This window comes from Copidosoma floridanum, unplaced genomic scaffold (genome assembly GCF_036245765.1).
Source record: "Copidosoma floridanum isolate Cflo_tuat_1 unplaced genomic scaffold, Cflo_Japanese_pri ptg000029l, whole genome shotgun sequence".
NCBI lineage: Eukaryota > Metazoa > Arthropoda > Insecta > Hymenoptera > Encyrtidae > Copidosoma > Copidosoma floridanum.
Genome location: NW_028321906.1, coordinates 1,079,425 through 1,151,513, shown reverse-complemented (window position 1 = coordinate 1,151,513; position 72,089 = coordinate 1,079,425). Strand labels below are relative to the sequence as shown.

Here is a 72,089-nt window from a genome sequence, read left to right as displayed (position 1 = left end):
GATCTATAAATAGCAACTTCTCCAAAAAAATCTTCAAAACATTCTTGTTACACAGAGACCCTTAAAAGAACGGACCTAAATTTATATCAATCTCCAAAAGGATTAAGAAGAATTTGAAGATAATCTTCAAAAGAGCGATATTATACGTTTGACTTTTGAGGATCATCCTCAAAATACCGAAAAATCTCTAAAATGCGGGTTGAGTACAGAGAAAAATCTTCAAAATACTGTTGGAGTATATATATATATATATATATATTTAAATTTTTTTATTAAAAGATTAAATATAATTCTAATAAATTAAATTAGAGTAGCTTACATTTTATTATTAGGACTTTAAATTTTAGGGTATATTTAAATTTAAAAAAGGTCCAAATAAAGTTGGTAAAATAGGGTTATTTCAACCTTTAAGTGATGCAATTAAATTATTCAATAAAGAAATCTTTTTAATTTTAAATTCTAATTATTTATTTTATTCAATTAGTCCTTTATTAAGTATATTTTTTATATTACTTTTATGAAATTTAATTCCTTCCTTAAATATAATAATTTCAAGTAAAATAAATTTAATATTAATTTTATGTTTCATATGTTTAAAAGTCTATCCTTTAATAATTTAAGGATGATCATCTAATAGAATTTATTCATTGTTAGGAGGGTTACGAAAAATTGCTCAAACTATTTATTATGAAGTAAGAATAATTTGAATTATTTTATCAATTTCATTATAAAGAGAAAGAATTAAATCATTCTATTTAATAAGTTTACGAAAATACTCTTGATTTTTTTTTTTTTTTAAATTTTTTATTAATATTAATTTTTTTGTTAGTCTATTAGCAAAAATTAATTTAACACCTTTTGATTTTACTGGAGGAGAATCAGAATTAGTATTAGGATTTAACATTGAGTATATGAGAGGAAGATTTGCATTCATTTTTATTGCAGAATACGGGATAATTATATTTATAATAATATTATTTATATTTATATTTATAGAAGAAAATTTAATTAAAACAAAATTTTATTTAATTTATTCGATAATATAATTTTTAGTAATTTAAATTCAAGGAACATTGCCTCGATTTCAATATGATAATTAAATATATTTAACTTAAATAAGTTATTAACCTGTAGGATTAAATTATTTAATATTTATTTCATGAATTAAAATTTTAAATTATTAGAAAAATTAATTTTTTACATATGTTTTCAAAACATATAGTTTGAAAAACTTCATGATTATTTATTTGAATATAAATCTGATTTTTTAGAAATATGAAAATATATAAAAAAATATAAAAAATAAAAAATTAATGAAATTTTTTTAATAAAAATATATGGATTTTCAACTGGACAAGCTCCAATTCAAGGTAAAATGATAAATAATTCAACAAAATTCCAAAATAATATTTGATTCAAAAAAATAAAATTTTGATGATTTTATTTTATATTTAAAATTAAATGGTATAATGAATGAAATTAAAATTGATAATAATAAAGCAATAACTCCTACTAATTTATAAGGAATAGAACGAAGAATTGCATAAGCAAATAAAAAATATCATTTAGGTCGAATATGAATGGAAGTAATTATAGGGTTAGCTTTATTGTAATTTTCAGGATCTGATAATCCAAAAGGTATTGATAAATAAATAAATAAAAAAATTATAAGAAATAAAATAAATCCTAAAATATCTCTAACTAAAAAATAAGGATTGAAAGGAATTTTATAAAAATTTCTATTTAATCCTAAAGGATTAGAAAATCCAGTTTCATGAAGAAATATTAAATGATGAATAACTAAAGCTAACACTACAAATGGCATAATGAAATGAAATGAATAAAATCGATTTAATGTAGCATTATTACTTGAAAATCCTCCTCATAATCATAAAACTAAAGAATTTTTAATGTAAGAGATAGCTGAAAGTAAATTTGTAATTACTGTTGCTCCTTAAAAAGATATTTGTCCTCATGGTAGTACGTAACCTAAAAAAGCTGTTATTATAGTGATTAAAAATATGAAAATTCCTGAATTTCAAGTTTTATAGAAAGAAAATGAGTTATAATAAATTCCACGTCCAATATTAATAAATAAATAAACAAATAAAAAATATTGAAGCTCCATTTATATGGCATAATCGAAAAAATCATCCATAATTTACATCTTGCATAATATGAATAGTTCTTTTAAACGCTAATTCAATATTAGGGCAATAATGTAGAGATAATAATAATCCTGTGATTAATTGAATAATTAAACAAATTCCTAATAATGAACCAAAATTTCATATCATAGTAATTTTTTAAAGAGTAGGTAAAATTACAATTATTGAATTAATAATTCTTAATAATTCATTTGATTTTAAAATTAATTTTTTCATTTAATTCATTTTACGTAAAGTAAATTCATTTAGAATAATAGATTTTACAATTAATCTTAAAACCATCAAAATGTAAATAATAGAAATTAATAAATTTAAATTTATATTATATATATATATGTATAATAATATTAAATTTATATTAATGAAATTTAATTTATTTTATATAAATACCCTTAAAATTTCGTTAAAATGATTGTACTAAATTAAAAATTCATTAACATTTAGAATAATAATAATAAAAAATTAAAAAATAATTAATAATTTAATAATTAAATTTTTATAAAATATTTTTTTTATTTAAGTAATTATATCATTATTGAATCTAGTAAAATATAAATATTAAATTATTATTTCTCATACAATAATTAGAAGTCTAATGTATAATCATCAATTATTTCTATTAAAAATTATTAAATTTGATAAACAAATTATATTGTATAGTATAAAAATTGACCCTTAGATTAAAGGATGAAATATTTTATAATAAGAATGTAAAGATTTATTAATTAATAAAATCAAAGGTAATAAGAATAAATTTATTATAAATAAATAAAGTTAAAATTTATAAATTTAATATACAAAATTAATATTTTACTCAAATTAATAATTATTTTTAAATATTTCAATCTTAAAATATCAATTCTGGAGATTAATAATAAAGGTTTTTTTTTTAAATATTTTTTTAAATTATTATTTATATATTTTCATCTTCATTATTTTATTATTTTCATATTCTTGCTTCAATAAAAATTTAATATTAAATTCAATAAGATTGGAATTTTTAATTTTAAAATCATTAATATTTTTCATATTAATAGTAAATACAATGAATTTTTTTAATTTATTATCATTTTTTTTAATTTTTGTTGTTTGTGGAAGAGTTTTAGGTTTAACTTTATTATCATTATTCATTCGAAATAAAGGAAGAGACAAATTTAAATTTTTATTAATGAATTTATGATGTAATTTTTAATTTATTTAATTATATTAATTTTAACTTATATTTTTCTTTATATTGATATATATTTATTTTCGAGAATTTTAATTTTTATATTCTTGTTTATTAATATTTTGTTGTTTAATTATAATAATTATTTTGTAATTTATTATAATTTCATAATTAATCAAATTAGATTTATAATAATTATATTAACATAACTATAATTTAGATAATTTATTATAGTAAAAAAAAAAATTTTTAATATATTTATTTATTTATTTTTATTAATTATTTTAATGTGAGTTTTATTTATAAAATTTATATTTATTTATTTATTTATATTTTATTTTATATTTGAATTTAGTCTTATTTCTAATTTTATATCAATTAAAGGATGGGGGTATTAACCTGAACGACGTAAAGCATCTTTATATATATTATTTTATACATAATTTTTTATTTATTTTTTAATAATCTTATTATTTATTTTTTTAAAAACATTTAATTCAATAAAATTTTTTATATTTTTAGAAATTATTTTATCAAATAAATTTCAAAAAGTTATTTTTTATTGTTTAATATTCAGAGCATTTTTAGTAAAATTACCTCTATTTTTATTACATAATTAATAACCTAAAGCTAATGTTGAAGCTCCTGTTATTGGTTCTATAATTTGAGCAGGAATTATATTAAAATTAGAAGGATACGGATTAAACCAAATAATTGTTATGATAAATACTAATTTTTCAATTTTTAATGATTCAATTATAATTTTAAGATTTTTTATAATAACATTTTTAAGATTTATTTTGTCTTTGACATAATGATATAAAATTTATTGTTGCTTATTTATCTGTTTTTCATTTAAGAATGATATTTATTGGATCATTTTCAATAAAAATTTGAGGGTATTATGGTAGATAAATAATAATAATTGCTCATGGGTCATGTTCATTAAGTATATTTGTTTTAGTTAATTATTTTTATTTACGATCTAAGAGTCGAAATATGATCATAAATAAAGAAATAGTGTACTTTATACGATCTTTAATAATATTTTTTATTTTTATCATGTATAAATAATATAGCGTCACCAATCTCTTTAAATTTATTAAGAGAAATCACAATCGTTATAATTATTTTAAGATGAAGAAAAATAATTATATTAATTTCAATTTTGAGAATATTTTTTAGTGCACGTTATAATATTTATTCATTTTCATATTGTTTTTATGGAATATGAAATTATAAAAAATAATAAAATTTAATTCTAACAATATAGTTAAATATTTAATATCAATTTTTTTTTTTTACTTTTAAATTTATTAATTTTAAGAACTAATTTTTTTTATCAATTAAAATAATTTAATTACAAATATTGATTTGTGGAATCAAACTTACAAAATTTGTTTTAAAATACATTATTTTAGACTATTTAAGAGGAAATTATTTTTGAATAATGAGATTATTAATATTTATTTTCAGTCACATATTTATATTTATCAGAATGAAATAATTTATTAAATGAAATTCAATAATTATAAACTTCAAATTATATTATTAAATATATATGATTAAATTTTAATTTTATTTGAAATCAATCATTAAATTTAAAATGCTGGAGCAAACTCAAAGTGGCAGCTAATGGTACGTATCCTTCAATATGGATACATACATACATCTTAATCCATTGTTATTAATTATGTTGATTAATTGTTATGTATTCTATTATTCTAATTATTTTCTGTAAATTATTTGAGAACCATACGTGGTTATACCACAAGGTTTGAATAAATAATTAATCTAATCTAATCTAATAAAATATAGAGGTGCTTCATCTTTTCACCAAAAGCTGCACGTAACGAGGCCAATATACCACGTTATATCTAAAAAAAAAAGATCAATGATACGAATGACCATATGAAGTCACTTGGATAATACGTGACAACTAATTTTATACTAATTGATTTCCAACCCACCTATTCCCTTCTACATGCAGTATCTGAAAAACACTTACATGCAAGAGGCAGGTTTTGTCAGTAAATATAATAATTTATATTGATTAAATTACTATATTTTTTTCATTTACTGTATTTTTAATTTTTTTAATAATTATATTTCATTGGTGTGAATATATAAATCATGATTTATACAATATTCGATTTTTTAATTTAGTATTTTTTTTTTATTTCTATATCATTAATAATTATAAGACCAAATATTATTTCTTTAATTTTAGGATGAGACGCTTTAGGATTAGTTTCTTATTGTTTAGTAATTTATTATAAAAATTTTTTTTTTATAATTCTAGGATATTAACAATTTTAATAAATCGAATTGGAGACATTATGATTATATTTTCTATTAGATAAATAATAATTTATGGGTCTTAAAATTTTATAAAGTTAAATTTTAATAATAAAATATTATAAATTTTAGTTATAATTAGAGCTTTTACTAAAAGAGCTTAATTTCCTTTTTCTTCCTAACTTCCAGCAGCTATAGCTGCCCCAACTCCAGTATCATCATTAGTTAATTTATCTACTTTAGTAACAGCAGGAATTTAAATTTTAATTTGATTTTATAATTTGATATATAAAAATAGAATATTATTATTTTATATTACTATTACTAAAATAATTACTATTCTTATAGCTGGTTTATCAGCAAATTCTGAATATGATTAAAAAAAATTATTGCATATTTTACTCTGTCACAATTAAGATTGATATTAGTAATTTATAAAATAAAATTCCATTTTTTAGCTGATTTTCACTTAATTATTCATGCTATATTTTAATCAATAATATTTATATGTTCAGGAATTATTATTCATTCAATAAATAATTATCAAAATATTCGTTTTATAGGGAATTAAATAAATTTAATGCCAATTACTATAATAATAATAATAATTTCTAATTTTTCTTTATGTGGTATGCCATTTTTTTCTGGATTTTGTTCTAAAAATTTAATTTTGAAAAAAAATTTTTTAAAATTATTTTTTTTCAATCTTATATTTCATATTGGTTATAAAAACAATATTTACAGTTATATATTTTATCCAATTTATTTATTATTTGACAAATAAAAAATTAAATTTTATAAATTACTTTAATTGCAACGATAAAAAAATCATAAATTTTTCTGTAAAAATTTTAATAGTTCAATTATATCTGGAAAATATTTTTTTATAATGATTTTCATAAATATTGAAGAAATTTATTTATTAAAATTTGGAAAAATTAAAATTTTATTTATATGTCTGATTTTGATTATTCTAAGATTCAATTCATTTAAATTTAAACATTTTAAAAATAATTTTGCAATATTTTTTATTGGAAAAATATATTTTTTATATTACTTAAATTTTTATTTGATTTTTTTTCATTGGAAATAATAAAAAAATATTATTCTTAATTAATAAAGGAATAATTAATTTTATCTTTAAAAATTCAATTATTAAAATTTTGAAATTTATGAATTTTAAAATTGATTCTAATAGTTAAATAATGAATTTAATAATAATTATGAGATTATTTATTTTATTAATAATAATAATTTAAATTTAAATTGTTTATTTTAAAATTTAATTATAAATATATCAAGAAAATATTTATATTTTCAAGTGTTTATAAATATTAATTTTATTTTTATATTAAAAATATAATGTTTTTAAAATCTAAACTATATAAATAAAAGAGAACATAAATATTTTCTACTAATCATCAAAATATTGGAATATTATATTTTATTTTTGAAATTTGATTTGAAATTGTAGGTTTGAGATCAAGAATCTTAGTTTAATTAGAATCGAGAAATCCTGGATCTTTAATTGGAAATAATCAAATTTATAATTCTTTAGTTACAGCTTATGCATTTATTATAATTTTTTTTTCTGTAATACCTGTTATAATAGGGGGATTCGGAAATTATTTAATTTCTATAATTATAGGAATTCCTGATATAGCTTTTCCCCGAATAAATAATATAAGATTTTGATTACTTCCTCCAAGAATTATACTATTAATTTCTAGAATATTTGTTGGATCTGGAACAGAAACAGGTTAAACTGGTAACCCTCCTTCATTTTCTAATTTATCTCATATAGGTCAATCAGTATATTAATTAATTTTTTCTTTACATATTGCAGGAGCTTCATCTATAATAGGATCTATTAATTTTATTTTAACAATTTTAAATATAAAAATTTTTAAATCAGAAATATTACCTTTATTTGCTTGAGCAATATTATTAGCAGCAATTTTATTATTATTATCTCCTCCTGTTTCAGCAAGAGCAATTACTATATTATTATTTGATCGTAATCTTAATATTTCTTTTTTCGATCCAGTTGAAGATGGGGATCCAGTATTATATTAACATTTATTTTGATTTTTTGGCCATCCAGAAACTTATATCTTAATTTTACTAGGATTTGGCTTAATTTCTCATATAATTTGTAATGAAAGAATAAGAAAAAAAAGTATTTGGTATTATAGGAATAATTTGTGCTATAAATTCTATTGGACTATTAGGTTTTATCGTTTGAGCTCATTATATAATTACTATTGGGATGGATGTAGATACACGAGCATATTTTACTATTGCAACAATAATTATTGCTATTCCTACTGGAATCAAAATTTTTAGATGATTGGCATCATTAAATGAAATAAAACTTAAATTAATGATTACTAATTTATGATTATCAGGATTTATTTTTTTATTCACATTAGGAGGATTAACAGGAATTATACTTTTTAATTTTTCTATTGATATTGTTCTACATGATACTTATTATGTAGTAGCTCATTTTTATTATGTTTTATCTAAAGGAGCAGTATTTGCAATTTTTGGGAGATTTATTTATTGATGTCCATTGATTTTTGCAGTTTTTATAAATCAAGTAATATTAAAAAATTAATTCTTCTTAATATTCTAAGGAGTAAATATAACTTTTTTTCCCCAACATTTTTTAGGCTAAAGTGGAATACCACGACGATATAGAGACTATTCTGACTAATATGTATGTTGAAATATAATTTCTTCAATTGGATCTTTAATAACATTAATGAGAACATTGATATTTTTTTACATTATCTTAGAAAAATTTATAAGAATACGTTTAATTTTATTTACAAAAATTTCTAATAATTTAATTGATTGAATATTTTCTTATTCTCTTAGATCTCATTCTTTTCATAAAATTTCAAAAATTTTTATTTAATTAAATTGAATTTCTAATATGGAAGATTTGTGCAGTAAATTTAAGATTTATTTATATAAATTATTTTATTTTCTGAAGTTATAAAATTTTTAATAAATTTTTAATTGATTTCTTTATGAGCAAACATTATATTTCAAGATTCTAATTCTATTATTATAGATAATTCAATTATATTTCATGATCCTGCAATAATTATTACTGTGATTATTATAATTTTAATTATGTATGTATTAATTTTTATTTTATTGAGTAAATTTTCAAATGAATGTATATTTAAAGGTCATTTAATTGAAATTATTTCAACTATCGTTCCAATTTTTTTTAAATTTTCTTAGCTATTCCGTCTATAAAAATTTTATACTTAAGAGATGAAATTTTTAATCCATCCTTATCAATTAAAATTTTAGGTCATCAATGATATTGATCATATGAATACTCAGATTTCAAAGATTTAATATTCGATTTTTTCATAATTCCTGATATAGAAAATTTTAATTTTTGATTATTAGATGTTGATAATTTATTAATTGTTCCAATAAATTTAAATTTACAATTTATAATTAAATCAATAGATGTAATTCATTCATTTACTGTTTCGAGATTAGGGATAAAAGTAAATGCAATTCCAGGACGATTAAATCAAATTAGAATAAATTTAAATCGTGCAGGATTATTTTACGGTCTATGTTCAGAAATTTGTGAAGTAAATCATAGATTAATACTTATTGTATTAGAATCAAATACATTTAAAAATCTTATGAATTGAATAAATTATAATTAATATTTCATTTAAAGTAATACTTACTATCTGTGATTTAAAAAATCAGTTCTTTAAAATTAAGATACCAAATAAAATAAAAATTGAGTTAATTTTATAACATAAATTTGTCAAATTTAAATAATTTAATAATTTAATAATTTTAAATTCCTTAAATAAGACCAATAATATGATTATCATTTAATTTATACTTTTTAATTTTATTTATAATAATAATAATAATTAGTATTGTTTATATTATTAATTTTAATACTAATAATAATAATAACAGAAAAAAAATTTTAAAATTATTTTTTTTAATATATGATAAATAATTTATTTTTAATTTTTGATCCTTCTTCATATATAAATAACTTTTTAAATTGAATAAGAAGAATTTATATTTTTTTAATTATCTCTATGATTTATTGATTTATCCCTTCTTAAGTAAACTGAGCACTAAATAATGTAATCAATATTTTAAATATTGAATTTAAAATATTGTTATATAAAAAATTAAATTTTATAAATTTATTAATTTTAATTAGATTATTTATAATAATTTTACTAAATAATTTTATAGGAATATTTCCTTATATTTTTACTAGATTAAAACACTTAGTAATAAGAATATCATTATCATTAAGATTATGATTATCTTTTATATTATTTGGATGAGTTAAAAATATTAATCATATATTTATTTATTCAGTTTCTCAAGGAACTCCAAATATTTTAATACCTTTTATAGTAATTGTAGAATAATTAAGAAATATTCTTTGATTTGGAACATTAAGAGTACGACTATCAGCTTATATAATTGCTGGACATTTATAAATAACCTTAATTTCTTTAACTGTATCTTTATTAAAAATAATATTATTAATTATTATATTAATAAGACAAAGATTATTAATTATTAAGTGTTTCAATAATCCAAGCTCATGTATTTTCAGTATTAGGAGTTTTATGTATAAGAGAATCAAATTATAGAAAAAAAATTATTCCAACCTTTCTACTTAGTTACTTTAAGGCCTTGACCTATTTAAATATCATTTTAAATTTTTAATTTATTAATTCGACATGTATATTGATTTAATTTTATAGAAAATAAATTAATTTTGTAAGTTTACTTTATCCATTATTATTTCATACCAACGATGACGAGATGTAGTTCGAAAAAGTATATATCAAGGTTATAATACATTTAAAGTATTAAGAGGATTAAAATTAAGAATAATTTTAATTATTATTCCAGAAATTTTTTTCTTTATTAGAATTTTTTGATGTTATTTTCATATATTTTTATCTCCAAGAATTAAGATTAGAGAAAATTAACCTCCTTAAAATATTATAATATTTAATCCTTATAGAATCCCTTTATTAAATACAGTTATTCTTTTATCTTCAGGGATTTCTATTACATGATGTCATCATTCATTAATTCATATATAAATTTTAAGCAAGAAAATTAAGATTAATTATTACTTTTTTTCTAGGAGTAATTTTTTCTTTATTCTAATTAAGAGTACTTATCTGCTTATTTTATTTTTAGAGATTCAGTATACGGATCAATTTTTTTTATATCTACAGGATTTCATGAATTTCATGTATTAATTGGAACAATTTTTTTAATAATTGATTTTCTTTGATTAAATATTAAAAATTTTTCAAGAATTTGTCATTTTGGATTTAAAGCTGCTGCTTAATACTGACATTTTGTCGATGTAGTTTAATTATTTTTATGTTTTTTAGTTTATTTCTAATCTAATTAATTTGATTTACATAATCTAAATTAGTATATTCAATTTTTAATTGAAAAGTTTTAAATCTAATGTAGAAAATAATATAAATAATTTTATTTTCATATTTAATTACTCTTATTATCATAATAATATTAGGATTAAATTTTATTTTATCAAAAAAAATACTTAAAGAACGTGAAAAAATATCATGGCTTTAATTTTATTTCAAATAATTGACTACCCTTTTCTTTACAATTTTATTTAATTTAAATTATTTTTTTAATTTCTAATATTAAAATTGCAATCGTACTACCATTTTTATTTATGAATTTTTAAAATTACTATTATTTAATTTTATTAATTGATTTTGTATTTTTTATTTTAATTTTAGGATTATATATAAAATAATTTAAATAAGCTTCACTTTTATTTAAATAAATAAATATATTTAAAGAATTAGGTTTTAATTTTGACTTTAAATTTTGATAAATATTAACCATTTATTTTAAGATATCTAATAATTTATTTAAAATATCAAATTACAAATTTAAATAAATTATTCTTATAATAATATAGATTTAAATATATAAATAATTTAATTTTTATCTAATAAATTCATAATTTGAATATCTAAATAGTTCAATTCATATATAAAATAAAATAAATTATTTTTTTGAATTTCAAAAATTTGAATGTATTAAACAATTTTATATAAAATAACAACAAAATGGAATTCATCAATAAATTTACAATTTATTTGCTTTAATTAACTACATTTTTAATTTAAAATTGAATTTTAATTAAATTATTAACAATAATTTACCTCTATTTTGGTGTTAATTAATAAAAAAATTAATCAATTAATGATGAAATATGTCATTTTATCAAAATAATCCTTTATTTAGGTTTTCATAAAATTTTTAAGAATTGTTATTATTTTTCTATTACTGTAATTTTTTTTTCTAATTTTCTAATTTTTTTTATTTAAATTATCTTTTATTATATAAATAGAAATAGAATTTAATTCATTATGTTTTATTCTTTTTATTTATATATTCAATCAAATAAATATATAAATTTTAATAAATTATTTTGTAATTTAATCATTTAATTCTTATTTATCTTTATTTTCATTACTATTAATAATCAATTTTAATTTTTTTGATAAAAAATATTATTATTTTTAATAATAAAAATTATAATTAAAATAGGTCTCCCTCCTTTTAATATGTCATATATCAGAATGAATAAATATTTAAATTCAATTTTTTTTAAATAAAATTTTTAAGCACAGAAATCTATTCCTTTAATGATTTTATTTATTCATATTAAAAAAATTTACTTTTAAGTTATTATTATTAATTTAATTGAAATTTCTTCAATAAAAAATAAATTTTCTTTAAAAATTATCATATCTTTTTCTTTAATAATTCAAGTAGTTTAAATTTTAATAATAATATTTTCAAATAAAATAATATTAAAAAAATTTTCTTTTTATTATATAATTTTATTACTTTAAATATTTGTATATATTTTAATATTTTTTATTTAAATTTAACTTATAAAATAAGATATATAAAATTTTCTAAGTTTACATTTTATTTTTTATTAATAACGATTTTATTATTAGCAATTATTCTTCCTTTTACGAGATCTATTATTCAATTAATATTTATAATATTAGATCGATTCATTTACTAATTTTTATAATAATAATTTCTTTTCTTAATTAATTTTTTTACAGACGAATGATTTTCTATTTTTTTATGATATATTCTCATTTAATAAATTTGAATTTTAAATTTAATAATTTTTAAACATTCAATATTATTAATTTAAATTTAAAATTTTTATTTATATCAATATTTATTTTTATTTATAAAATTGTATAAACATTTTAAGTTAAATTAAACGTAAAACCTACAAAGTTTTAAATATATTAATTAAATATAAATTTTATAAATAAATTAAAAAATTTAATTAAATAAATAATAGGATTTATTTTTTCTATATTTATAAAAATTAATTAAATTTAATTATATCAATGACATACCTTGTAAGAGAAATGATCAATATCTTGCAGTATACATTTTAAAAATTCTTCGTTCAATAATATTTTTTTAATGGAATCATGCCTTAACGGTACCTACCTCAGAATATTCTATACGGGTACATAAATGACATACCTTAAAGGAGAATAATCGATATTTTGCAGTATACATTTCAAAATTTCTTCGTTTAATAATATTTTTTAACTAGAATCCTGCTTCAACGGTACCTATCTTAGAATATTTTATACAGGTACATTAATCACATACCTTGTAAGAGAAATGATTAATATTTTACAGTATACATTTCAAAATTTCTTCGTTAAATTATATTTTTTTAGATAGAATCCTGCACCAACGGTACCTACCTCAAGATATTTTATACGGGTACATTAATGACATACCTTGTAGAAGAATTGATCAATATTTTGCAGTATACATTTTAAAATTTCTTCATTTAATAATATTTTTTTAATGGAATCCTGCCTTAACGGTACCTACCTCAGAATATTTTATACGAGTACATTGATGACATACCTTAAAGTGAAATGATCGATATTTTGCAGTATACATTTTAAAATTTCTTCGTTTAATGATATTTTTTTAGATAGAATTCTGCCCCAACGGTACCTACCTCAAAATTTTTCATACGGGTACATTAATGACATACCTTGAAATAGGAATGATCAATATTTTGCAGTATTTATTTCAAAATTTTTTTGTTTAATCATATTTTTTAGATAAAATCCTGCCCCAACGGTATTAACCTTAGAATATTTAATACGGGTACATTGATGACATACCTTGGAATAGGAATGATCAATATTTTGCAGTATTTCTTTTAAAATTTTTTCGTTTAATAATATTTTTTAGATAGAATGCTGCCCCAACGGTATTAACCTTAGAATATTTTATACGGGTATATTAATGACATACCTTGAAAAGGGAATTATCAATATTTTGCAGTATTTATTTCAAAATTTTTCTGTCTAATAATATTTTTCAGATAGAATACTACCCTAACGGTACCTATCTCAGAATATTTCATACGGGTACATTGATAACATACTTTGTAAGAGGGATGATCAATATTTTGCAGTATACATTTCAAAATTTCTTTGCTTAATAACATTTTTTAGATAGAATATTGCTTCAACGTTACCTACCTCAGAATATTTCATACGGGTACCTTGATGACATACCTTGTAAGTGGAATAATCAATATTTTGCAGTATAAATTTCAAAATTTTTTTGTTTAATAATATTTTTCAGATAGAATCCTGCCCCTACTCCAGAATATTTTATACGGGTACATTGATGACATACCTTGTAAGAGGAATGATCAATATTTTGCAGTATACATTTTAAAATTTCTTTGTTTAATAATATTTTTTAGATAGAATCCTGCCTCAACGGTACCTTCCTCAGAATATTTTATACGGGTAGATTAATGACATACCTTGTAAGAGGAATGATCAATATTTTGCAGTATACGTTTTAAAATTTCTTCGTTTATTAATATTTTTCAGATAGAATCCTGCCCCAACGGTACCTACCTTAGAATATTTTATACGGGTACATAAATGACATATCATGTTATTAATATTCATAATTTATTATTTATTCGTTTATTCAATAAATTGTATTTATGAATTTAAAAATATTTAAATAATATGATAATAGTTATTTATTTTTAAAAGAAAAAATTGTAGATAATAATTACAATTTAAATAATATTATTATTTTTATAAATTTATCAAATATTATTAAATTGATTTTTAAAATGGAAATTCATTAATTTTAACTATTTTAGTTCAATTACTTTTAATTTTTTTTTAATCTAAATTAATGTTTTTACGTTAAATAGTATATATATATATATATATATATATATATAAACTTATTAATTATAAAATATTTTTTTATCGAGAACACATATATAATGAAAAATAATTGATTAAATAATTAATTATAATAATAATTAAATATTTATTTGTTAAAAAAAAAGATATTAATAGAAAAAAGTTTTAATATATAAAAATCTTAAATTTTATATATTATAATTTTTGTATTTTAATTATTTAATTAATATTAATAAATTTATTTACTATATTAATAATAATAAAAAAAAAAATAATAATAATAATATTAATAATAATAAATAATATAGATATATATATATTCCATAGATTGAACATTTATTTTTTAAATAATATATTACTATCAATTAAATAAATAAAAGAAGCAAAAAATAAATAATATTATTCAAAGAAACCTACATGACTTAGTACCTGAACAGTCAGCAACGATATCGAAAAATTTAGAAGAAGTTGCACGAGTAATTGAACACTAAAAAATAATTATTATATGGCAAAAATTCGCTTTGAAAAAGATTTTAATTAATGTATAGTTATAATCTTAGATAATTATGCAAGTTTATAATGAATAACAATCTAGACAATTAAAAAAAATGTATTGCGATGACATTTTGAAGGTTATATAGCAAGTGGGACCAGTACGTGAACACGCAAAAATTTAATAAATATATGATGCCAGAATCCGAGTAGGTTTTATAATTAAGTATTTATAAAGGATATAAAAAATAAGGATGCATCTTTGTGCTTATACAAATTTTTTATTGATAAAAACAATTGTACCATATCACGACTACAAGTAACATGACTAAGTTATTCTTTTTTAAGTGATTAAAAATTTTTAACATTCTTTGATAAATTAAACAAAATTAATTTTTGATAAACATTTCTATTAAATAAAAACTTACTTTATTCATACGTTTTTTTCTTTAATTTTTATAATGTTTCGCATAGCTTCTGATTGATGAAGCTTTATCAAACGATCAACTTTATCCAATTTAAGAGAAAGATATTTAAGGTGGTTCTTCACCTAACCCATTTACTTAAACTTACAGGGAAATTTGGAGGGACTGTTATTAAAGTTATAAGGCATCTTTCTTTAAAATTTCAAGTCCCTTTATCAGGCAAATTTTTGAAAACAAGTCAGTCAAAAAATGCACTTTTAACATGTGTTCTTATGTAGGTTACTTTTCCATACTACGATATCATGTAATATCTCGTAAAGTAGACTTAAGATCGTAATAGAAAAAGTTTGTAGTGAAAGAAGAACTTTTTAGCTTTCTAATAATATAACAAAAGTTTGGGCTAATCAGGGAAATAGTATACGATATTTAATCGTAAACGAAATGTCTGCCGTGTAAACTGCGGCAACGTCTGCTTGAGTAGGAGCGTACATGCAATTTTCAGAACCTTGCGTCAAAAAAAAATTTTTTTATAACTCTTACTCTGACTTTATTAGCTTGTTTATTTGTATGTAAATGCAATGATATTATAGTCAAGTGCCAGTACAACATATTTTATGTTGCAAATAATACGCTAATCGAAAATTAGAAAACCACAGGGTCCCGTGTCACTTTGATACGGCACCATCGTGAAGAACCACCTTAAGTTGTTGCTGGAAAAGAATTTCATTTTTTTTGCTTTTATTCTTCATTTTATCTCTTATAACTGAGGCTTCTGCTTTAAATTTTTTTTTTATTTTTGGCTTTTTCAAGCAATTCATCAATAGTATAAGCACATTTATCTTCAAGTACACCATTTTTATTTTTATTTTTTAACGTATAATTTTTTTACTTTAAACACTTGATTTAAATTATCTGTAAATTTTGTTTTAAATAAAAATAAATTAACTGAAACTTTATCAAAATAATAGGTATTTAATTGTAATATTTTACCCTTATTTTAGATAATTTTATCTTGTAATGATAAATTTTGGTCAGACAACTGTGGCACATCGACCGTTTTAGTGTCTTTTCTAATTTGATGTTTGTTAGCTTCTGCCACTTTGTAACTTTCAATAATTTTATTATTTTCTGTTATTGTGGGTGGAATAAAGTCAGTATTAATGTTCGAATTATACTCATTTACTACTGATTTTTTGTTATTAGATAGATCTACAACTGCAAGAACAATATTTATATTTTATTAAAGTCCTTTTGAAAAACACGTTTCAAATATTATTCAAGTAATTTCCCTTACTTTCGCAGTCTAAAACAAAATTTTGAAGCTCAGTTTATATTGGCTTGGAAATATTTACATTAACGTTTGATGACTCTGCCATTTGATTTCGTTGTTGACAATTTGTAGGTAAATTATTGTCATTGACAACGTTATTTTCAGATTGAACAGGAACAAGATTGAAACTAGATCCTTCCGATGAACTCATGTCTCTTAAAAAAAACTTGATATACTTACAAGAATAAAAATAGTTCGATTAAAAAATTATGATTTAATAAACTTACTATTTGCTGACTGAGAAGTTTGAAAATATTTATCTCCTTGTATAATTGGTACTAATTCAGTTTCGCCCAATTCATTTGTAATTTCAGCTTGATTAGCTAACTCCACGTCAGTGTAGATGCCAGAGTCATTACTATTTAAATTATGTAAAAAAATACAATCCTGAAAATCATCTGTGACATGCACTTCCTTCTCAGACTCTTGCAACATGTAATTACCAGCAATAATAAAATTGTTCTCAGAAGACTCAGTAACTACAACTCTATTATTCAGAGTATTAGATGGATCAACGATACTTTAATGGATATGATTAGATTATTTTCCATTTTCTATTTAAATTATGAGTACACACATATGTTTCAAATAATTCGTAATGTAAGTTTATCAGTGAGTAAAAAAAGTAAAATAAATTTGTACGAGGCGTATGCGTTAGCACACACTAGGCTCAGATAGAATGATTAGGAAAACACAATAAAACACAATAAAATTAAACAGCATAAAAATAACAACTTTTAATGTCACTCACAGGCCAAGAAAAAAAAATTAGTATTCACAAAAATTGTCAAGGTCAAATTTATACCGGAGAAAATAAATACTGTCTATATTCTTAAAGCAACGAACTATTGAAATATATAAAGGTGAAGAATGTAGAAAGAAAAGAGTCAAGTTAAATAACACGATATGTAAACACGTACTGGCCTTGAACTCGCAAAAGATTTTGAAAGTTACTCGAAATAAATGTGAAACTGAAAGCACTGATAGAGTATAACTGATTGAATTATTGAATTACTGTAAACCACTGTCTGTAAAAAATGCACAATTACTGTCTGTGAAAATACACAAGAGTTTTACTGAGTCTTGCTGTTGATAATCACTGGTAGTTCGATGAGATAAACTATTTGAGCTGGTCTTCAAATTATGCAATGAGCAACTTAATCTAAGCACTAAGTGCACTGCACTGCACACCTGAGTTTTGTCCACTGTATAGCGAGAATTAATCAGAAGATTTACACTAGCACTTAAGGTGATGTATGCATCTTTGAATGCTAGAGTTTGGCAACGTAACTTAAAAAAGTCCCTCTTCGACGAGAGCTGAGTATAATCTGACGCTTACAGTATACAAAGCTTGCCGCGTGAATACGTACACACACACCTGCAGCGCGCCAAGTCGACCAAGCGCACACGCACAGAGCGTTGAGCCGACAGAGACTACAGGTGTACACAGTGTACACAAAAGCCGGGCCTACTGTCGGTCGCTCTTATTTCCAACAAAATTGTACAAATATTGAGATTTTACCAATTTAAAAGAATCAAAATAAATAAATAAAATTTCATCAAATTATGTAACATTGTAAAAATAAAAAACTAATATTGAAAATAATTTAAGTTGAATAAATAGGATAATAATTAAAATTGATTTTTAGTTCAATTTGTAAAGATAATTTTTTTAGATGTAAATGAAAGTACCACATTGTCTTCGCATCTTCTGCCAGGTTTCAAACAGAGCTGTGAGAGTTGGATCTCCAGTCCATAATGGTTCCCTTTCGTTTGCCTTAAAAATCTCCAAGGTACTTGCAGAAATACAATTATTTTCAAAGTAATTTAAGAAATTTAATTCATCTGTGTTTGATAAACATCTTGTTTTTTCTGTATTTATCGAAGAATTTTTTCTTTTCGGTGTCTTATTTAGTACATCATAACTCAAAGTATTTGCATTGAAAGGAAATAAGCCACTGGATTTAAAACCACTCTTTATTTCTTCTTCAAAATTTCTAGATTCTATAGCTTTTTTTAGGATAGCAGGAACCATTAACTTTTTTAAATCAATTATATTTTTTTCCAATTTATAGTTATCGACTGCTGCCTTGTATGCTTCTTTAAGTGGGTGAAAAAATGCTACGTCTAGGGGTTGGTAAATATGAGTAGCATTTGGGTGTAAAGCTATCAGCTCAATTTTTTTTTCTTGACAAAATTGTAGAAATTGTAGATTGACATGTGAAGCGTGGTTATCGACATACAAAATTACTGGAAATTCAATTTGTTTTATAAGAAGCCACTCATAAAAAATATTTTTTATATAGCTATAAAAACTGTCTCCACTCATCCACCCTCCTTCTGTGTGCCCAACACCCCATTCTTTTGGAATGTATGACAGAATTTGTCTGCTAGGTGTCTTTTTCAGTTCAAATAGAATAAGTGGAGGAGCTAACTGACCACTTGCAGAAGCAGTAAACAATACCGTTACACAGGCTTTTTTATTAGCACTCACTATTTGATACACATTTCTTGCTCCCTTAGCAGCGATGACTTTGTCAACATTTGGCACTAATTTAAATGCAGATCTGTCCAAGTTAAAGATACAATTAGACTCAATATTTAACAAATTTTTCTTTTCTAAACTACTCTTAACGTTAGAAAACCATTTTCTTAGGTCTTTTTCAGTGACAGCTGCTCGAGTTGTGGTAAGGTTTTGAGCTACTCTTGTTGACAACATTGGGTGCCTCCGAAGAAAAACTCCATACCAATGTTTTCCTGGTCGAGAGTTTTTAAAAGGAGTTTTTTTTCCTTTCTTGATGACATATTTTTGTACATGATCTAGTAACCTTGTCTTTGTGACAGGAAATTCTCTTTCAGAACTTTCTAAAATCCATTTCACAATTACATCTTCCTCATCTTTTGTTAAAACAGCTTCTGGTCCTTTTGTCCACTCAATGGGGAGTTTCTTATTATACTTGCAACTTAAAGTTGACTTGGGTATACTAAATTTAGCTGCAGTCAAATTGATCCCTTTTCCAGCTTTAACTTCTTTCAGTGATTCTTTAAGTGTGTCAATGGTGTAATTGTGATTACTTTTTCTTTTATTTAAAATTACCTTTTTAACTTTCTTTTTTTGCTTCTTATTGCTTGCTTTTTTCATTTTGATCTAACCACTGGCTTTATTTAAAAACTGAAATAACAATTATATTTTTAAACTATACTAATATTCTTCAAATTTCACTCAATAGTCTTTAAATATGTACAAATCAACAATAAAAACAATAATAAGGTAAAGACTTACCCAATTTTAATACTGGAATGGTTATATTTAAGGTTAACCACACATGTCTGAGCCGTTTCGAGAAGCTTCCCTACCTGCACTTTTAGCTTAATAAACTGTCATATTTTGATACCTAACTTGGTTTAAATGGTAGTTCGATAAGTTTTTACTTACTTTTAAGCCAATTTCGCATTATTTTCAAAACATAAGTAAGTAAATCTTATGGTTCAAGTACTACTGCCTGTCTGCACCAACGACCCGATACGTAAACACCTATCGGTCAGCTGTTCACTTACTACGTACTATGTATAAATGTGGCAGCAGTACTTGAACACGTAATTATATAAAATAAAATTATTTTTTTAAATACATCAAAGTCAAATTTTAAAGATCTAAGTATGTATAGTTGTTTAAGTATTAATTTTTTTAATATTAAACACAAATTTTGATAAATTTTTGTTAAAAAAGCTATCGATATCTCAGTCGTAAATCAAAAAAAATTGACTTATGAAAAAGTCATCTTTAAAGACATTTTTCATTATTTTTTTTATCAAACATTTCAATGAATAATAAATATACGCGGTATACGAATTAAAAGATAGTATCTTTAAAAAATACAAAAAAATATTTTCAATTGATTTTACATGTATTTACAATATCTTACTAGTATATAAAGCAGAAGCGCTAAAACCGTTGTAATCGCTAACCGCGAAAACTACTGAACCGATTTTGTTGAAATTTTGCACGTTGATTGATAATACTTCCTAGATGGTTTTAGTATAGTTTTTATCTTAAAAAATTTAATAACAATAGCAATAAATGAGCTCAAAGTTTTGCAAAAATATGCCACCTTTTCACTTTAGTTCAGTAAAATCCGCTACGTGGTGTCGACATAAAATCGAAGCTACCTGCAACATAATTAAATAAGTGTGGTTATAATAAGCCGGAGCGTCTCGATAGTGATGTAGTCGAGCTTTGGCAGTTCAACGAGCTGTACTGTAGAGAATGCTGATAATAGTCTTGCAGCTGGGTATCCCGGTTACGGACGACACTCTTTTCTAAGGGGGAAGGGACCTAGGTGTCCATTCACCCTGAATCTTGACGAGTGCAATCAAAAAAAAAAAAATAATTCCAACTGATGCCGTCTCTGCCACAATACCAGGAGACATATCTAGCCAGAGCACAATCTGCACCAACTCTTCATAGTTGTGTGGCAGTCCCACCATCCCACCTGGTGCAGTTAGAGATTTTGTGGATACAAATGTAACCAAGGGAAAACAGCTCTGAGGGGTATGGGCAGCCACAACAGCTACCTTCTGGGTTGTCGCGTCCCCAATGCGCGCTTACCCTCATCTTCCCGTCTAACGATGAGCGGTTGGTTATCCGGGGAACGACCCGAGACGAGATATTCTTTGGTCAGCAGCGTACCTCCCTCTATCACAGTCTCCGTATATCGAGACTCCTATTATAAGTATTTACGTTCTCTACTTAACCATCAATTTCATCGGTTCTTTTTTAGGGGCCCCCTAAGTGTAAACTACCTTGCCAACAAATACATTTTTATAACCATTTCTGGAAGCGATTCGTCGACTAAAAGACTCTATTAACTAAAGACGGTCACTATTAAACCAAGTCAGCCATTCACTAGCAGACACACAACGTCACCTGCGGAGTTGTTCTTCGCAAGGCTGGAAAACCCGGTGACCGACGACCCTATACTACCCTCTCGACTCTAAGAATTCAACCAGGAATCACTGATCCTCTCCAAAGTCTGCGTTGGGCAAACCTATAACAGCTATGTAGGAAAAAAAACTTGAGCCAACGGGACAGCGTCCACTGGACAAGTATCATTAACCAATCTCTCCATCTAAGATCACCAAAACAACTGAATCTGCAAATAAAAAAGGTGCTTTAGACACCAACGTCTTCGACGTTATACCGAGAGACGTTGGGAAAGAGCACTACAACTAGCCCCAAAGCTTCGGACTTTGTAATTTTTCTCGCAATCAGTTTGGATCTTTAATAGCAAGCTAGAAAAGATAACCCTAAGGTATTCAGGTCACAATTGCTGTTAACTGCAGTCAAGAAAGAGTTAACTTAAAAAGCTCACCCGTCTTTTTTAGGGCCATCGGACGTCGAACTACCTTGCCAACAAATATATTAGAACTTAACAAAGTTGACAGAAAACACACTTTAAGAGTCACACAAATTTTAAGCATGCCAAAAGTCGCAAGAGGGTGAATCGGAAGAAAAACTTCAAGTGTATCTAATAAATACAATTTTACTTAGGCGTCAAGAAACTGACGCAGAAAATTTATCGAGATTGAAACAGTAGCGTCAAAATTGTCAACTAAAGCGTCCATTACGTGAAAAATCAGCTTTTTATTGTACCCTCACAGCAATCTCTGAAATCTTTAAAGATCCTACTTCAGATTTTTTAATGAGTAGAAAATCTTTTTGTGTTTTCGTGGCAATAAAAATGTAGGGTTTAAGGTCCAGGACTTTGTTGCTCTGGTAATAAAGTTGTGAGATATGAGAAAAAAAATTTTTTTTTAATATAAATTTTTTGGGGGTTTACAATCTTAACAGCTTCAAAAAATAGCCGTTTTCGTGAATTACACGGGAGAAACTGTAAATCAACGGCTTCTTATGGCCACCGATTACTTTATGGCATAAAGAACGCACGGTACTTTTCAGCATAATTATTTTTTTAAATTTTTACACCTCATTATTTAACCAAATAAACTATATGGATTCCGAAAAAATATGTTTTTAATGAGAAGATTTTTGTTCTTAGATGTATCAGGAGTATGTGTAAAATTTCTAACTAAAAATGTTTCACATTACATGTCAACAAACTACGGTGTTTTATTTAGTAAGTCTCGGGCGAAGCCGAGACGGGGGGCTGCTAGTCATTTATAAGATATTGTGCAAGTGTTTATGCACTGGGCAAAATCAAGAAGTGTTCAGGTACTGGTTTTTTTACCTTACGCGTGACGCTCTCTATGTAACCGGGACCTAAGATCCCCGGGTTATTACCCCCGTTTAAAAAAATGAGGATTGGCGCGTCAAGTATATGGAAGGGGGAAATTTGTCTAGTATTAACATAATGTTATAAATAGTATTGTAACTGGTGCACATAATATTTCATGCCAGCTTTTTCCTCTTGCAAATAACAAGTTTATTATGAAATCTAGTTGTTTACGTATAATTAAGTTAATTCATAACACTATCTTCACTTCAATCTGAAACAGCTAGTATACGTTGACGTCCTGCAGCAATAACTGGACGATTTGCTCTAGGGTGTTGAGGATTATCATCGTTTTGCCATTGTCTTACTGGTAGTTCATCGACTAGAGCATGTTCTTCCACCTCAGGGATATCATAACGGTTTCGACCATTACCAACGCCATTATCTGCACCATTGTTGCCACGACCATTTAGACCACCATGGCCACCACGGCCACCAGGGCCACAACCACGGCAACGACCAGGACGGCCACCACGGCCACGACCACGACCAGCCCGGCCTCTAAATTGACGGTCACCTACTCTGTCGATCAAAGGAATTTTTTTATGTGGTTCTTGCTGCGCATCATTATTTATAATGTGTCGAAGAATGTTGACTTTTTCCTCGTTTGGATTTTGGTCATTATTTTCAAATGCTTCTTCTACCGTTATTAACATGCAATACATTATCGTACATTTTTTTTAAATAATAGTGTGAAAGCATGCTTTAATAATATATTTTTGATACCTTCTCCAGGATCTGGCAACAAGACTCAACGCAAAAATTTCACGTACCGCACTCCATCTACCTCTTCTTGATGGTTATGATTAGGTAGCGTTACTTGATGGTACTTGAGTTCTAAAAAATAAAAAAATAAAAAAACAAATGAATTTTCGATTTGTTAATGATGTTGCGGGTTACTTACGCATTTCTGGACCATTAAGAAGTCTTCTTTGCAGCATCACTGTATTTAAGAAGTCTTTGACACGTATTCTACAAACAAATTGAGTTGTTATAGTTTTATGCAGTTTTCAGGCTGGGTAGAAAATCCCTTCCTGCAACCATCTCTTTTTTTTCTTGCGTTTAAAATATGTGATAAATGAAATTGTCACTTTTTAAAAAAAGTTAAACGCAAAAAAATTTAAACTCGTTTTCACTACAACTAAGTTCAAATTATCTTTTTTAACATTCGTCACAATAGCATACAACAATAAAGTTTTAAAAATAGTACTTACAACATCAAACTGTTGTCACAAAAATCACTACATAATTATTTACAATTTTCTTGCGTTTTTCGTCTTTAACATTGTTGGTTGACCATACAAATAACATTTTTTCAAACATAAAAGCTTATACAATACAATGATACACCGATATAACTCACAAAACCGTCGTAATACGACAATTGGCGTAAAATACTCAGTACGGACTATGTACAGGAACTTTCTACCTTTACTATCTTGTCTTCCTGCATTCTCATCAACTTGTAGTTGGTTCAAATCGCGGTCATGCTGTATATCTACATGGCGTCTTTGGATCCTTCGATCTATTCCACTGATTACTCTTTGGTATTTTATATTGTAATCGGTCATTACCTCTACAAGTTTATCTAAAAGTTTTTAAAATTAATATAATTATTAATTCTATTAAAACCATGTTATTTAGCACTACTATTTTTAGCATTTACCTAAGGAATCAAAAAGTTCTGGATGATCGTGGAAAACTTTGTGAATTAATTTGAGGAACCACTGGCAAATATTGTTTGTTCTTCTTGCTAACAAAAAAACAGTAAGAACACGTCGAAGTGGCAACCAAGTTTTGCGGAAGTACGTAATGAATCTTTCGATGCACGGATCATCTACTCCGTCAGCCATTAAAGTCAACACTCGCAAACCTTTACGCATTAATTTAGCCGGTAGGTGGGGCAATGCCATTGCAGTCTCCAGAATATTGACGTACTGCCCATCTAGTATTTTGAGCTTTCGGCACCAATATTTTATCAGGGCCTGAATAGATAAATTTAATGCACAATAGTATCAACATATTTCTATTTACGAATACAGTAAAAAAAATATGCACAGTACTTGAAAATAAACGTTAATTTTGAGTTACCCAAAATTATTTACATAGCGGAACTGACTGTTGTATTTATCTTTCGATTGTAAATTACAACGGCTAGGTGCTTTTATAGTGACTAGTTGATGAAGTGTAGTTATTGCTCTCGTTGCAATACAATAAAGGGAAAGATTGTTGAATTTTCAGCTTATCTATAAAAAGCATAATAAACATAATTACACCCGGCTTTTGATGGTGAAATACGCGACATTTTGTCAGCTGATTAGCTGACCTAATTCGATGAAAAAACGTAAAGATGTTGAATAACAAGCATTTGGTTATTCACAGTGTTACAATAGTACAGAAAAAAAGTTCGATACTCAACACTTTTTATTATGTCACCTGATAAGACCAGCAAATAAGAATGCTGTGTATTTCGCACTCAACACTCACCTAGAATTTATTTTTTCAGCTCTCAATAAAACAGCTGAGAATTAAGCAAACTTTTCCGTTAACTTATATTTCATTTCATTTTTAATAAAACGACAGCACTCGCTATTGTTAGTAATTATTTTCTCATTTTTTCAGCATTGAAAAAACTTTCCTTACTTGTTTTAAATGAAATAACCATCCTGGAATACGAGCATTGAGAAATTTCGCTCGGACAGCATTGATGGCTGATTTTTCAAAATCAACCATAACACTCTGGACGTTGTTTGCCATTTCAGGAATCAGCTGCAAAATTTTACCCCATACTGCTTTGTACAGCTTTTCAGTTCTACAGCTACAAATCACAAAAATAGCAGGAAAACCCTGGAAAAAAAAAATTTCTACTGTGCACGTAACGAATGCTCTACATAATTGACTGAGTTTTACCCGATGCAGTTTTCTTATGTGAACCACAAACAATTGCGCAACATCATTCGGCCGCTTAGAAATAACCTGTTAAACAACAATATTTTTAATGTCTGTGATAAGCAGTATATAAATATTTAATTTTTTATTTTTATTATTTGGAATGTTCCATCCCTAAAGATCAGAGAACACTGTCACAGCAGCTTTATCATGGATGGATGGATGAAAATAGCTGCTGAACCACCATCATTTGACGTTGCCCTTTCTCGAAATATATCTTGTAGAGGTAGATAATTTAGAAGACTTTGGCCTAACCCACTTAAACTGGTAGTTGTACGAGGACGATTTTTTTTTCGTTCCCGACGCATTTTTGACAGCGTACTTTCCAGCGTAAAGTAAACTGCTGCATCTGGAAAACTGTCGAATGCACTTAGTTAAGTTATCTAATGTTACGTATTTGTTACTATTATTACATCATTTTGACGGCATACTAAATAGGTCCAAAATATTTTAAGAAACTTTCAATGAAAAATCTAGTTTTTGGCAAAATGTTAACTGTTACTACTTATTAGAAAATAAAATATACTTTCGTTAATGTTTTTTACAAACTCATCCGTATATTCATGTTCTACATTGTGTATAACAATGGTGCAATTGTACACAGTTGTAAAAATTTGTGCTGAACTGAGCTCCCCATTCTACACTTAATCGTTTACATACCAGTTATGTGTCAAATCAATTAAACCATCTACACACCTTTTCAAACCACCGTGCAGAATTACCTAAACTATTCTACACATACTAAAATACTCGTGTAGAACTACATGCATGGTTTAAGACTTGTGTAGTTCTTGTATAAGTTTCAACAAACGCCAAATTGGTTGTGCCGAACAAATCTGTGTTGAAAATTCATGTGTTTGAATGTAATGAACCTCTGTGAAGAACTTTACGGTGCAGAACTGACTTCCTCTCTCAGGAGATCGAGCCCGCGACGTTTGCGTTATTAATACAACGCTCTAATTTTTTTTTTTAAGAAACTTTATTCAGAAATTATAATGGTACAAGTTTTTTCGCATTATATGTACTTATTTGTAGAGAATAATCTACGTACAGTTTTGTTTGACAATGGCTATTCATTAGTGAGACTACATGGTTAATTATACGCTCGCAGTCAGAAGGGTTGGCGAAAAGAAATTTTACTATGCTCTTAGGCTGTGTGTATTGAGGATTGTAGAAATATATTGATATTATTAAAATAATGTAAGATTTTGGCTTTTGCATTTTTTGTGCTGCGAGAGTCGTAATCCGCAAAAAAGCTTAAAAGAAAAACAAAAGAACGGATATGTACATTGCGCTTACAAGTATGTAGCTGTATGGGTGTAAGTAATTGTAAACTTATTTTATAATTTAATATTACGCATTGATATAAACATGGTTGTTTTTTAATTGTTAACAATATTTATATAGTTACGTATTTACATTTTTTTCTTTTTTATAATAAAAAATACATGTGCAGAGGTTTTTATCAAGTTAACTACTTAACTGAACGCTTTAGTGTAAATTGAATTATATACAAAAAGCTCTAAAAACATACATATGAATTCAGTAATTTTATTCCCAATCCACTACTATTTTTCTGAATCTAGGTATCTATTTGTCACATCAACGGTTGGGAGTGCTGTGTTAAAGACAATTTTAAGAGACGTCTTTTTTGTACCGATAAATTCGCCATGACAGGTTTTTTTTGTTTGCTACTCTCCTTTGTAAGTAATATAGTATTGAAATATTGTTTTTATCGATTATCCTGCCTGTTTTATCAGGGTAGATGAAAGATTCAGGTTGCATATGACCAAATTCAAGCGTTTCTGTGAGAAATTCCTTGTTTACGTTCAGTTTATTTGTTATTAGATCATTAATTTTTATTTTATTAAATTTTGCGTAGTAATCTCTTATAAGTTTTTTTATGAAAGAATCAATTTTCGATATTTTAGCTGCGTTATATAGTGTCTTAAGACTCATGCATGTTTTGAATTTTGTTCTCGGGTTTCTGTATAATTTAGTGCATGCTCTGAGGAATTTCCGTTCAAAAGCTCTCAGTTTCTCCATCACTGGTACGATTATATTAAACCAGATTGGGTGGCCATATGTTTTGATTGGTCTTATCATGAGCATGTAGCAAATTATTTTAATTTTGAAATTTAGGTAATGGGAGACGAATAATCTACCGTTTGCTGTGAAAGTTTTCTTAGCTTTTTCTCGCTGGGTCCCTACGTGTTTATTTAGTTTTGATGTGTTATCTAGTTTTATACCGAGATATTTCGGTATTTTACTGTATTTTTATGCAGGATGTCAAAGTTCTCCGCTTTAAGCTGGAAGATTTAATAGGTCTTTTTAAACGTTTTGCACTGTTTTCGTATGATTTCTCGGTGTAGCATTGTCTCGCATTTTTTAGGGTTGATTTTAAGCTTTCATGCAGGTGTGGTAGTAATCTTTTGATTTGTCGAAGAGAAATTGCATAACGCTTTGCATTTTTTGGACGTTTTTTCTCATCGTGTAGATTATGCAGTTGTCTGCTAAGAAGAGAATTTTTGTGTTTTCGTCGTTTTTCAAGTCCAATTAATTTAGGATTGCCGTGGTGTAAAAATTGAATAGGTCTAGGGCAATAACCGTACCCTGTTTTAGGCCGTCACTTAGTTCTAGCGTGAAATTCGAGTTTTTGTTCATCAGGTATGTGTAGAGTTTGGTGTGTAGGTATGCATGGACTGTATTAGTTTTTCTCTGAAACCAAACTGTTGGTTTAGCATGATTTTATTTTTGTCATAAAAAATTTGTTAGTGTTCTTTTAATTATTTTTTTATATACTTTCCATTTATTAGAAAAAAGGCTTATAAGCCTGTAATCATTTGGATTGTTTTCGTTTTTTCCCTTTTTTTTATCGGTATGACTTTTGCGGATTTGCAATCTTTTGGGAAATATACAGTCGACAGTTTTTGAAGAAAATCGTGTCTTCATTAATTATTTTTATCGGCAGACTTCTAACGGCTGTGTTACGTATGTTGTCAGGGCTGGAAGATTTTCTCTTACGTGAGCTTTTAAAAATTTTAATTGTTTTACTAACACTAGTAAATATTCTAGGTCATATTTTTAGGTTGGGTTTGTAGCTTTGTCATTTTTTGTAAAATTGATAAGTGTAACGTTATTCTGGGCCTCTAGTTTCAATTTAATTTAATTTTGGGAACATGTGTGTTAAATTTGTTAAAATTTTCTTAATTAAATTAATCCAATTAATATATACAGATTTTTAAAATTTTCGTTTTATTGTGATTTTGATTTTTTAAATTTGTTGCTTAGTTTCTGTTATGATAATATGTAATAATTTTGTAGGATGTCTGCATTCCTTGTGGAGCTAAGAAATCAATTCGGATTTAACTTTGTGTAGGTATTTTTTTGTTTTATTTAAGTATAGGTCTACATAGTTGTAATCTGGTAGCGTAAGTCTTTTCTTATTTATTGCATTTATTATGTATTTGTTTATTTGATCAAGGTAAGAGTTCATCTCATTATTGTTAAGGTTTTTATTATCAGGGATGTTAAGGTTGTCATGTTCTTACCTTGAGATCTGAACAGAAAAGCAAAAGATTTACTGTTTTGAATTGATAGTCATTCTTTCATTTCTTTTACTTTTTTTTTAAATAAATTGTATAAATTGCTTTAGTGATATAAATAACACGTAACAGATCAACTTAAATCAAAAGATTTGAAGAAACAAGCAAATTTTAGTACAGATATTCATGTCATACTACGCGTTATCAAAATCATGCCACATAGATAACATTTCTTTAGAAATCTGTGCTCTAACTATTAAAATTATTTCATATTTCATAGGAGCTCCTCTTATATTAATAAAAAAAAAATAAGAACAATGAAAAAGTACGAAAACATGGAGTCCCTCTGCCTGTTAGCTGCATGTGTGAGATCTTGTGAGATGATTTTTGAAGTTCTACAAATACTATCCGTTAAGTAAGCAGATTAGTACGTGCGATAACAAGGTGTGTTGAACCGAGCTTTCCATTTTACACTTGATCGTGTACATACTTTCAGGTAGGTGTATACTCTATTTAATTATCTACAGGAAATGTTGTTAATACTTTTTTAGTAAGGGGTCGTTAAAAAATAACAAAAATTAGCCCATGAGGGGATTGAACCCGCAACCTTCGCGTTATTAGTACGACGCTCTATTTTTTTTTTTTAAGAGAACTCTATTCAGGATTAAAGTGGTATAGATTTTTGCGCATAACATGTGAATGTAGTAAATAATCTACGTACAGTTTTGATGGACAATGGCTATGCATTAGTAAGACTACATGGTTAATTATACGCTCGCAGTCGGATGGGTTGGCGGAAAGAAATTTTACTATGCTCTTAGGCTCTATGTATCAAGGATTGTAAAGATACATTGATATTATAAAAATAATATGTTATTTGTGATTTTGCATTTTTGTGCTATGAGAGTCATAATCCGCAAAAAAGTTGAAAAGAAAAACAAAAGAACGGATGTGCATATTGCGCTTACAAGAAGGTAGCTACACGAACGGAGGGTAATTACTAACCACTTTTACAATTTTAAATTTTGAGATCACGCATCAATATATACATGGTTGTTTTTTTATTAATTACGATATTTACGTATTTACATTATTTTTTTTTTTTTTTTTTTATATAAAAATAAAAATACATGTGCAAAGGTTCTATTTAAGTCTTTTTTTCATTTAATTGCTTAAATATTATTAGCATTACAATACAAAAAAAACTTTGGTAACGTACATTTGGATTTAGTACTTTTATTTGTTTTTTTCACCAGCATTTTTCCGAATCTAGAAATCGATTTGTTACATCAACGGTTGAGATTGCTGTGTAATAGACAATTTTGAAAGACGTCTTTTATGTACCAATAAATTCGCCATTCAGGATTTTTTTGTTTGCTGCTCTCCTTTGTAAGTAATATGGTATTGAGATATTGTTTTTATCGGTTATCCTGCCAGTTTTATCAAGGTAGATAAAACATTCGGGTAGCATATGATCAAATTCAAGCGTTTCTTTGAAAAATTCCTTGTTTACGTTCAGTTAATTTGTTATAAGACCATCGTTTTTTATTTTATTAAAGTTTGCGTGGTAATCTCTTTTTAGTTTTATTATGAAAGAATTAATTCTCGGTCTTTTGTCTGCGTTATATAGTGTCTTACAACTGATGTATGTTTTGAATTTTGTTCTCGGGTTTCTGTTTAATTTGGTGCATGCTCTGAGGAATTTCCGTTTAAAAGATCTCAGTTTCTCCATCACTAGTGGGCTTATGTTGAACCAAATTGGGCAGCCGTATGTTATGATTGGTCTTATCACGAGCATGTAGCAAATTATTTTTATTTTTGAATTTAGGTAATCGGAGAAGAATAATTTACCGTTTGCTGTGTAAGTTTTCTTGGCTTTTTCTAGCTGGGTCTCTACGTGTTTATTTAGTTTAAATGTGTTATCTAGATTTATACCAAGATATTTTACTGTATTTCTATGCGGAATGTTAATGTTATCCGCTTTTCGTTGGAAATTTTTATAGGTCTCTTTAAACGTTTTGCACTGTTTTTGTATGATTTCTCGGTATAGTATTGTCTCACATTTTTTAGGGTTGATTTTTAGCTTCCAGGTGTGGTAGTAATCTTTTATTTTGTCATAGAAGGATTACATTGAGCTTTGCATTTTTTCTCATCTTGTAGATTATGCAGTTGTCTGCAAAGAAGAGAATTTTTGTGTTTTTGTTATTTTTCAAGTCGAATAAATTTGGGATTGCCGTGGTGTAAAAATTAAATAGGTCTGGGGCAATAACCGTGCCCTGTTGAAGGCGGTCAGTTAGTTCTAGCGTGAAATTCGGGTTTTTGTTGTTTAGGTATATGTAGAGTTTTTTGTTGGTGACTGCGATAGCTATAAGCTTGAGAATGTGGTGCGGGCATTTGTTCTTTTGTAGCTTTAATAGCAGTCCCTTTATCTATACAGTGTCAAATGCTCTTTTTAGGTCGATTATGCAGGCTGCTATGTTATTTTTGTTATGTAGTGCTTGTTGGATGTCAGATGTTAGTACGTGGACAGCGTGAACTGTACTTAGTTTTTCTCTAAAACCAAACTATTGGTTTAGCATGATTTTATTTTTGTCATAAAAACTTGTTAGTGTTTTTTTAGTTATTTTTTCATATTCTTTAGATGTATTAGGAAGAAGGCTAATAGACCTGTAACTATTTGGATCGTTTTCGTTTTTTTCCCTTTTTTTCTATCGATAAGCCTTTTGCGGTTTTCTAATTTTTTGGGAAATATACATTATTCAGACAGTTATTGGAAAGAATTGTGTAGTCATTAATTATTTTTATCGGCAGATTTTTTAGGACTATCTTAGGTATGTTGTCAGGGCCAAGTGATTTTTTATTATTTAATCTTTTAAAAATCTTGACTGTTTCATTAACACTGGTAAAATATTCTGAGTCGTCTTCCCAGATTGAATTTGTAGCTTTGTTATTTCTCGTAAAATTGATAAGTGTAACGTTATTCTGGACCTCTAGCTTTATTTCATTGTTAAATTGTGTATAAAAATTTTCAATTATTTTGTTTAATCTACGTTTGCCAAAATTTTCATTTTGTTTGTTTGCAGCTGCGAAGGCATGACCCAGTACGTCTAATTTTTGTTTTTCATCTGTTACGATAGTATTTTTGTCGCTTTTTATGCATTTATTTACATCTCTGTTTGCTGCCATGATTAGTGGGCTATTTTTGTCCATGTGTAAACTAGGGATATCCATGTTTGTTTTTTGTTTGACGATTCTATTTAACTTTGGGAACATGTGTGTTGAATTTGTTAGGATTTTTTTTATTTGGTTAATCCAGTAAGTATTTACAGATTTTTAAAAATTCTTGTTTTATTGAGATTTTGATTTTTTAAATTTGTTGTTCAGTTTCTGTTATGATCATATGTGAAAATTTTGTAGGAAGTCTGTATTCCTTGTGGAGCTGAGAAACTAATTTAGATTTAATTTTGTGTAGTTTTTTTATTGTTTTGTTTAGGTATAGGTCCACGGAGTTGTAGTCCAATAGCGTAGGTACTGTCTTATTAATTGCATGTATTATGTTAGTGTTTATTTGATCAAGGTAAGAGTTTATCTCATTATTGTTAAGATTTTTATCATCAGTGATGTTAAGGTTGTCATGTTCTAACAGTTCGCTTTGGAAGTCTGACCAGTTTGTCTTATTGTAATTTAGGGGGTGAGTGGGAGGGGTGAATTAAAATTTGTCATCTACTAGTGGAAGTTTAATTTTAATTTTGTAATTTTTGTAATTTTTGTAATTTTAATGTTAAAAGCCTTGTGGTCACTATCTATGTCTATTGTTGGCAGGGTTCCACTCTTTGTTAGGTTGTCAGCAACAAGTCTGCAGTCATATATTGCAAGGTCGATGAAAGCATTGCTTCTAGGAAAGCTAGGTATATTTGTGTGTTTTAGTACTAATTTAAATTCCAGCAGATTTGTTGCTGCCCAATTTTTTAGTGCCAGGCCTCTTCCATTATATATGGCATTTTCCCAGTTATGATGCTTGGCGTTTAGATCGTCTGCAAGTAAGTAGTAATTCTTTAGGTCACTTAGATTAAGGAGGTTAAAAAGATTATTTAAATCTTTCATGAAAGCTGTGGTGCAGTTATCTGGGGCGTAGCCGCATTTGATGAAGATCAAGATTGCGGTTTTTAGTTTTATTTTTGTAATAATTTGTTCAAGTATATTAGGTATAAAGGGTGTATTTATTTTTTCGTGTTTAATGTGATTTTTTATGAGTATAGCTAAGCCACCACCATTTGGTGTTTTTCTGTTTTCTCTGTATATTTTGTAATTTTTAATATTAAATTTGTGTTGGGGTTTTAGCTTTGTTTCATTGACAAGTAGTATATCTGAATCTTCTTTTTCAGTTAAGTTTTGCAGTATGTATCTTCTATCGTTCGAGACAATAGAATTTATATTTACGGATATTATGTTTAGGTGCTTATCGTCTGATATCGTCTTCTAGTAGCATTTCGTATAATGTAGCTACTTTTTCGTTGTTTTCGTTTATCATTTGTTCGAGTCTCTGTAACTGCGGTTTTAGTAAATTGAAAATATAATTAATAATTTGGTTTGTTATGGATTCCCCAAGGGGTTTTTCTGTGATTTGCTCTGTGTTTATCTGTGTGAATTGTGTGGGTGTGAATGTAGTGTGCGGTTGTTTGTTTAGGCCTGGGAAGGCTGGTGGCTGCTTCTTTAATAATACTTTGTCATAGGTTTTGCCATTTAAAAGGTTATGCTGATTTGTAGGTTTAGCTTTATGCGCAATGTTAATATTATTATTGAGTCTTTCATTGTATTTTTGCTTAAATCTGGCTTTCAATTCTTCGAATTTTGGTCAGCCCTTGTACGAGGCAGGATGGCCATATTGAGCGCAGCGAACACAGTATATTTTACTTTTATCGAGTATGGCGTTTTTATTAATTTCGCATTCACCAAGTCCGCGTGCTGCGGCACATTTCACGCATCTAAATTGCAGGTTACAGTTTTTTGCGGAGTGCATCATGCGTTGGCAGCGTGTGCACACGACCGGGTCTCTTTTTCTTAGTCTTTCCCAAGATACAACTTGGTGTAAAAGGAGTCGCACTCTAGTTAAGGCAGTGATGTCGCTTTCCGGAGAAAGTTGCACTATAAAAAAAGGAGTTTTTTGACTTGGGGTTTGTGTTTTGTTTGTATTGAAATAATCAATTGTCTGTATATTTACGTTACCTAATTTTAAGTCATTGATTTCTTCTAGTACTTCTTCCGGCGAGAAGCTTACATCGATGCCTTTTAAAACTATAGTTATAGGTTATAGCAGTTTAGGGGTATATGTAAAAAATTTTATGTTTTTTTCTTTCAATGTTTTTAAAACTATATTATAGTCTATCACATTTTCTAATTGTACAAAGTGTTTTGTATTGTTTAGTCTTTTTATTTTAAAGTCCTTTATTTGTAGCGTATCTTTTATGAGTCTGTAGGTTACCTTTTGAGTTTCGAAGATGTTTATAATCGGTGGCTTTTCATGTGTTTTTTTTCTCGGCTGGTTTGTAGTGTTGCCTGGAATGGCCGCCACTGCTTGTGAAGTTTTTCTTTCTCCAGTTCGCTGTCCTTGTTTGTTTTGTAGGTTATTTTCCAACAATGTCTGCAGCACCGAAAATTTGTTTGGCGACGCGAATGGGCTGTTGGCCTGCATGCTTGTGTCGATTTCTTCTTCTTCCATGTTTTCGTCTTGGGATACTGCATCTTATTTTTGATGGTATTGTTATGTTTTGGTTATGCGGGGGGCTTTTTCTAGAGTATGTCTCGTTTACTGTACCGTTGCTGCGAGTTATCGCTGTATGCGTTTTGTGTTGATCTTTGAACAAATAACAGTGGGGTTAAGCAAATTAAGTAAATATATAGATATACAGTATTCACTTAGTGTAAGTCGAGGGGCTGCCCACTTCCAACATCCTGTAAAATTTCGCTCTCATTAGCTCCGCATACCGGAGTAAAAATATAGAGCACATGAAAGAACTTGAGGAGTTGCCTGGAGCTTTAACAAGACAGACAAAAAACTTGAAAGAACATTTATAAGAGAACTAGAGAGAACCTGAGAGTATTCATGAAAGTAAGCGTGATCATAGAGTTAATGGGTTGAGTGGTGGGGGTAAACAGAAACTACAGTTGCTCTTACTTTACTATCCCTGTGCTCCGGTACTCTCCCTTGTTATCGTTACTTATCTCAAGTCTTCTCTCTGGTTCTCTGAATTTTTCCTATGCACTTTTAGGTGCATATTTGTACAAAGTTCGTAATACACTTTATTATTTAATCAATATCACATAATATCACTGTTAATTACACATTATTATAAGGTACTTAAGTTTTGGATATAATAGATGCTTTAGGCACTTAAAAGTTATAGCAATAATCTTGCTCATTGTAACTTATATATAACGAAAAGTACTCGACAAGGATAAAAAGACGACCCAATAGTACTTCTTTAGTAGTATACTGAGAAATGTACTAACGCACATTAAAAAGCTTTGTTTTTGTCGACATGATAATATATATTGGTTCATTACGTACGGAGTTAACTATATACTTTTTTCCTACTCTGGAAGAATTGATAGTCATTTTTTCGTATCTTTTACTTTTTATTTTTTTAATAAATTGTATGAATTGCTTTAGTGATATAAATATTACGTAACAGATCAACTTAAATTAAAAGATTTGAAGAAACAAGCAAATTTTATTACAGATATCCTTGTCATTCTACGCGTTATCAAAATTATAGCACGTAGATGACATTTCTTTGGAAATCTGTGTTTTCACTATTGAAATTTTTTTATATTACATAGGAGCTCCTTTAATATTAATAAAAAAAAAATAAGAACCATGAAAAATTACGAAAATATGGAGTCCTTTTGCCTGTTAGCTGCATGTGTAAAATCTTGTGAGGTGGTTTTTTAAGTTCTACAAATATTCCCATTCTATACTTAATCGTGTACATACCAGGTATGTATAAAATCTATTCAACCATCTACACACCTTTTTAAATTATCGTGCAGGATCACCTGGACTATTATACACATTGTTAAATACTCGTGTAGAACAACGTGCATAGTTTTACACTTGTGTAGATCTTGTACCTATAAGTTTCCATACACCCCGAAATTGTTGTGCTGAATATTATTTATGTGTTAAAAATTTGTGTTCAATTGTAATTGACTTTTGTGAAGAGTTTCGTCAAATCTTTTAAACTGTCGTAGTCTTATCCGTCTTATCGTTATTTGAGCGCCAAATGTTAACAATACGAAATTTTTTATGTTTCCTAAAGGAAATGTTTTTATTATTTTTTCAGTAAGGGGTTGTCAAGAAATAACAAAAATTGGCCCATGAGGGGATCGAACCCGCGACCTTCGCGTTATTAGCACGACGCTCTAACCAACTGAGCTAATGGGCCAGGTGACCGTCGGTGTTTTGTTCTAGCATTTACTATTACTGGCTGTACATTATTTGATTGTTAGAGATTCGATCGAAATATAAAATTCTTGTATACTAATTACTATATATATATATGTTAAATACTATATGGTTAGGCTGTAATACAAAATTTTAACTTGTCAGTTGCTTTTACTGCGTAATGTTGGGGTTTTTTTTGTATGCGTAATGACTGTGTGCAATTAATTCTTTTTAATTTTTTCGGTTTAAAATCGTTACAGCCTGTCGATTTGTACTGTTCTTATTATTATTCTAAAGAAGAAAAATTGGCTCGGGTTTACTTTTAAGCCTCAAATAAAGTGCTTTGTTTATCGAAATATTGCATAATCATGTTTGAAAACATTTTTTTCCTGTTGTTTTATTGAAAGAGTTTTAATGAGTGCGAGCATTTCCTGGAAACGTAGCCTGTATAAAGTACAGTAATTTACTTTTACAATTTTAACACTGCATGTTTACTGACACTTAATTTTGTAACTCGACGAGTAACTATACGATTATCTGTATGATTCTATTAGTTTATTTTTAATCATACCATACGAAACTATCCAACGATACATGTTTTATTACCATACGATGGAAATCTTCAAGCTTTGTGGGAGTGGTTTGGCACATTACAGTTCATGATTTGATGCCTAGATGGCGCTCAAAGTAGCGTAACTTCAGTTAATTTTCAGTTTTTACTTTTCTACGTAAGTTCTTAACCGAACACGTATAATTACAAATGTAATCAATATCGATGTAAACCTTCTATTTCAATTGAAATGGCTATGTAACTTAAGTTAAAGCCAATAAAAATTATTCAATTCAGTTAATTTTTACAGATGAAGCCTTTTTTTGGGCATGAAATGTTGCAATTAACTGAGTGTGTATGACCCTAAGGTAAATGTCTCGATTACGAGACAACGTCCCAATTAATGGGATGTTTTGAAATTAATTAATATTTAAATAATGGAGAATATATAGAAATTTAAATAAATTTTGTTAACTTTTACGTAGAAACATTTATCACATGTATTTTTTTCAAGGCCACAGTACGGAAAGAATATTACAAAAAAAATGTTTATTGCAACTCTGCCATTGCAGTACTATGGGACATACGAATCTGCGCCTATTTTGACTTTCACTTTACTGAGTTATTTCCTAATTAAATTGAATTCTTTGACAAGATATGTTTTTTTTTTTCATGAACTTAGGTTTTCCTAAATATATTTAAAAACAAAGATCAGTATTTTTAACGCAGATTTTTTATTTATAACCATGTCTTAATATACGTACATCTAAAATTTGAAGGTCCCAGTTAATGGTACAGCATAATGCATATACCGTATTTACGTAGACTTTACATTTATGCCTTTGGTCCGATAAATGAGACACAGCAAAGTTGTTGTTTTTACTTGCAAATCTTGTATTCTGTTATGTAAAAGTGAATACAGTGTGTTTTAATCAATTGTGAAGTTATTGTAATTGATATCCAGCTTTATAGTGAGTTAATTATTGACATACAGTAATAAATCGTACACATAACCTCAAAAGTGAGCAGTTCTAGAACTCTTTATTTTGTAATTACCTACTTAATTAACAATATTTACTGATTTTAGCTAAAAAATGAAAGAAAAAAAGGGAAAAAAGACTGACAGAAAAATAGCCTTTAAAGGTGTAAATAAGCAGCAATTGAAAAAAGAGGAAGAGCAACAAAAAAGGAAGAGAAAAAATTAAAAAAAAAACAATTACAAGAGGAAAAAAAAATAGAATAGGCTCAGAAAAAGTTACAAGAACAAATTAAAGATATTCAAAAACAAATTGAACAAGAAAAGTAGATATAATAAGATTAATAGATTTTGTTCTCTTAATATTTTGTTGTTTGTCAAAATTTAAAGTTTATTGCCTAGCATAATACTATTTATTTATTTAAATTGGAATGTGAATTAATGAATACATCAAGTTGAAATATAAATAGCAATTATTATTGTTTCCGACAATTTTTTTAAATCTCTATTTTTATCTTCATTTAAGCTTATTTTGTTATTTTACAAAATTGTGATTTTGTGGGGTGAACTTTTTTATATTATTATACTTATTATTAATTTTCACGAGCTACCAAACATTTTTTTTTATCGCGGTAGGTTCAATCTAACAGTTTTTGTATGTCCCATAGATCGGGACTGACTGAGTGGGACAACTGGGCCATGCTGTTTTTTGATGTGCCATTAATTGGGACGTCACATTTTTCTCCATTATTTCAAATTAAATTATTATTGCGATCTTATTTATACACTAAAATAAATTTTTTATTGCTAGAACACATAATTTTACATTATAACACAAAAAATTTTCTGGTTATATGAATTTTTTAGCTTCGAATAGCTTATTTCACTTATAAGTTCGCTTAACCCTGTCTCACAATCAGGACATTTATTTTAGTAAACCTCAAATTATTTTGATTTATTTCATTTTATTTACAAAATAATTGGGTAAATTAATTATTACATGACATTCCTCATTGATATGACACTCTAATGTGTCTAAAAAATTGCAAATTCGCATTTTAGTATTTTAAATACCCTCGATTATTCTTAGAACTATAAAAATCACCGTATTCAAAAAATGAATTGCTACCATTCATTGATTCAAAGCAGAAAACTGTATTTACCTCAAAAATTGTATGAGAGTATATCAATAAAACTTTTGTAAGTAGCATCATGGAGTATCAAACAAGTTTATTGTCAACTCACGTTTGGAATGAAAATTTTCTTTGTTTAATAAAATAAAAAAATTATTTATGTGACAACATTCTTAACAGTTACGGCCTTTTTTCTAATTTTGTGATAACTATATCTACTAAAATTTTGATGAATAAGAAAAATTCATTTTGAATCCTAATAAAAAAATTTTTTATTTTTCTTACCAGTTCTTATCTAAAAGATTGATAGGCTTAAAAAATGTATTTTTTACAAATATTCTACATTGCAAACGTAGGGCTGAAAAAAATTACAAAAAGGCATTTTTTTATAAGTTTCAAGAGGGAAATTTAAAATTTTCTATCATAAAAAAAAGGAAAAAAATTTACAAAAATTTTGTCCATACGTTAATAAAAAATTAGAAGATGTTTTCCATGATAATAAATTTGTTACATATTATATTAGTCATGGTATAAAAGTCGACTCTAAAGCTCAAATTTTTTTAATTAGAGATAATTCTTTAATTTTTTAACAAAATAATATGGATGACAAAATTATTGACAGTAAAGTTTTGATTTTTAATTACAAAAAAAAAGTGAAGTGTTCGTTTGTTTTGCTGCTGAAAAACATGTACAAACAATTTTTGTGTTATTGGGGGACAATTAGAACCCTCATTAACACTACTTCTACTTTACATTAAAAAATATTGTTTGTTATTTTTATACGTTAATTAATAAAATAGTTTACTAATTATATATATTGTATTGTATATTAATTTATTTATTATTTGCACGTAAAATGCTCAATTCAAGATTTTTTCAGACTTAGCTTTCATAAAAAGTGGTCTAATCCATTAAATTCGTTGCAACCCTAATTTTTCTGGTATGGTATGGATAGGTGTGTTTTTAAAATGAAGTAGTACAACATTTGACTACTAAGTACGCAATACAAATAAGTGTGTTAAAATGTTAGGACATTATTTTAATGAATTAAATTTAAGATTTGTATACAATTACCAGTCAAAAGTCAATATTACTTAGTTTGATTTTGTTTAAGTCCAAGTACTAGACAGAATAATACTACGAGTGTCATACAAAAAGTAAGCTGAACAGAAAATCCAAATAAAACTTGACCGTTTTTGTATTCGCTACGTGCACAATTTTGAAGCAGCGCCACCGAGGGAAAAACGAGAGCTATTGGTCAGGCACAGCAGAAGGCAATATTCGCAATATGTGCTTGATACCTATAGGAACACAGCACCTCGATAGGTACACAAAAGGTTCTGTGTTTATTATACCATGAATTAATACAATGTTTCAAATGGTACAATCCTACGTGAATAACTAAAGACAAAATTTGTACTACAAGCACTATAAGCGCTTGAGTATTACTTCAACACAAGTCTGTGTACTGTGTGATACGTGATACGTTTTATTAGTTTGCGATGTAGTCAACACAGACCTCCTCTGACCAATCAGAGAGCTCAATTAACCCTATACCGGCGTGTTCACACAGTATGTACACACGTTCATATGATACGCTTAGAGAATCAGGCCCCAGCTAAAAACTCTAAGAAATACACAGTATACCATGTATTTCATTGCGTTTTTAAAATGAACATGCATGAGTGAAATATGTACATACTACTCATAATTTTATTAAAAATTTAAGCCTTAGAATGGTTGTCGATAAATAAACACATAACTTTCTGATGATAGTAATGCTTAGTAGTCTGCTAGCAGAAGAGCCCGTGTATAACAGAAAAACTTTAAGATTTTTTTTCTCAAAAACTACAAAGCTAGTTCCTCTAAAATTTTAACATGTTATGTGTAGTGATATAGTAAGTGTCTCATAATTTAAAAAAAAAATTCTATAGAAAATGAAATATCACGATAGCCCCCGTAGAGTAAAAAGATTCCCTAAGGTTTAATAAAAAAAAAATGAAAGATCGAAAAAACTTTTACATATAATTAGATTCTAGACGTTCAAAGTAATTGAAACTCTAATAGTTTGCAAAATTAAAAAATGTACAACTTATTTTTTTTCGAAAAATTATGTAGAAAAAATTTAACGACGCAAATAATATCAGTCAGTTGGGTCTGCCACTAGCAAAAAAGTTGTTAATAAACACATCGGAAAAAGAAAAATGAAAAAAAAAGTTGACTCGCTTTTTGTAATTTTTATTTTTTCTCATTAATACTTTAGACAAGCTCGAATTCTTGTAACTAAATAAGAATTAGTTCAACAACCACCTTAATAATGGATTTTGTTGTTTAATAAAATTGTATTTTTATTTGACGAAAATAATTGACAATCAAAATGGAGATATATTTCCATTGAAAAGTATCAGAAGCAACATTAGTGAAAATTCTGGGAGACCATCTGGATGTATTTGAATCGAGTTATGACACCATTCTTGTTTTATTGATAGCTTTATAAATATGAAACTTAAATCTTGCTTAAATCAAGGTAGATCTAGATGTGTAATTTTTAGTATGGTTCTTACTTACGATAGTATACAGCTATGTATTTGGGCTCCCCTTCTGACTTGGGCCCTTGAAGGTAAAGGATAAAGAATATGGAGAGAGTGAAGAGTAGAAGGAGAGCATAGCGGTAAGGGATGAAGAGTCGAATAAGAGATAAGAGAGCATAAGAACCAGGCCCACGAGACACAGACACACGTACTACTTCTCTCACAGAAAAAAGCTTTTAATAAAGTAGCATTGAACACAGCTCTCGCTTTTATTTATTGATGGATCGAGAAATCCACGTATTAGTTTATTGTAAAAATAAGTAAAATATATTCGGGTCCTCCATAAAAAATACAATGGCCTTGTATTTTATTTTTTAACCAAAACTTTTATCTACTCTACGTGGCTATAGCAGCTCGTCCAACAATCCTATTATGAGAATTACGCCGTATTTTTTTATAACCATAAAACTCCATCGATTGCAACAATAATAATAAAATTCTCGATAGACTTTAATATTAAGCATTTTCTACTATGCGTGATGTGGTACGGTTTGTTATACAAATTTTGAACTTAATAATTCAACCACAGCTATAATTATCACTTGACTTTTTTATTGAGTATCGGAGTTAAGCTACGATATTGAAGTGTTTTACTACAGAATTTGATCGTTAACACGAAAAAAATCCAGTAAATTCGGTACACAAGGCACATTATGGTGATAATGAGAATAAAAATAAAACCTCCTGTCATGTAATATTCAAACAGCGCTATGTCTTGTCCATGGTAGCGGATATGTTGGGCACGCGAAAATTTAAGGACATGCTCGATATGCCAAACTGCTTTTTCCATGGGCTTCATCAGCTCATCCCTCAGAATAGCAGCCATCTGTTTGATGTTGCGCGAGTATCTAAAAACAGAAGTTTTTGTATTTACACTGATGCAAAAGTGTTTTTACTTTAAAAGTAAATAAACTTTATCAATCGATAATACTTTAATTACTTCATGTGTATCATTAGCAACAGTCTATTGATAACATGAAATTGTTAACAGTCGTAATAAAAATTTTTTGAATACATCCTTCGATACTCATTTAACTCCTTTAAAAACTCTGCTTATGCAAAAAATTATGCATCAAAACTTTACTCAACAAAATTATATCAACAACACTTTTTGATACTGCATAGGATACAAAAATTGTTTTTATTTTGTTCTGTTTAACTTAAACAGCATGCAATAGTACAAGTAAAAAAATGTTAATTTTTTTAGAGTTTCTACATCAGAAACTTTTTTTTGTGGCATTTGGCACCTCAAGTCATATAGAAAAGTTTAACAACAAAAAAGTTTTTCGAATTCAGAAATAGTATTAACTTGTTACAAGAAACAGGTTTGTAAGCCTTTTTCTTTTACTATAGGTTCTTAGAACTAATAAAACTTTGTTTGATTATGAGTATGTATTAATATTTTTTTTTAAATTATATGTAAGGTATCCGAAACTTTAAAAAAATACCTAGAGTATTTTAAGCTTCGAGTAAAATGGTTCATTTAAGTGATGCACTAAAGAAAGTGAGTGAATTACAAAATTTTAACTGAAGTTAAACATAATTATTTCCTTAACTTTCATTGTAGTGGTGCTGCTGGTATTTAATATGACTGAGCCCTTTTTCCAAACTCATAAACCCAAAGTCTGTTATGCGGTAACTTACGAGGCAGCTCAACATAGTATTGTGAACCTTTCATGATATTCAAGTATAATTTACTTACGTTTTATCATATAGTAGTTGATTAATGGCCATCACAAGTGATAGATTAGAGATAAAGTCAATATTCAAAGTCTTTCCTATTTTTGCATCTTTGATTTTTCGCCCATTAAAATGTTGATCTCCAAAAAAAGGGAACACTAACATTGGAACTGCGTAGTGTACAGCTTCCTGAATTGACTGCAGCCCACCTTGCATTATATAAGCCTTTACATTGGGATGTGCTGTTGTAAAAACTTTTATTGTATAAATGATGTAAGGAAATTACTGTAACAAAAATGGATGGTCAGTGAAGCTCTAAAATTTTTATAATTTTAATTTTAACTAAATATTATACAGTATAATTTTGAAAGTACTCCTTAAAAAACAGATCATTGGATGTTATTCAGTAACATAATTAAAATGTAACACTTTGATAAGGTTGAACTTCTAAGACTTCATTCAATATTACGTTAAACTCACATCATTTTTAACATTTTTAAGTGTACAAGGTAAAACTTCACTATCATTTTCTTGTCACGTATGATTAACCTTTGATAATGTTTTGTAAAACTTTTATCTTATTAAATTATTTTAATGCAATAGTTCTAAGTATTGATGAATACAGTTACATATACAGTTACTTCATGGTATTTTAACGCGACGGTTTAAAAAATCGTAAGCTTTTGGTGCATTCATTAGATAATTAGTATTTCTTGGTGTATTTTGGAAAATAATTATTATGTAACATACATTCCAATTGTAAGAAACAAAAAAAATAACTTTTTTCAAAGGCAAACAAAATAGCTAAGTAGTAGTATTGTTGACTTATACTAAAAAAAATTAAATATTTTTAATTTTTTAATATTATTATCGACAACCAAATACACTTTCTAATTAAATTAAATTTAATTTATAGGTATTCAACTAACTAAATCCAAGTGTCTTTATATTTAAATCTATTTGCGGTCTTATTTATTTTTCGTTGAAAGTTATCTTCGCCCTCGCCACGTTTTTATTTTATATTTTAGGTATTTTTAGTAGGGCTTCAAGAGATCTCGAGAGTGATTTTGATATTGTCTTGTATTGTCTCGAATTTCAAGACAAGATCAAGACAAGATACAGCTTAAAATTTCAAGACACTACCAAGAGTAATATCCTCAAGAATCTTGGTTTTTCAGTCATTCTTGAGCTTACTTATTTACTCTTTATTTTAAATTAATGTGATCGAGGTTTAACATAAACTTACCCTTAAACTTTTTGTGAACAAATATAAGTACCATAGATTTTTCAACGAGTGAACCGTTGTTAACAGAATGTATTAGACATTATGAACGTAAAATGGAAAGTATTACAAAATTACATGAAAAAGATTGTTGTTGATAATACTTCCACTTTTCTAAACATAATTACAATGAGTAGCAAAAAGAAATTCCCAAACGAATTTTAATACATTCTTTTTCACAACTGTTACCTATGGTGATTTTTGCAGAAATTAATTGGACTACGAGCGTTCCGGAAACGTTATTTATCTACTTTTCATTTGAATTGTAATATTATCTTAAATAGCTTAATTTTACATTTATATTTTCAAATCAATTCATTTCACAACAATTTTTTGTTGAAAAATCTATAATGTAGTTGTATTTGTTAAAAAAATGTATTTAGCACAGAAGAAGAGAATATTTGTTAAATAGTAATTACATGTATACATTAGTGATCCTCGACACACAAACCCACTAACCTGACCATTTATTAACATTAGTTTAATGGTGCATGGTTTTTAGCATCTTTCCAGACTTGGTATCCAGGAAAAAGTTTATTTAAAGAAGATTCTTTTGTCGAACAACAAAAAAAATTTCTGCGTAAGGTGCAATTATTACAGTCTCTTATGTAAAAGGTGTGCCAAAAACAAAGAAAAATAGCAAAGATTTAGATAAAAGTAACAAATTAAGAGAAGATTCCAATGTTAAGAAAGGAATTGTTGGAAAATTATAGAAAGCAGCGGTAGTTTGTGAGACTTCAGGCCACATCTTATAATCAAAAGTTATCTTCATTACGTACTAATCGAAAAGCAAGTTAAGCATTGAAAGTATAGCTGTATACTTAATATGGCTTAACAACTCATTTATACTTATACTTATACACATTATGTACTATGCTTATGTGAACTACAAAAATATAGATTTCGAGGTCGGAGCGGCTACATGGCCAACGATAGCCTTACCTAGAATCGCCTGCTGGGGAGTCCATTTCACATATTTTATGTTGGTCGCTCGAACCGGTGCAACGCCGCTGTGTTTCCAGAGGACTCTTTGCCGGAGCGAGCCAAGAGCATCGGACAACGCCTTTAACGTGTCCGGCGACAGCTGCTGGGTTTGCAAATTGGAACCCAAAGAGAAGTAAATGGCACCCTCGCTCGCACCATCCAGAAACTCTTGGATATCCTGTTGGAAATAAAAAGATCCGATCAAACGTGAAGAGGTATGGCGTATTTTTGAAACTGGAGGAATTTCACTATTTCTGTAGCGTTTGTTTTTACTTGAATCTATATGCAGCGAATTTCCGATTTTCCACATTCAAAGTTTCTACGTTGACGTACTTATAGTCACCGGAAATTGAGCAATACAATTTTAACGCTCCATTGGGAGAGGAAGGATAAAAAAGCGCTCATCGATTACATGCATATACATACCTTGGGAAGCGTTCCCGGATCGCTGGTAATTTGCAGACTGTGAACCTCTATTACGTTCGGCAGCAGGGGCTTCGGGTAGCCGAAAACGTGGTTGTTTCCGAGAATGACGAGACTGAAGTTTCGATCGATAGCCGAGCAGGAAACCCCTGGCGAAAATCTCTCAGCTATTTTCTGAGCCTCCGGCAAATGATGATAATTGTAGTAGAGTCTTGTGTAGCCCGTGTACAGGTAGTTCCGAACTCTTTCCCAGAAATTCATTCTGCCGGCGAAGGCATAAGCCATATCCGGATTAAGAAAAGGATCATCCGGATTTCCTGAAGTTGGTTCGCGCAGGGGAAAAAAACACATACACTGATACATTTTTATTTACTCGTGATGATGCAGCAGTAGCGGTGCTTGCGAATGATATATGTTTCCATAAAGCTTTGCGTTACTGTTTTCATTGTTCGTTTTACTACCCCTGTCGTCATCGATTTTTTTCCTTTTTTTCCATGCACTAAATAAATTCATTTTGCACGATGAATATTAAAAATTTTCCTCTTATATCCTTACATTTTAATTCCATGCATGCATAATTTAAATTTTACTTTATCATTCCAACAATGAGCTTAACAAAACTTTTTTAAATCTCACTTTGGACACGAGTGATCGTGCCAATCGACGTTCCGCTCAGCCTTTGAAATTCTGACAACAAAATTTATGCTGCTTTATTCTTTTGAAATGACAAAAATAGGCACGCTTATTGTAAGGAGCACCAATTTCAAAGTACAAGAGTTCGAAAGCGTCTAAAGTTCTGCCCATCAAAGTCTTGGGGTCGCTCTCGCACTGTTCAATATTCACATTATTTTCTCCCGTTGCAGAAGAAGTAAAAAAAGTTTTAAAAAAAAGCGAGACATTGAAATAGAAAAATGCTCTAGGGATAACAATGCGAACCATCGCAGCTCAGCTGCAATCGACCTTCCACTCATTTCAAAGCTTGAGCGTGCATCACCGATCCATCTACACCCCCCACCCCACCCAACGCCCCAGGCCCGGAAAAGGGGCTGCGCCAGAAACTCAGTCCGGACATCTCTGATTGCTGACACGTTCCACTCTGCTTGCCGACAATTCACATCAACTTCCTCGACGTAACGATATCCGAAGTGCTCGGAGGTACGTTTTTCAGAGGACACCCCCAGTGTGCATGCATGTGTACGAAGGAGAGCCGATACACCGCTCACGTAAGTGCCTACGTCGAATGACGAAATATACGTTACAAAACTTGACTTGGGCTTCAGCAGAGGGTAGTGGGGTGCAGAGTATTTGCATCATTTAAGCTAGCCTATATCGCGAGCGTGGAGCATGTGAATGACAATCACGATGAATCAAATATCAGCCAACGCTATAGCTGGTCGTTGTAATGCATATAAGGGCTGTTTGGATATAGCTCGAGTTGCGTGAGATTGTCTAATGAAGTGTGTAAAATGACAGTAGGTACAGTTTGTAAAATTTATTGTTAGTTTTGCGTTAGTGTTTAAAAAAATTATGAAAATGTATCTTACCAACGGAGTCCATGGCATAAGGAAGATTCCCAACGCTTAAGAAACCAATTAACACAGGATAGTTGTAAAACTTCACCAAACTGTAGAAGCATTGGAACCACAACTGCTCGATTACAATTGCATCAAAAGTTTCGTTGCGCTTGCTGCTGGAGTAAAACACGACGAATGTAAGGGTACTTTCTTTTCGATTAGGTGTAATTACAGAAAACTACTGGATACTTGCGTGAGTTTCTCAACTGCGGAGCTGAAAAGTTGTTTTTCACATAGAACATTGGCTTTCTCCATGTTTCTGTGCAACAGCTGGTATGCATTCATGTGCCTGTAGGTAGCGAAAAAAATCATACCGAATTATATGTCAACCAAAACAACAAGATAAGCAATTTTAATGATTGAATTCCAGTCCCATCGTCTACTTTTAGAAATGCAAACGAAATTACATATGTTATTCTCGTCAGATTTTACGTAAATTCCAATATCTCGATACATTTTGCTTCTACATTCAAAGTACCTATACATTTTTCGGCTGAATGTCTGATCGTTTCATTGATCCGTATAGTTTTCCAGAGCCATGGGTAAGAACGTATCAGACATCATAATTTCTCCAATATGAGAAAGAAAGCCGTTTTTCAAATCGAGTTTTTGACATCAAATATTGCAAATGTAAGATAGTTGACTTATATAGCCCATTACCCCAAACAAATTTCTAGCAACAAACCTGAATTTTGTGCAATCCTCCGTTTTATAGGTAAATGACAAATCAATGCCGGTATAATTTGGCATGGGTTCCTGAAAAGTACAAAAAAATTGATAAATATTATTCAGTACATTCCACCGACAAAAAATTACGGCAAAAATTGACGTGAAAGTCTATACACACTCGATTTTTGACTCAGCGTGGGAAAGGTATAGCAGAAGGGGAAGGGTATATGAAACAGAAAGAGCAGCGGGGGAGGGCGCACGGCCTATTAGGAAAGAGAAATGTTAGTACGAGTAAATTGAAGCCGAACTAAGTTTGCGTAACTCTTCGCTAAAGTTTAACGAGGGGTAGCGCGCACGGTAGGGGGCACGGGAGCCAGAGCTAAGCTACGACCAGAAGGAAGACAGAAAGAGAAGCGAAAGAAACGCAACGACAGCAAGAAAGCAGAGAGCGGGATGTTACCCCCTCCCCCCTCCCTTGATCCGTTGATCTCGTGCAGTGGAAAAAAAGGGAGAAAGAGAAAAAGCTAACGTGCACAAAAAAGTATCAACACGAGAGCTAGCGAGCACCAAGGACGAGGACGCCAGTTCGCAGAGTCTGAAAAGTGTGGAAGCTCCCCGAAGTTTTTAGGTATTTGAAATATCGTTAAATTATGAAATTGCTCGAGCGAACTTTTCCCCCCACCTTTTCTGCCTTTCGTGCTCCCGCGTCTAACAGAAAATCTCGCTGCTCCGACAACGTGTAAACACAAACACCGCATGCCTGACTACGGATCCGTGAAGCTCGTGACACGAAGCGCATGCATTTTTCCATCCACGTTCCTTATTTCGTTCCTTTTTTCTCTTTTTCTACGCGAACGAGGTGTAGCACGTTGTTTTTTCTTCTCAATAAAAAAAGGAACAAAAAAGTTTAAAGCAATTATAGATCTTTGCTCACTGGATCGGTTTCATCTCGTTTAGAGACTTTTTCCAGCTGGTGACGATATTTTTTTTTCTTCTCCCGTTCACAGTTCCGTAGTCCGGATGGCGTGCGGATTCACGCGTTGCATCGAAATTTGGTCCAATCTCGTTACGGTCGTTATATCTGTATTTATGGGGCACGCGACGAGTGGATGAAGCGTGTGGAGTTACGAGTAGCAACTGATAGTAGACGGGCACTCGAAAGATTTTATTGATTGGTCAAACTTTTAGCTCTTTATTTCAAAAAGTTTGACAATAAATGGCAAAATTCGCGAAGACAAATGATTGGAACGATTTTGTTACGCGGATTGAGAGGTAGGAGTTGTTTGATTGATGTGTTACTGAGAAAAAAAATTATTTTTGATTGTCATATTACGGGAACAGAATGTATATACATCGACTTAAGCTATAAGGAAGTTTGCGTGACATGTTGTTGTTTACAAAATTTCTGGAGAATATGAGCACTAATATACTTTAGTACTGGAAATGTTTTAAAATTTTTGGAGTCAAGTAATTGAATTGCAGTTTTACGAGGCTGTAATGGGGAGGTTATCATGAAGGCGTAGTTACTGCAATATTTTTACAAAATGCTCAGTAAGTTTTTTATAGAGTGTTTTGATAAAATAACTTTTTGGAGTTAATAATGATTGAGACGTCACGCTAAATTTGATAGAATCTAACTTCACCGTTTTAACGACGTGTTTACTCAAATTTATAACGTAATGTCGTTTGTATTATCTTTACTTTTTTACAGTCGTACAATTCAACACAAAAACCGAAATAGATAGATGAGTGAGTTTATTTTCATTTTTGTAGATAATAATTCTTATTAATGTATTATCAGCCCAAAACTCATTTTTAAGGTTGAGCACGATAATCCTATTAATAAAAATATATGCATGTTGAATGGGATTAGTCAAGAAAATATGCCGATGCTTTATTAAATTGTATTGTGCATACAAAAATCTAAAACATCTTGTTACTGCCTGGGGCCACTTTTAACAATCTTCTTTTGAAAATTTTAGTCAAATCCATAAAAAAGACTACAACTATATATGTGAGCTACAACTTATATGTAATCCCGTCTTAAAATAAAGAATAATTTCGAATAAAGCCTTTAAATTATTACGTTATGGGTTTAAGCTAATATTACCTACTTATGATTTAAATGATGTACGGGAGTTGTAAAAATAAACGTTTTATGAATTATTACAATAGTATCACGTTGTTCTTACAAACTGTCATAAAAAATAATATTTATTTATCTTTCATTCCACAAAAAAATGTAAAATACAAATGACGGTAACAACAATGTAATAGTATTATGTAACCTATGGGTTAAGTAAGTACGTTACGCAGAATTGAAAAAAAAGGTTAATAATCAAATAGTCCATACTATGTGCAAATTAAAAAAACTACCTACTTTATAAAATATTTATCAGTACAAAAAATGATTACGTAATGTGTGCGTAAGACATCTGATCGATAAAGAAACATCAACGAAGCAAGAAGTATCGTTGCAACAGAATTATAATATACACACATATCTATAAACATAAAGGTGGTGATTTTATTAACTTACAAACTCAGATTAATTATTTTGATCAAAAACATTAATTAAAAAGACAAGTTTGAGAAAAAACTATCTTTGCTTGTATTCTGGACATTTTTAAGTTTCATGATATGATAACAAGTTGATTTTTCATTATGCAGTTTCAATCTTTATTTTTTTGTAATACTTCGAATACTAATTTTTTTTTGTCTTTGATTTGTTGAACAGATTTTTGATTTAAAGGAATTTGAAAGTCTGACTGAATTTTTTCGTATGTAAGGTGACAACTAAGTCATCCTTCTTTTTTGTTAGCTTTATCGAGCCAACCTCATGAGTGTATAAGATAATTACGTTATCTAGTTTGTTTTCAACAATTAGATAAAATTGAGCTTTCAGTTTTTTGAGCGAATTGTTTAATACAGTGGGTTGTATAGAACAAAAGTTTTTGTATATGTAGTACGTAAATTGTAACTAATTTTTTAAAATAATTATTTGAATTTAGCATTATTTAGTTCATAAAGTCTTATTTAAATTTATTTATGTATAATAGATTGCTCTGATTTAAAACTTTTTATCGTTGAAATATTTTTCGTCAGCTAAGCATGCCAGAAAATAGAATAACTTGATTAAATATTGTGTATAGTGTCAATTTTTAGTAATACTAGATGATTTAAGTGGTAAATATGAATATATTAAATGTAGCTGACCTGTAAAACAAGTTTGTCATTGTCTTATTTTCATGTTTAATTTTTCAAAGAAATGAAAACATCGTTTTTTTCAAGTTGTAAATTGTTTTTTAATTTTAATACTCATATTTAGCGATAGAAGTGGTTTTTTGAAAACAGTAAAAGGGTATTTATAATAAAGAATGGAGGCAAGTTCGCTTGTAAAAGAATCATTGGATACTATGATTCTTCTTGATGAAAGGGATTGTTTTTATATTTTTGTGAATAATACAATTTACACAAGACACTGTACACTCGAGTGAACATAATTTTTGTTTGGCATTTGCCAAAGTTACTGCCGTGTACAGTTTTTTATTTTTTATGTTAATTAGATTTAAATTTAAAAATTTTTTTAAACCTTATAACATTGTTGATTTCGCAATGTAATTAATTTATTTTTTTGTGCTAATTTTGTTAAACCTATTTTTTGTTTTTGCATTATTTAAGTGATTTTCTTGGCTTAGAGCATCTGGCTAACAACCTAAAAAAAATTTTTTTATAAAAAGTGCACTTTTGTGTAACAGTACAAAAGCGTATATTTCAAGTTTTTTATACATCAAAGAGCAAAGGGGTTATACCAAGAGTTGCACAATACACAATAGCTGTACTTAAGTACTTGGATTCTCTAAAAAAGCAAACTGCAACTTTTTATCAAAAAGACAAATCAGTTGTTTAAATTTGACTCTAAGTTGTTTAAAGTACACTTTATTTTATCTTTAAACTTTACCAAACGGTCGTAATGATTACCATTATAATTTTCATAATTACTATTATTATTATTATTACTATTATAATTATTGTTCATGATATGCATACTTTATAGTAGAGAAATTACTTGTGAAACAAATTAAATATACCCAATATTATTGTAGTCTCAGTCAAAACATTGCATAAAAAAAAAAAATGTACATATAAAAACTAAGTAAAGAGCTATAAGCAAAGTAAAAACTAATGTAGCAGCTTTCGCGTGCAATTAAGCCCACTTGCGTACTTCCACAAAATAAGTGTTTATGTACATGCCCTGGAGGCAAGCAAAGAGAAAAAGGGAAACGATGAAAAAAAAAGAGCATTCTTTTAGTTTATACAGATGTAATGCCAAGCAACTACAAAAAGCAGCTGTCACCGCTGGAGAGCTACTGTCAGCAGCTATTAAGTATACAACGACGATGACTGCAATGAGGAAAGAGAAGAATACAAATATTGGAGACACCCCTCGTCGTTGAGGTGGATAAGCTTGACTGCACTAATGAACATGGCACATACAAACAAATACCCGGATACACACACACCCACACGTTGTAGAGTCTTAGTCATGCTCAGTCCAATTGAAAGAGACCGTACCTTGAGGGGCACTGGCGAAATAACAGTCACTTTATGACCTCTTTGCGCAAGGGCTTTCATCACTGCTTGAAAGGGTTGCTGATGACTGTAACTCGTGCTAGGGCAAATTCCAAGTATATTGAAGCCTGTCACTGGCCCTACTCCCGGCCACAGTAACAGCAGCAGCAAGTTCGAGCAGCAGTGGTAGTGGTGAGCGAACATTGCCTCGGAGAATCAAGTGCAGTGGCCCGTGCGGGGACACTGCAAGCTCCTTTTTGCCTTTCCTGCGTGTATGTGATATAAAATAGATCCCTCAGCTCGGAGGAATGATACTTTGAAGACCCTGTTTCTCTCTGTGTATACTCGTACGATGACTGTTTCTCTGTGCAGTGCACTGCAACTTTTTCTCTGTTCCTTAGCTTCTTTGTCGAATCCTCGCAACAGCAGAGTTGATCATGGTAGCTCGCAGTACGACACATAAAAAAAGAGTTACATCCCGGGAGAATAATCGGCAGTATTGTGCGAAGAAGTATAGTCGAGATTGCTAGCGTCCGGGGAATCCGCTGCTGCACTTCGACTCCCCTTCTTCTTCCGTCTTGGTCCACAATAGTCGCGAGTCGCATAAGAAAATAAAAAAAGAGAAACTATGAAGAAACCTCTGGACGATCGGCAGTAAAGTGAGCTCAAATTTTTTTCAGATACTGCGATAGCTCTCCATGGCTGATCGTTCCTCTATCGGAATACAGTATGCAAGTACTTATATGTCTTTGGATCGTTATGGCAGAGATAAAAGTGCGATTAAGAACAAAGCTGGGACTCTCAGACCAGTCTCTTACGCATTTCTTCAATGGCATGGCCGTAGAAACGTTTCACTGATGTAATGTAATTTTTTCCTAATAAATCGTTATTCAATTCCTACAACTGGTGATCGGTAAATTGATTTGAGTTCAATAGAATGCTGTGTTGCCCGATATGTTTTTGGGTAGGAGTTTATCATGGTATCGTTGGATTCAGTTGTGACTGACCCGATTGCAGTAAAGAACGTAGTAATTTCGCTCACTCACATCAATACGAATCTATATAAATAAAAAGTACGAAGTGAATGAGATGTCTTTTATTTGTAAATAAATTTACGAGTGAAGCTGTGTAGGAAAAAATTTTAATTCTTCTATATTTTAAGATACATTGTAGAAAATTCTCCCATTCATTCTATACGGAAAATAAGCAATAGCTCGCTTGCTCAAGCGTATCGTGTTACTCGTATGTTCGTGGCAAATCACTCGTCGCACTTCCACATGTTTAAATCTATTCTGAGGCTCGTGACAATGGCACCCATTGATTTCGTTCTTCGTATAATCAATGCAGAGGGATAATAACACCGTGATGCCCGAGGCTCCTTTCGTTTGCTGGATAAAGAACTGTTGTTTTGTGAACTCTGATTGCAAATACGCATAGGTATGGGTAGCAATCATTCAAATGATTTGAAATAAATCTAAAAGACTGTTTGTTAAAGTCGAGGAAATTGATCCATACAAAAGATTTTTTCAGTCTTTTATCAGTAGAAAAAACCACATTACTTCATGAACATTCTCTTTCAAACGGAAATAACAAATATGCATAATTTTATAAGAGTCTTCACAGTTTTCAAGAGACATTACACATTTATATAAGTAGTGTACAGTATGATTAGACAGAATGGAACTTTCAATAGACAGATATGTACAAATCTAAAATGAATTTCTAAAATACTTCTTTAAAAAACTGTGGCTCCTTCGTCGGCACTAACTGGTATTAACATTTTTTACTAAAAACTTATGAAAAACTATTTTTACAGGTAGCTCCTTAATATTACTTACTTTCATGGAAATAACACCAACGTAATTAATTACGAACTATTTATTATTAATTTTTTCGGTCAGTTGACATGTTCGCAGTTTTGTTTACACGAAAAAAGGCCAGATTTTTTTAACCCTGTATAATTTTTTCTAACGAAGGAAGGTCCCCGGGTAATTAGCGCAAAAGAAACCTTATTAGTTAGATTATTCTTTGTAATAAATAAAACAAAGATAAACTCATTCTAAGCCCTACCTGTCTGATATTCCTTGGTGCTAGTTAGATTATCTGAAACGTATTTTTTGCGCTCTTACTTTAAGAAAATGTAGGTTTCAGATAATCTTGTTGCACAGATTGGTAGATAATTAAATAACGAACAAATTATCTTGATCTATTTCTGCAGTACGGTGCCCCAAAAAAAGTTACAACCAAAATCCGAAGAAAAATTCGGTCGATTTTTACCATTTCTTTAATAATACAAAAGCTGGCACAAATATGTCCCAAAACTATTTTTCCATTCATTCTGATCACAACAGAAGCGATTTCAACACTTTTCATCGTAATCGCAGAAAATTCCTTATTGACCATTTTTTGAGGATTTATGTACCCACCTACATGTTTTATAATTAAAAATTAATAAAAAATTTTTTTAAGTTTAGAAGAAATATACTCACAGATATAATTTATATGGACAGATATAATTATTACTGCATCATACATCTTCAACTCTTGCACTTCGATGAGCTACATCTTAATCACTTTTTGCTAATGAACGTATACACATATGAGGAAATGAGGAAAAAATATTACGTTCTTATCCTCCATTTTTAAATAAAAATTTTTTTTGTTGATGCACACCTTTGAGATATGGTTTACTTTACTCGCAATTTCATCATGTACAACAAGAGAAAAATCATGAACACGGATTACAGTGGAGGTGACCATGCTTCTCCACGATTGACATGCAAAAATTATATCTCATATATATGATATGACGTATATTATAATTGCATGTAAGTTGCTGAAAAACGTTATCACCTTCACTGAAACCCATGTTTACAATTTTTTTCCTCACAGAACAAGACATTGTGAGTCAAATAAGTCCCATCTCAAAGGTGGGCATCAAAAAAAATTTTTATTTTAAAATAGAAAGTCAAAAACGGAATATTTTTTTACATTTACTTGTATGTACGTATCAATGTCGTGTTAATAACTTCTCTGACAGGTCAAATACAATAACTTAATAGACACACTCAATTTCTTCAACTTTGAGTCACTTAACTTTTTATTAAACTTTTACATAATAAAACAAAAGTGATCATTAATAAACTTTATTACAGACAATTTTGAGTCATAAGGAAAAGATCCCAAAAGTAGAATAACATCGCAAAAAGATTTTAAATATTGTTCTTGACATTCATGGGTTCAATGTCTGTCTGGCGAAGAAAAACAGCATCTTTCACGTTGATTTGACTTTTCCCTCGGTCTGTCATGGACGAAACGAGCCAAGGAATTTCCACGCCATCGCGCAGTAAAGATGAACAGATCAGATTAATGTCTCGTGTAACCTAAGCGACGTTTGGTACTCTTCGAAGGCGACAGATCATCTTGGGATCGGATGTTGCCTTTATTCTGCCCTCGTTATCGCTCGTACAGAGTGATTTGTACCTCACATTTCTCATCCACTTTTTTCATGGATTGTCTTTCACCCTTTAGGTATATTGTTTAGTATATTTTGGAGAAAAAATAACTTGAGTCATCTACTTTGAATAAAAATATAAAACAACCGATTACGTGCATTTTTTTTTCCTATTTAAATATCTCAATTTATGCTCATTTTGGTAAAGCACTTATGGCAAAGTGGAAGCCTTGACAGACAATATGTTCGTATGAAGAACATTTTCTTCTTCGTGTAAGCCAAGTACAAAATACGTTTTCGTTCATTAACTAGTTTGTTGCTGGACATTATTTTTTTTAAAGTTATGTGTACACTTTTGTTTATTTTTTTTTACTCTTGTTAAATGTTTAACTAATAAAAGCGTGACAACATATTACTTTTGGGGCTTCTATGAAGACCGTGTCACGATCAATCAAATAACGGTTGATGAGGGACGCCCTTCTCTTCTCATACAATTGGAACATAAGTTGGAATAGAGAGGAGAGCTATAGAGTGTGTGATACGAATCATTAGCAGATGTATCGACACGATGCGCTTTTATTGATGGTTGTACTTATCGTTACCTTGACAACCTTTTTATTCTCTTCTCTTCATTTATTCTTTTTATTTTATTCTTATCAAGTTTTTCCAGGGGTACAGTAAAACATTAATAAATTGTCGCTTTGACGAGTAATTGGTGTGCGAGCAACGCACGAAAAAACCCAGAAACTTTATATGCCAGGTTTTACCAGATCTGTCCCATTATCGGTTTGATTCAGCTACATCATAAATCAGCTCAATTGAGCTTGAAATTTAAACGCTCCTTCGTAAACTCCATACTTCCATCCTATTCCTATAATGTACATGAGCAAACCTGCAAAAATGGGCCTGTTTTAGTTTCCTGATTTTAGATAAAATCATGGTACAATAAAACAAGGCAGGCTCACTAGCCAGACAATTTTCGTCTGAGTTCGCGCAGGAGCCTGTATGACGTCATAATTGGGTACCAAAATTTTTACATGTATTTTGTGCTTAATATCAAATCATGTTAATAACAGCGAATTAAATAGAGTATCATGATAAAAACCTGTACATAAACTGTGACGAGGATTTTTCTAGCCGATAAAAAGCCGTCCCGGATCCCCTCACAAAACTCTCACTATATTTCTTAACATGTCCCTACACTCTGGATATCTCTCCTCCGGGAGGTCTGCCACAGGTGTCTGGCTCGGAAACACCAGACACTCCTAAAAGGAAAATAGAAGGGGGCAAATGGGGGCACTACTTCTCAATAAACACTCGCGGATATAAATTTTCACAGCGCTCTCGCGCTATTTATTCACCTCAATGCACACTCTCCACAACGTCGCCTCTCTCTCTCTTTCTCTCTCTCTCTCTCTCTCCCTACAACGAACTTTACCTCGGTGAGTTGTTGAATGGTCGTGATTTCTTTGGCTCCTCATTATTGGATTGCGTATTTGCTCTGTTTTGCCTGGGGGCGCTTTGTTGCAGGTTTCTTGCATGCACTATACTGCAAGTCATCTGTACGAATGTTAGCAGTGTCGTGCGGATTCGACTTGCCCTTCAATTTACTTCGCATCTTGCTGAAGTTTCCACGTTGCTTCTCTTCTCTCGGCGGCCATCTCGGCTGGTCCGCTGCGCATGCGGGATCTCGGCTGTGTCGTCTGCTGCGGTGTTTTGACTGCTTGATGTAGCTGTGTTATGGGAGATAGCAGCGAGGAGGACGGCTTCTATGAAGCACAAGCCACTGAATCGGGGCAAAATTTGTCCAGTGATGATGTCAACAAACTGCTGCGGAGGGTCAATGGACTACGCGAGTCACTCTATACTGCTTACAAAAATGAAAAGGTTTCATCGCACATACAAGCTATTTTTGATGCTGCCAACAGCTTTTGTGATATAATAAGCACTATTTCACTTGCCTACACTTCCAAGTTGGCCGAGGAAAATATGACCAACGCTTGTAAGCACATGTTGGAGGAGACTCGTCGCACTATATCTCTGGCTGGGAGGTCTGTACAGTCTACCGACCGTGCGGGAGATCTCTCTATGCCTACCTTTGCACAGGCTGTTTCTGGTGGCCAAATCGCTGGTGCGCCGAGTGACCGGAAAATTATTCTGAATAAGGGTAAAACCATACCGATTAGTAAAACTGCTCGAGTGATTATCGGACCGAGCGAGAATTACATCGAGAGATTTGATTCAGTGAAGGCAACTAAAGGCACACTCTTGGAAAAAGTGAAAGCCTCCAACCTTGGAATTTGAGTTAAGCGAGTCAATATGCTATCCAAGAAGAACGTCGTGATCGAGGGCGATGGACTTGGAGCTCTTGCTGACTGTTCTGATCGGCGTGATGTTGGGCTGGAGGTAAAACAGGAAAGCAAATAACTGCCACGGATAATAGTTCATGACATACCCGTCAGCCTCTCCAGGGGAGAAATACTTGAAGCAATTACACAGCAAAATTTACCTGACTGTGCACCCATTGATGTTACCATAGTGTACATGTACCTAGCGAATAATAAGAGGTACAGGTCGTGTGTAATTCAAGTAACACCTACCGCGCGTTCTGTTCTCTTCCGGCGTGCTCGTATCTACTTGGGGTGGCTTCAGTGTCGTTTCGCGGACCACATAAGCATACTACAATGCTACAAATGCCAAAGTTTTGGACACATGGCCAACAACTGTAATGGTGCTGCAGTGTGCGGATTTTGTGCTGGCCAGCACGAGTCAAAGCATTGTAAAACGAAAACTTAGCTCAAATGCGTTAATTGCTGTCATAATAAACTGGATAATATTTCGCACTCAGCTTTTGACTTGTTTTTATGTGCCATTTTACAAGCTAAGATAGAACGCAAGCCATGCAGCATAAATTATGGTGAATAAGGATCATAACACTAGTGGGCACAATCTAGTTATAGGTCATACAAATGCACAATCGCTTCCGGCACATTATTATGACATAAAGACCATCATTATTAATAATAGGGCTGATATTTTTGGTATTAGCGAAACCTTCTTGAAGCATCACATCGGTGATCACCAGGTGCGGGTGGATGGTAACATGCTTCTGAGGAATGACAGATGTGGCAGAGGCGGTGGTGGGGTTGCCTTGTATGTGCGTCAGCCATCAAAATGCAGAGTGCTTTGTGTCTCGCAGCAGCATGCATCACGTAGTGTACATCCTGAGTTCCTGCTTGCCGAAATTTTGCTTAATTCTATTCGCATTTTGTGTGCGATTGTATATAGTCCGCCCAAAGCGGGACACTGGGAAGATGTGGAGGAGGCAATCCTAAATTGTAACACTGCATATGATCACCTGATTTTAACGGGTGACCTAAATATTGACTGGGCTGCAGACTCCACGAATCTAAGAATACTCCGTCGATCACTGCTATCTCTTAGTCTCGAACGTATCCCTTTCGGTTTTACACATCAATCAGGTGCTTCCAGGACTATGATTGATTATATATGTACCAGCTGCTCGAATGATGTTGACATGCATAGTTTTCCCTGGATATCACATGACGTACTTTTTGCTGAATTTAGAGCACCTGCAACTCTTCCCAGGAATAGCACACGAATGCTGCGATGTTTCCGGTATTTTAACGAGGATTCTATGCTTAAAGATCTGGCTGGCATTGATTGGAGGTTGGTTTTGGAATCGCCTTGCGTTGACACGAAGGTTGAGCGGTTTTCCTCGATTTTACTATCGGTACTGGATATGCACGCTCCTTATCGTGCTATTAAGACTAAAAGCAAGCCCAGCCCTTGGATGAATGAGTATATTCTAAGCCTTTTCCGAGCACGCAATGCAGCCTGGTGCTCGTTTAGGAGAAGTCATGACCAGGCTATGGGTGATGAGTACAAACGTCTGCGCAACTTGATAAAACTGACAATTCGTAATGCCAAGCATAACTACTACCGCAACAAACTGCAGAAATGCCGCAGGCACATCAGAGACATGGCGGGTCATTGACAAGTTGGGACTGACTCGTGGTGCGAGGACATGTCAGCAGCTTCCAGTATCACCAACTATGAACAAGCACTTTGTTGTTACTGATGATCCTACTCCACTGCATAGCCGGCGGCCGACTGCGCGCATCTCACCTGATAACAGGTTCTATTTTAGGCCTGTGGACTTTGGAGATCTGATTGAGGCTCTTGCTTCCTTTCATTCAAATGCTGCGGGTCCTGATGGCTTGTCTCTAAAAATTATTAAGCTAAGCATGCCTGTAATATTTCCTGTTCTATTAGATATTTTCAATGCCTCATTGCAGACTGGTTACTTCCCTTCAGCCTGGAGGAGGGCCATAGTAATCCCAATACCCAAACGGTAGCCAGCGTTAACGCCTGATTCATTTCGTCCCATAAGTATCTTGAGTGCATCCTGCAAACTCCTCGAGGCGTTGGCATACAAACAAATGCTTTCTTTTGTTGAGGATAATTCCCTGCTCCATCCACTTCAGTCAGGATTCCGCAAAAGACACAGCACCAGTACTGCACTGGGTAAGATTGTTGATGATTTGAAATTGGCGATCGATAGGAGGCAGGTGACTCTTCTGGTGTCTGTGGACTTCACGAAGGCCTTCGACCTTGTCAATGTTCAGCTGCTGATTGATAAGCTTGAGGCTCTTGGATTTTCTGATATGGCATGTCTCTGGATATTGTCCTATCTGACTAATCGCACCCAAGTAGTTCGCGTCCCTGATAAAGAACTTTCGCAGGCGCTATTTCGTTCAAGTGGTGTACCACAGGGCAGTATTCTGGGCCCCCTACTGTTCACATTATTTGCTAATGAGCTTCCCGACATCTGTTTTAACGTCAGTACGCACCAATATGCTGACGATTTTTTCATATACACATCGGGCAGTGTCGAGGAGGTCAGGATGATTGCGGACAGAGTCGGTGCTGTGCTGGGTGCGGTCTCTTCCTGGGCAACGGTTAATGGTCTGGTAATTAATTGCAGTAAGACCAAGGCGGTATGGTTTGCCTCCAGAGCTTACTTGCGCGAGATTCGGGCTTCAGTTGATCCACCTACTCTAATTATGGGCAATGTTCCGCTAGAGTTTTCATCAGAGATTACTGTGCTTGGTGTTGTCCTGGACAGTGAACTTCCACTCAGAGCTCATTGCACTGCGGTTTCCAGGAAGTGCTTTGGCACATTATCGTGTCTTCGAAGATGCAGAGATTATTTGCCGGTGGAGACTCGGCTGCTGTTTGTCAAGCTGCTAGTTTTTCCTCATCTGGAGTACTGCGCGTCTCTTTTCTTGGGCATCTCTGGTGAAATGAGACGCAAGCTTGAACGATGCAAAAACGCTGCACTGCGCTTTGTAGATGGTACGCCCAAGTGGCATCACATCACGCCTGTGTACAAAAAGTACTCGATTCTGAGTCTGGAAGGTAGAATTAAATATGTCACAATTTCTCTACTTGTCTCGGTCATGCGCTATAAGGTCCCGGGGTACCTTGATGTCAACATAAATTTTCGAGCTGCTCGTGCTGAGTACTCTGAAAGTATCTGACCTTATAGTTCCCTGGGCCAGAACGGAGTCTTATAGATGCAGCTTTGCGGTGGGAGTGGCGAGATTATGGAATAATCTACCAGTCAGGCTTTAGAAAAAGGCTGCTTCACCCTACTTCAAGATCGAGCTCTTGCAATATTTGGAATTAATAGATTTGCGGCTCAATTGAGGGATGTGATATTACAATTAATTATTTTGTTTATTTACTGCACTCCAGTATTGAATTTTTTATTGTTTTTATTCAAATTTTATGTTAAATTTATCTATACTTCTTTCTTCTCTTATCTTAATTACTAATATGCACTAGATTAGACACACAGCTTGAATCTCAAACAATGTAAGTGGGCCTGCGTGCCTACTATTTCCGCCAAATGTAAGGCAATGTATTAAGCTTTGGCTATTAAGGACCCTGAGTCCTTAGCCTCAATACACTATTCAATTCAATTCAATTCAATTCTCTCTTTCTACATATATATATTTTGGCACACTATTCTCGAGGTAGATATCTTCGTGCTGTCACCTCCGGTCGTCCTCTTTGCCGAACTCCTCCCTGGCTCGGCTGTTGGTGGCTGGCACTTAGGCTACACACACACACACACACGGACACAACCTCAAGCATACCTTTCGCTTAATTCAATCTTTCCTATCCCTATATAGATCCTACACCCTTTTATCTTGACTCAATCGTATCGTCTCTAAACCTTTACCTCAAAATAACACCTAGTGCACCATCCTCCGTGAAGTGACCTTCTCTCTGTCCTCACCATCACCCGGTGCTACCTGGAGTTCGTCTCAATCGTCGCGTAGACTCGGCGGCACGGTTAACTCTCGGACAGTCTTGTTCGGTGTTCTCCTATGCTCTCTTTTTGGATTCCTTTCCTCACTTTCAGCTCTATCTTTTACTTTTTTTTTAAATCTAATTACTCTCTCTTTCCTATCTGCTCTCTATGCCGCTCCACGTGATACTGACTGCGTTATGGCAGTACACTTCAACAGATGCGCGCGCCCCTCCCATGTATCCGAAAAATCTCCAACACGCCTAAAAACCGGTAAATTATTTGAGGTTTTAAAAACTAGGGAATCGACGCGGCCGCTCGGTGCTCACACCTCTCCGACGTGTCACGAGCCCTCGCCTCTCTCCTTCTCTATCTTACACACATGCTCACCCAATCATACCTCACACACTTTCAATCCCTTTTACGGTCTTCGGTCCTTCTTTCTCCTCTGGCTCGTAGTCCGTGGCACCGAGAACACACATTAAGTAATGTGTTATAGATTTACATATAGAAAATATATATGTTATTCTAGGACTTGGTAGCCGCCGATGACTTGCCCCGAAATATAGGTATACAGTGACGTGATAGCTTTAGCTACCACGTCACAAAACTGACTTGACTGAACTAACATAAAGTAAATGTCTAATACAAAGTAAAAAAATGCAGTTAACTTGTAATAATTAGTTCATGTGCAATAATAAAATTTAAAAAATGTACGCAAAATTCTTTATATCTTAACAAAAAATCATATAACTTAGTGTTTTCAATAAGTTTTGAAATTTTTATGAAGAGTTAATATATTTCTCTTTCGTAACTTATAACTTATAGTTTGAAAAATTTTTTGAACAGGTCAGTCGTTCTTGTAAGTCCAACGTTATACGTCATATTTTGAAGTAACAGTGACCATCAACACTCACCTTCTCAATAAATGACGGAAACACTTTGTTGCTTCGTGCTCATTTATACAATTTAAATTTAGCGCTGATTATAACGTCATACAAGCTCTTTCTGTGATTGGTATGGTCATGTAAACATGCGCATGGGCCTACCTTGTTTTATTGTACCATGGATAAAATATTTTTTGTGAGGCAAACCCTCAAGATAGGGCATATTTTGCTCATCTTGTCATATACAATAAGAAAAAAATCATAAACACGAGATTCAGTAGCAGTAACAACGTTCTTTTGTAATTCACAAGCAATTGTTACATATATACATATCATACACAAAAATATAGTTTTTGTATATAAATTACGAAAAAAAGGTTGAACAATTACTATAACCCATGTTCACGATTTTTTCTCATAGTTTATGAAATTGAGAGAAACTATCATCTCAAGAATGTGCCTTAAAACAAAATTTAATTTGAAAACAAGAGACAAAAAAATGATATTTTCATGGATTTGTTTATATACTCACAACAGGTATGATAGAAATTATCTACGTTACAAGCCACCCTGTCAATCCATGGATATACACATCCCACAAATACGTCCATAAATATAAGGTATCAAAATATAGACGTAAAGATAACTCAGGCCCACAAAAAATAAAAATTGTCTGTACTTTCGACCAGACCAACTTTTTTGAATGTATTTTTTGACGGTGAATCCAAATCTGCAATAAAAACATAGCCTTTTACAGCAATTTTTGGAGTTACCATATAAAAACGTAGAAAAACGAGAATTAGATAGTACGAAGAAAGATAGGATTAATTTGACACAAAAAAACTGAAATTAAGATGTTGTGAAGAAAAATATGATCGATTTGACTTGAGAATTCAATTCTACGGGAAAAAATACATGAAAAACCATGGTGCTAATAGTTTTTTCACGAAGATTAAACCTTCTATGTGGCTGTGGAAAGGCTAACAGATAAAAAAAAAAGTAAAATTCATTCTATAATCGATTAAACATGATTGAAATTTAATTCTTTAACTTAGAAATATTTTGTAGCCATCAGCAATACTACCTCGGGGGTAGTCAAGGCTGCTGATAGTGAGTTTGAGGTCAGATTTCTCAAATACTGCTCCCATGTTTCGTTTGTGGGCAGTGATTAAAAGTAGTTGATCGATGTTTCTAAAAATCATGTGGTAAAATGAAGTTTTTGCCTTAACGATACAATATTTTAAATTGGCTTCCACTTTCGCACACGTTTTTCTTTGAATGACCAATGTAAAGGGCTTCTTCAACGTTTTTGTCCCTTTTTTGTGGTCACTTCTCTGTTCATCATCCAGCAGTAATTTTCCAATATATTTATACCCCATTGTCCTTGAAATCTGCGTTCAAATTCTTTTAAATCTTGATGAAACCTTTCACCGTGCTCTTCACTGAAATCACCGCTATTTTCAGGAAATTGATCAACATGCGAATCAAGAAAATGAAGCTTTAACGTTATTAGGCAGCCTAATTTTTCAAAATTGCATACCATTGTTTTCACCATATCTACGTAATGAACATCTTTTGTATTACCCAAAAATATTTTTGATACCTCTGTAAAACTTAGCCATGCTACTTTTTCAATATTGTTCATAGATTTTTCAAAATTATTATCTCTAAATAAAGTGCGTACTTACAGGACCATCAAAAATACCTTCACTTAATTTAGCATCTGATGTACTTCTAAATATGGATAACATTTTCCATCTTCATCTAAGGCCTTGAAAAATTGTTTTATTAATCCAAGCTTTATGTGTAAAGGAGGTATCAAAATTTTTAACAGATTAACAAGTGGTTTCTTTATTATATTATGTTTCCCCGGTTTAAACGATTCTCTCGATGGCCATATTATTTTTTGTGGTGGTTCTCTCTATCTCTGCTTCAAACATACACAAATAACATGGATACTTAATGAATCCAGATTGTTGTCCGAGTACTATAGATAACATTCTTAAGTCTCCGCATATTTGCCATTTGTGTTGCTCGTATTTTATTTTTGTCAAGACCAATTCGATACTAGAATATTCTTTTTTGAGCACAGTTGAGTGTGCTAAGGGTGTAGGAGCATATTTGTTTGTGATGTGAAGGAGAACTGCTTTGAGGCTGCGCTTTGGTGAATCGATGAATAGCCGCCAATTTTCGGGCTTGTACAAATTTGGTGTTAATTCATCGATAAGTCCTTTTACATCCGTGTAGTAAATTAATTTAGAACCATCCTCAAAATATTTACGAAAGTTTTCTTCTCTTTTACGGTACACACTTATCTTAGTACCCTTCGTTAGCATATTTCTTTTCTTAAATTCTGAAGCCATAAATTATGGTTTTTCTTTAGATAGACTGCCCTTTCTAAATAGATCATTAGGATTTTTTAAATCGAATTTTATAACAGCTCGCTCTTCACCACCACGGATATACTTTTCATCGCTGTGCTCTTCTTTCTCATCGGATTCACTTGAATCTATCTCATCTGACGTGATATTCCTCGAGTCGTTTGTCAGCTCGTTAATCCGGTTTGTAGAATGGTTCTCTACATGCAGATAACTCAACCCCGTGGTTAAGCTATCACGTGACCCTTCATTTTCTAAGCCTTCCATAGATACGTTGATTGAAAACTCGATGGTTTTAACAGTTGGATAAGCTATTTCTTTTTTGTTAATTCTATTTGTACCTTCTACTTTTGTTAAACAAAAATAGTAGTCATTTTTATCTTTTAGTTCTTTCCATTTTGTTGGTATTGCAAATTTTAATTTGGCCTTGTCTTGATTTGAATTAAAACGATTCATGATTAAGTAACATGAACAACAGATAAAATGCGGAACCCAATGTTGATGTTGCTGTGAAATTTTAATACCAAAGCATGTTTCATACAATAACACAACTTTTTTTGCAATTCTTCTTTTATTTTGGTAACCAATGTATTCTGAGCATATTGTTGAGAATTTTTTAATTTATTACATAGTCCAAATTAGTTAAAAACTTTCGGGCCTGACTCTACGATCATTTATTAAAAGCCAACGTTAACTTGAATGCATTTATTTTAATATCAGAAGAGCGTTACGGTAATTACAAGTATGTCATTACCATAACGGTACACCCAAATTTCGTTTATCATATCTGGTATACCATATATGGTGCAGATATGATAAATATTATATACATCCCTTCGTACACGATAATTATATAATACTTGATTCTAAATCTCTCCAAGATTAGGGGCGTTACAGTAATGACCGCTTATTTTACCAGAAAAAACGCTTTGTATTCACAACGATACTACAAAAAGCCGCATTAAAATTTCGGGCTACAAAAAATTGACAGTATTTTTGTACATTCTGAAATACAAAGCGATTAAATCAAAATGTTTGAAAATGAATCATTTGATCAAATTCAGTCATTTGTGGTGCGAAATTCAGAAGTATCAAAAGTAGGCTTCACAAATAAAACGTCCCGTACTTACTTGAAAACAAGTTTTTTTTTCGGTTCTTAACTATCAGATGAGGTGCTTAACACCTGAAGCTTTGAGATATTACATCACGAAAAAATTGAAAAATTAACGTCTACGCACCGTATGCCACAAAAAATTAAAAAGTTCCAACTCAAAATAATTCGATCCGTCATTTTTTAACATAGGCTTCATGAAATATTGCATTTTTTTGTGAAATAACTTATATATGTATGAAAAACTGTACGAACAATCTACCATTTCTTATCCGAAAAGGTCGGAGAGAGTTGCTCAAAAAAAGGATAACAACGTGTTCAAAAAAAGGTGTAATTTTCACTATTAAATAGTGCCCAGCATCAATAGTTATTGACAATTAAAGCTCAACAGGGGAAAAACAGCTTTAACAATTCTGATAAAATTTTTCCATCTTTAAAAGCTTAATTTGTTTTTAACTGTTTGCTAAAATTTTTTTCACTGTTTTCCTTAAACCTATGCCCCAGAATGTCGTACAAAGTTTAAAAAAAGGAAAATAACGCTTCTGACATCGGAATCAGCAATACAACGGTTGCGCCATCTGTTGATAAGTTTGGAAGCATCGAGAGAACGCTTTTTGGCAGACTCAAAACTCAATCTTTGCTCCAAAGTGTAATTTATTTATTCTTTATTCAGATTAATTAATTGTTGTGACAGTGTAAGTAATACGTAATTCAATAAAAAATGTATCTTAAACAGCGCTGGGACATTGTTGACAAAGTAACTGACTCACCAATTTTCATTCTTCTTAAATTTTGTAATGTTTACACTGGTAAACACACTCAATAGGGACTGTATAGTTAATATCTTCAAAATGCAGATTACATTAATTGGTGAGCAAAAATGTATTTACCAATCGACGAAATATGCAAGATTGGAAATTGCATACCAGCTAGCAGAAATTTTAGTGAAGAAGAATGCTCTTTACATACTGGCCATATAACATGCCACAAGTAATCAGACGGAAAGGTTTATTTTAAACTATGGTATTTTGTTTAGAAACAGTAGGTATTAAGAAGGAGCCTTTCGAAATTGTTAGAACAATGAATAATAGTGGTAACATTTTACATATGACATGTACTTGCAAGTTGGATTAAGTAAAATATGCAAGCACATTCAGGTAGCTGTGTTATTTTGCAACAAGTATATAATATAATATAATTCAATATGTATTTCTGAAAATTAACTACACAGTCTCTATTGAGTGTGTTTAGCGGTGTAAACATAACAAAGTTTAAGAGGAATAAAAATTGGTGAGTCAGTTACTTCGTCAACAATGTCACAGCACTGTTAAAGAAACACTTTTAATTAACCTATTCTTAGGGTATACACTGTCACAACGATTAATTAATCTGAATGAAGAATAAATTGTGGCTATGGGATATATTTTGCACGTACTAACTTAAAAAATTTTTAAATTTGTTTTTGCGTGTCTTTTTGTTAAAAAAAAAAAAAAAGCAATAGTCTTAGTAACATAAAAAACAAATTATAGTATATATTTTCCATACCATTATACCGATAATACACCCACTTTCTGCTCTACTTGCAATAAAATGTCCGAATGATTGTTGATGACAAAAACAGCCAATTGTTTTAACTGTATGGAAAACAGTACCATGTTACTTTTTTTGCTGCGTGCTGTAAACTATTCCACCACCTCCTGTTTACAATAACTCAAAAAAAATCAAATGAATCTTTACAAGAATTAATGTAATCAAATTTAAACAAACTATTTCAAATTTTTAAGACAAATCGTTATTTCTTGATATATTTTACTGCTTGTCCTTCTAAGGACGTTCGATAGAGATAGCGGGAGGGAACCACTTGCGGGGCAAGAGGAAAGTAGCGATGAGTGAAGACTTGGCATCGCCGCGCGGATCTCCAATGTGTGAGTGTCCATGTGCACACATATATACACACATCAGGTAGTGTGCACTCTGCAGTGTCTGCACCAGTGTTTTACACTGTGGCAGAAAGTTAGCCACGAAATTAAAAATTACAAAAAAGTGGAAAAAAGTAATATTAAAAAAAAATTCAATTAAGGTTTTTAAAAATTATTATGAACTAAAATAAGCATAATTACAGTGATAAAATAACTTTGAAGCCATTATTTAAGCAAAAACTGGAAATTCTATGATACCTCAGATAAACGAATATTTTTCCAATATTTCACTAACCTCGGAATTCCCAGAGACACACAAAATTAAAAAAATTATTGTTGATCATCATAAAGACCAAAGGTATGCTTTACTTATTAATAATTAACCATACATGATGTTTAACAATGCAAATACATTAACACTAGCAAGAGTATAACTATATATACGAAAATCACTTTTGCTGCTCGAAAGTTGGCAGCATCTCATGAGCCAGCAGACAGCTGACATAAGGCAGTGGAAAACGCGCTTTATATTTATTTACATTTCGGTAGGTGCGGTAAAGTGCCGAATGTTTCGATTTGTGCGGTTTATAGAGATAATCAACTAAGAATAATTGATAATTATCATCGCCCATCGAAAATAGGACATCAGCGTATGTGATGCTTGCTGGATTTATATACGGACTAACCTATTGAGTCAGATAAGTAAAGCCTTTTATTTATGCAATAGTGTGTATCTACTTGTATTTTCATGGCGAAAGTTGTGGAATTCATAAAAAAATGTGAATACTTTGTTTATTTTAACAATTTCAGCAGGAATCAAGAAACCTAGGAATTAATCATTTTAATTGTCTTTGCACAACACTGGGCTAAATAAATTGCAGGCAAGACAGTAGATTTACTTACATATGGGACGGTTTTATGTACACAAGAATTGAAAGTTTTTGACGAAATAATCCTTGATACTTGGTAACAATTTCTTATTTCAAGTTGTTCTACTTCAATTAGGTCTAACGAGGTGCAATGAGTGGCTTCAAATTTCTATTAGAAGTTTAGATGGTCATGCTCCAAAGGATCGGTATCATCGGGGCTGATTTTAGTCTTTTCTACATGGAGATAAACAGTGGATGTCACCTGTCAAAGGGGTTCACTTTTAACTGAGGCCAACGTGCAGTAAAAAATTAATTGAATGGCTCGCTGCTCAAGATCAGAACTTGTACCAAGTGATTTTCAAATTTTTATTTTTATTCAAGTGATTACCATCAAAAGAATTAGTCACTTATAGGAATTTTTGTTTGTTTACATTGTAATTAGAATTCTTGGATACTTGGGAAAAATTATTTATGTAGTCTTCCTTTCCGAGTTAGGTCCATATTTGCTAATGAGTGGCTTCACATTTTTATTACAAGTTTTACTTGTCATGCTTCAAAGGATCAGTTTCATCGGGGCTGGATACACTATTTTCTACATGGATATGGAAGATTGGAAGTGCATGTCACCTGTCGAAGGATGAGTTCAGCTTTGGGGCTCATCTAAACGAAGAATAGTTAAATCTACAGAGAACTACGGGATACGTGAGTATGTGATTTACGGGGGAACAAATATAGTGAATAGAAGTTCAGCTGTTACTTAGTTACAAATACTAATTATTTCAACTCTAAGGTAATTAAGCACTTGTCGTATGTAAATGAATATTTCTGTTATAATATAAATAATAAATCTATACATGCTCGAGCAAGCAAGTCACGTATAGGTATGGAGCACAATTTTCTTTTAGTTATAAACGTAAACCTAGTTACTTTTATGATAAATAAGTGCAGGCAAAAATTTTTTTTTCTGTAGTAGTTTATTCATAAAGTACTGTGCACGGGGTTCGAGTTGTAATTACATTTTTTTTACAATGCAGGTAAGTTAAGAAAAACGTCAAAAATGTATGTTATATTTAACAATACAATGTTTATTCAGTCTCACAATATACTTGACTTTATAAAACATTCCTCATTCTTTAACTACAATAGAAACATAATTTTTAGTTTCAGTAACAGTACTAAATGCTTACAATTATTCTTTTTTATACCTAATATTATTACAAACGTACGTATATAAATTACAAATAATAAAA

The 72,089-nt window shown here is 30.3% G+C and overlaps 1 protein-coding gene and 1 non-coding gene across 2 annotated transcripts; both read right to left on the bottom strand.

Annotated features, from left to right (window-relative positions):
* Window positions 1-37,374: 37,374 nt before the first annotated feature.
* On the bottom strand, window positions 37,375-37,448 carry TRNAI-AAU (transfer RNA isoleucine (anticodon AAU)). Its single transcript has one exon. It is a non-coding gene; the product is annotated as a tRNA-Ile (tRNA).
* A 5,787-nt stretch (window positions 37,449-43,235) lies between these two features.
* Window positions 43,236-54,085, bottom strand: LOC106637215 (UDP-glycosyltransferase UGT4). The gene is made up of 8 exons (XM_089596057.1): window positions 53,885-54,085; window positions 49,326-49,396; window positions 48,830-48,929; window positions 48,611-48,749; window positions 47,070-47,383; window positions 46,602-46,821; window positions 44,400-44,619; window positions 43,236-43,545 (listed from the first exon to the last, which is right to left on the bottom strand). Exons 1-8 carry the CDS (start codon window positions 54,083-54,085, stop codon window positions 43,236-43,238), a joined length of 1,575 nt encoding a protein of 524 aa, XP_089452183.1.
* Between the last annotated feature and the right edge of the window lie 18,004 nt (window positions 54,086-72,089).

Coding starts and splice junctions, on each gene's coding strand:
- LOC106637215 (XM_089596057.1), bottom strand. CDS start 54,085: ATGTTCGCTCACCACTACCACTGCTGCTCGAACTTGCTGCTGCTGTTA. Junction 47,384..48,610: donor TTATGCCATGGACTCCGTTG/GTAAGATACATT, acceptor AACCAACTTCAG/GAAATCCGGATGATCCTTTT. Junction 43,546..44,399: donor CAACTACTATATGATAAAAC/GTAAGTAAATTA, acceptor TTCTGTTTTTAG/ATACTCGCGCAACATCAAAC.